This window comes from Engystomops pustulosus, chromosome 4, assembly GCF_040894005.1.
Source record: "Engystomops pustulosus chromosome 4, aEngPut4.maternal, whole genome shotgun sequence".
Taxonomy (NCBI): domain Eukaryota; kingdom Metazoa; phylum Chordata; class Amphibia; order Anura; family Leptodactylidae; genus Engystomops; species Engystomops pustulosus.
Window position 1 is genome coordinate 5,944,278 of NC_092414.1, and position 60,948 is coordinate 6,005,225.

The window sequence follows — 60,948 nt, forward strand, 5'->3', positions numbered from 1 at the left end:
CCCCATAGATACAGGGGAGCCTGATAACATCATGTACCCCCCACACCCCATAGATACAGGGGAGCCTGATAACATCATGTACCCCCCACACCCCATAGATACAGGGCAGCCTGATAACATCATGTACCCTCCACACCCCATAGATACAGGGGAGCCTGATAACATCATGTACCCCCCACACCCCATAGATACAGGGGAGCCTGATAACATCATGTACCCCCCCCCACACCCCATAGATACAGGGGAGCCTGATAACATCATGTACCCCCCACACCCCATAGATACAGGGCAGCCTGATAACATCATGTACCCCCCACACCCCATAGATACAGGGGAGCCTGATAACATCATGTACCCCCCACACCCCATAGATACAGGGCAGCCTGATAACATCATGTACCCCCCACACCCCATAGATACAGGGGAGCCTGATAACATCATGTACCCTCCACACCCCATAGATACAGGGGAGCCTGATAACATCATGTACCCTCCACACCCCATAGATACAGGGGAGCCTGATAACATCATGTACCCCCCCAACACCCCATAGATACAGGGGAGCCTGATAACATCATGTACCCCCCACACCCCATAGATACAGGGCAGCCTGATAACATCATGTACCCCCCACACCCCATAGATACAGGGCAGCCTGATAACATCATGTACCCCCCACACCCCATAGATACAGGGGAGCCTGATAACATCATGTACCCCCCACACCCCATAGATACAGGGGAGCCTGATAACATCATGTACCCCCCCACACCCCATAGATACAGGGGAGCCTGATAACATCATGTACCCCCCACACCCCATAGATACAGGGGAGCCTGATAACATCATGTACCCCCCCCCACACCCATAGATACAGGGGAGCCTGAGAACATCATGTACCCCCCACACCCCATAGATACAGGGGAGCCTGATAACATCATGTACCCCCCACACCCCATAGATACAGGGGAGCCTGATAACATCATGTACCCCCCACACCCCATAGATACAGGGGAGCCTGATAACATCATGTACCCCCCACACCCCATAGATACAGGGCAGCCTGATAACATCATGGACCCCCCACACCCCATAGATACAGGGGAGCCTGATAACATCATGTACCCCCACACCCCATAGATACAGGGGAGCCTGATAACATCATGTACCCCCACACCCCATAGATACAGGGGAGCCTGATAACATCATGTACCCCCCACACCCCATAGATACAGGGGAGCCTGATAACATCATGTACCCCCACACCCCATAGATACAGGGGAGTCTGATAACATCATGTACCCCCACACCCCATAGATACAGGGGAGCCTGATAACATCATGTACCCTCCACACCCCATAGATACAGGGGAGCCTGATAACATCATGTACCCCCCACACCCCATAGATACAGGGGAGCCTGATAACATCATGTACCCCCACACTCCATAGATACAGGGGAGCCTGATAACATCATGTACCCCCCACACCCCATAGATACAGGGGAGCCTGATAACATCATGTACCCCCCACACCCATAGATACAGGGGAGCCTGATAACATCATGTACCCCCCACACCCCATAGATACAGGACAGCCTGATAACATCATGTACCCCCCACACCCCATAGATACAGGGGAGCCTGATAACATCATGTACCTCCACACCCCATAGATACAGGGGAGCCTGATAACATCATGTACCTCCACACCCCATAGATACAGGGGAGCCTGATAACATCATGTACCCCCCACACCCCATAGATACAGGGCAGCCTGATAACATCATGTACCCCCACACCCCATAGATACAGGGCAGCCTGATAACATCATGTACCCCCCACACCCCATAGATACAGGGGAGCCCGATAACATCATGGACCCCCCCACACCCCATAGATACAGGGCAGCCTGATAACATCATGTACCCCCCACACCCCATAGATACAGGGGAGCTGATAACATCATGTACCCCCCACACCCCATAGATACAGGGGAGCCTGATAACATCATGTACCCCCCACACCCCATAGATACAGGGCAGCCTGATAACATCATGTACCCCCCACACCCCATAGATACAGGGGAGCCTGATAACATCATGTACCCCCCACACCCCATAGATACAGGGGAGCCCTGATAACATCATGTACCCCCCACACCCCATAGATACAGGGGAGCCTGATAACATCATGTACCACCCACACCCCATAGATACAGGGGAGCCTGATAACATCATGTACCCCCCCCCCCCACACCCCATAGATACAGGGGAGCCTGATAACATCATGTACCCCCACACCCCATAGATACAGGGCAGCCTGATAACATCATGTACCCCCCACACCCCATAGATACAGGGCAGCCTGATAACATCATGTACCCCCCCCCCCACACCCCATAGATACAGGGAGCCTGATAACATCATGTACCCCCCACACCCCATAGATACAGGGGAGCCTGATAACATCATGTACCCCCCACACCCCATAGATACAGGGGAGCCTGATAACATCATGTACCCCCCCACACCCCATAGATACAGGGCAGCCTGATAACATCATGTACCCCCCACACCCCATAGATACAGGGAGCCTGATAACATCATGTACCCCCCACACCCCATAGATACAGGGGAGCCTGATAACATCATGTACCCCCCACACCCCATAGATACAGGGGAGCCTGATAACATCATGTACCCCCACACCCCATAGATACAGGGCAGCCTGATAACATCATGTACCCCCCACACCCCATAGATACAGGGGAGCCTGATAACATCATGTACCCCCACACCCCATAGATACAGGGGAGCCTGATAACATCATGTACCCCCACACCCCATAGATACAGGGGAGCCTGATAACATCATGTACCCCCACACCCCATAGATACAGGGGAGCCTGATAACATCATGTACCCCCCACACCCCATAGATACAGGGGAGCCTGATAACATCATGTACACCCCACACCCCATAGATACAGGGCAGCCTGATAACATCATGTACCCCCCACACCCCATAGATACAGGGCAGCCTGATAACATCATGTACCCCCCACACCCCATAGATACAGGGCAGCCTGATAACATCATGTACCCCCCACACCCCATAGATACAGGGGAGCCTGATAACATCATGTACCCCCCCCCCCACACCCCATAGATACAGGGGAGCCTGATAACATCATGTACCCCCCACACCCCATAGATACAGGGCAGCCTGATAACATCATGTACCCCCCCACACCCCATAGATACAGGGCAGCCTGATAACATCATGTACCCCCACACCCCATAGATACAGGGGAGCCTGATAACATCATGTACCCCCACACCCCATAGATACAGGGCAGCCTGATAACATCATGTACCCCCACACCCCATAGATACAGGGGAGCCTGATAACATCATGTACCCCCCACACCCCATAGATACAGGGCAGCCTGATAACATCATGTACCCCCCACACCCCATAGATACAGGGGAGCCTGATAACATCATGTACCCCCCACACCCATACATACAGGGGAGCCTGATAACATCATGTACCCCCACACCCCATAGATACAGGGGAGCCTGATAACATCATGTACCCCCACACCCCATAGATACAGGGCAGCCTGATAACATCATGTACCCCCCACACCCCATAGATACAGGGCAGCCTGATAACATCATGTACCCCCCACACCCCATAGATACAGGGGAGCCTGATAACATCATGTACCCCCACACCCCATAGATACAGGGGAGCCTGATAACATCATGTACCCCCCCACACCCCATAGATACAGGGGAGCCTGATAACATCATGTACCCCCACACCCCATAGATACAGGGGAGCCTGATAACATCATGTACCCCCCACACCCCATAGATACAGGGGAGCCTGATAACATCATGTACCCCCACACCCCATAGATACAGGGGAGCCTGATAACATCATGTACCCCCCACACCCCATAGATACAGGGCAGCCTGATAACATCATGTACCCCCCACACCCCATAGATACAGGGCAGCCTGATAACATCATGTACCCCCCCACACCCCATAGATACAGGGGAGCCTGATAACATCATGTACCCCCCACACCCCATAGATACAGGGCAGCCTGATAACATCATGTACCCCCCACACCCCATAGATACAGGGGAGCCTGATAACATCATGTACCCCCCCACACCCCATAGATACAGGGGAGCCTGATAACATCATGTACCCCCCACACCCCATAGATACAGGGGAGCCTGATAACATCATGTACCCCCACACCCCATAGATACAGGGGAGCCTGATAACATCATGTACCCCCACACCCCATAGATACAGGGGAGCCTGATAACATCATGTACCCCCCCCCACCCCATAGATACAGGGAGCCTGATAACATCATGTACCCCCACACCCCATAGATACAGGGAGCCTGATAACATCATGTACCCCCACACCCCATAGATACAGGGGAGCCTGATAACATCATGTACCCCCCCCCCACCCCATAGATACAGGGCAGCCTGATAACATCATGTACCCCCCACACCCCATAGATACAGGGGAGCCTGATAACATCATGTACCCCCCCACACCCCATAGATACAGGGGAGCCTGATAACATCATGTACCCCCCACACCCCATAGATACAGGGGAGCCTGATAACATCATGTACCCCCCACACCCCATAGATACAGGGGAGCCTGATAACATCATGTACCCCCCACACCCCATAGATACAGGGGAGCCCGATAACATCATGTACCCCCACACCCCATAGATACAGGGCAGCCTGATAACATCATGTACCCCACACCCCATAGATACAGGGCAGCCTGATAACATCATGTACCCCCACACCCCATAGATACAGGGGAGCCTGATAACATCATGTACCCCCCACACCCCATAGATACAGGGCAGCCTGATAACATCATGTACCCCCCACACCCCATAGATACAGGGCAGCCTGATAACATCATGTACCCCCCACACCCCATAGATACAGGGCAGCCTGATAACATCATGTACCCCCCACACCCCATAGATACAGGGGAGCCCGATAACATCATGTACCCCCCCCCCCCCACACCCCATAGATACAGGGGAGCCTGATAACATCATCTACCCCCCACACCCCATAGATACAGGGCAGCCTGATAACATCATGTACCCCCCACACCCACACCCCATAGATACAGGGCAGCCTGATAACATCATGTACCCCCCACACCCCATAGATACAGGGCAGCCTGATAACATCATGTACCCCCCACACCCCATAGATACAGGGCAGCCTGATAACATCATGTACCCCCCACACCCCATAGATACAGGGGAGCCCGATAACATCATGTACCCCCCACACCCCATAGATACAGGGAGCCTGATAACATCATGTACCCCCCACACCCCATAGATACAGGGGAGCCTGATAACATCATGTACCCCCCACACCCCATAGATACAGGGCAGCCTGATAACATCATGTACCCCCCACACCCCATAGATACAGGGGAGCCTGATAACATCATGTACCCCCCACACCCCATAGATACAGGGAGCCTGATAACATCATGTACCCCCACACCCCATAGATACAGGGGAGCCTGATAACATCATGTACCCCCCACCACACCATAGATACAGGGGAGCCTGATAACATCATGTACCCCCCACACCCCATAGATACAGGGGAGCCTGATAACATCATGTACCCCCCACACCCCATAGATACAGGGGAGCCTGATAACATCATGTACCCCCACACCCCATAGATACAGGGGAGCCTGATAACATCATGTACCCCCCACACCCCATAGATACAGGGGAGCCTGATAACATCATGTACCCCTCACACCCCATAGATACAGGGGCAGCCTGATAACATCATGTACCCCCTCACCCCATAGATACAGGGGAGCCTGATAACATCATGTACCCCCCCACACCCCATAGATACAGGGGAGCCTGATAACATCATGTACCCCCACACCCCATAGATACAGGGCAGCCTGATAACATCATGTACCCCCACACCCCATAGATACAGGGGAGCCTGATAACATCATGTACCCCCACACCCCATAGATACAGGGGAGCCTGATAACATCATGTACCCCCCACACCCCATAGATACAGGGGAGCCCGATAACATCATGTACCCCCCACACCCCATAGATACAGGGCAGCCTGATAACATCATGTACCCCCCACACCCCATAGATACAGGGCAGCCTGATAACATCATGTACCTCCCACACCCCATAGATCAGGGGAGCCTGATAACATCATGTACCCCCACACCCCATAGATACAGGGGAGCCTGATAACATCATGTACCCCCCACACCCCATAGATACAGGGAGCCTGATAACATCATGTACCCCCACACCCCATAGATACAGGGGAGCCTGATAACATCATGTACCCCCACACCCCATAGATACAGGGGAGCCTGATAACATCATGTACCCCCACACCCCATAGATACAGGGGAGCCTGATAACATCATGTACCCCCACACCCCATAGATACAGGGCAGCCTGATAACATCATGTACCTCCCACACCCCATAGATACAGGGGAGCCTGATAACATCATGTACCCCCCCCCCCCACACCCCATAGATACAGGGGAGCCTGATAACATCATGTACCCCCCCCCCCCCACACCCCATAGATACAGGGCAGCCTGATAACATCATGTACCCCCCACACCCCATAGATACAGGGGAGCCTGATAACATCATGTACCCCCCACACCCCATAGATACAGGGGAGCCTGATAACATCATGTACCCCCCACACCCCATAGATACAGGGGAGCCTGATAACATCATGTACCCCCCACACCCCATAGATACAGGGGAGCCTGATAACATCATGTACCCCCCACACCCCATAGATACAGGGAGCCTGATAACATCATGTACCCCCCACACCCCATAGATACAGGGGAGCCTGATAACATCATGTACCCCCCACACCCCATAGATACAGGGCAGCCTGATAACATCATGTACCCCCCACACCCATAGATACAGGGCAGCCTGATAACATCATGTACCCCCCACACCCCATAGATACAGGGCAGCCTGATAACATCATGTACCCCCACACCCCATAGATACAGGGCAGCCTGATAACATCATGTACCCCCCACACCCATAGATACAGGGCAGCCTGATAACATCATGTACCTCCCACACCCCATAGATACAGGGGAGCCTGATAACATCATGTACCCCCCACACCCCATAGATACAGGGGAGCCTGATAACATCATGTACCCCCACACCCCATAGATACAGGGGAGCCTGATAACATCATGTACCCCCCACACCCCATAGATACAGGGAGCCTGATAACATCATGTACCCCCCACACCCCATAGATACAGGGCAGCCTGATAACATCATGTACCCCCCACACCCCATAGATACAGGGGAGCCTGATAACATCATGTACCCCCACACCCCATAGATACAGGGGAGCCTGATAACATCATGTACCCCCCACACCCCATAGATACAGGGGAGCCCGATAACATCATGTACCCCCCACACCCCATAGATACAGGGCAGCCTGATAACATCTCATGTACCCCCCACACCCCATAGATACAGGGCAGCCTGATAACATCATGTACCCCCCACACCCCATAGATACAGGGCAGCCTGATAACATCATGTACCCCCCACACCCCATAGATACAGGGCAGCCTGATAATAACAAGCCCCAAAGCAACTATCGAAGGGGCTGAGGACTGGTAGGGGGTGGTTTCAAGCCTTCTGGTAGGCTGGTGGGGGCTTGCCCCTTTACCCCTCCCGTGTGAGGTCACAGGAGGTGGTGTTTGGGAGCGGGTAAGGACCCGCCCGGTGGTTTTATAAAGTCCGAGAGCACGTGGGGGGGGCCTCTTTCCTTCTGCCCCCTGGACCGAAGAGGCGAGAAGTCACCCTCCCACCCTGCCCTCAGAATTATTTCTTTCAGCTTTTCTTTCCTTGGTTCTGGCTGTTTCCTTCTGTTTTCCTACAGACGTCACAGCGAAGGCGGAAGTTACACAGGCCTAAGGCGCTGGAAGATGCCCACATGCCGGCTGCAGGGACGCAGCCGCCATTTCGGGCGAAGTCGGTTCTCAAGATTTTGAAGATGCCAAGCGGGCCTAGCAAGTTGGGAAATGTTTTAATTTATAACATTATTTAATAATCTATCTTAGTTGTTAATAAACGCTGTGGCCTTCCCACATTACCCAAACATTTAGTTTCCCGGTCTGTTGATGGGTGGTTAGTCTAGGTACACGGTCAAGTACCAGACGGTTGGGTGGTTAGTCTAGGTACACGGTCAAGTACCAGACGGTTGGGTGGTTAGTCTAGGTACACGGTCAAGTACCAGACGGTTGGGTGGTTAGTCTAGGTACACGGTCAAGTACCAGGCGGTTGGGTGGTTAGTCTAGGTACACGGTCAAGTACCAGGCGGTTGGGTGGTTAGTCTAGGTACACGGTCAAGTACCAGACGGTTGGGTGGTTAGTCTAGGTACACGGTCAAGTACCAGACGGTTGGGTGGTTAGTCTAGGTACACGGTCAAGTACCAGACGGTTGGGTGGTTAGTCTAGGTACACGGTCAAGTACCAGACGGTTGGGTGGTTAGTCTAGGTACACGGTCAAGTACCAGACGGTTGGGTGGTTAGTCTAGGTACATGGTCAAGTACCAGACGGTTGGTGGTTAGTCTAGGTACACGGTCAAGTACCAGACGGATGGATGATTTATCAAAGTACAAGGTCAAGTACCGGACGGTTGGTTGGTTGATCAAGGTACAAGGTCAAGTGCAAAATGGTTGGATGGTTTATCAAGGTACAGGGTCAAGTACCAAATTTAAGGTTTTGGTTTGTTAATCCCTACAGTCCATCATGTACCCCTCACACCCCATAGATACAGGGGAGCCTGATAACATCATGTACCCCCCACACCCCATAGATACAGGGGAGCCTGATAACATCATGTACCCCCCACACCCCATAGATACAGGGCAGCCTGATAACATCATGTAACCCCCACACCCCATAGATACAGGGCAGCCTGATAACATCATGTACCCCCCACACCCCATAGATACAGGGCAGCCTGATAACATCATGTACCCCCCACACCCCATAGATACAGGGGAGCCTGATAACATCATGTACCCCCCCCCCCCACACCCCATAGATACAGGGCAGCCTGATAACATCATGTACCCCCACACCCCATAGATACAGGGGAGCCTGATAACATCATGTACCCCCACACCCCATAGATACAGGGCAGCCTGATAACATCATGTACCCCCCACACCCCATAGATACAGGGGAGCCTGATAACATCATGTACCCCCCACACCCCATAGATACAGGGGAGCCTGATAACATCATGTACCCCCCACACCCCTAGATACAGGGGAGCCTGATAACATCATGTACCCCCCACACCCCATAGATACAGGGAGCCTGATAACATCATGTACCCCCCACACCCCATAGATACAGGGGAGCCTGATAACATCATGTACCCCCCACACCCCATAGATACAGGGGAGCCTGATAACATCATGTACCCCCCACACCCCATAGATACAGGGGAGCCTGATAACATCATGTACCCCCCACACCCCATAGATACAGGGCAGCCTGATAACATCATGTACCCCCCCACACCCCATAGATACAGGGAGCCTGATAACATCATGTACCCCCCACACCCCATAGATACAGGGGAGCCTGATAACATCATGTACCCCCACACCCTATAGATACAGGGGAGCCTGATAACATCATGTACCCCCCACACCCCATAGATACAGGGGAGCCTGATAACATCATGTACCCCCCCACCCCATAGATACAGGGGAGCCTGATAACATCATGTACCCCCACACCCCATAGATACAGGGAGCCTGATAACATCATGTACCCCCCACACCCCATAGATACAGGGGAGCCTGATAACATCATGTACCCCCCCACACCCCATAGATACAGGGGAGCCTGATAACATCATGTACCCCCACACCCCATAGATACAGGGGAGCCTGATAACATCATGTACCCCCACACCCCATAAGATACAGGGGAGCCTGATAACATCATGTACCCCCCACACCCCATAGATACAGGGGAGCCTGATAACATCATGTACCCCCCACACCCCATAGATACAGGGGAGCCTGATAACATCATGTACCCCCCACACCCCATAGATACAGGGCAGCCTGATAACATCATGTACCCCCCACACCCCATAGATACAGGGGAGCCTGATAACATCATGTACCCCCCACACCCCATAGATACAGGGGAGCCTGATAACATCATGTACCCCCCACACCCCATAGATACAGGGGAGCCTGATAACATCATGTACCTCCCACACCCCATAGATACAGGGGAGCCTGATAACATCATGTACCCCCCACACCCCATAGATACAGGGAGCCTGATAACATCATGTACCCCCCACACCCCATAGATACAGGAGAGCCTGATAACATCATGTACCCCCCACACCCCATAGATACAGGGCAGCCTGATAACATCATGTACCCCCCACACCCCATAGATACAGGGGAGCCTGATAACATCATGTACCTCCCACACCCACACCCCATAGATACAGGGGAGCTTGATAACATCATGTACCCCCCACACCCCATAGATACAGGGGAGCCTGATAACATCATGTACCCCCCCCACCCCATAGATACAGGGGAGCCTGATAACATCATGTACCCCCCCACACCCATAGATACAGGGCAGCCTGATAACATCATGTACCCCCCACACCCCATAGATACAGGGCAGCCTGATAACATCTCATGTACCCCCACACCCCATAGATACAGGGGAGCCTGATAAACATCATGTACCTCCACACCCCATAGATACAGGGCAGCCTGATAACATCATGTACCCCCACACCCCATAGATACAGGGCAGCCTGATAACATCATGGACCCCCCACACCCCATAGATACAGGGGAGCCTGATAACATCATGTACCCCCCCACACCCCATAGATACAGGGCAGCCTGATAACATCATGTACCCCCACACCCCATAGATACAGGGCAGCCTGATAACATCATGTACCCCCACACCCCATAGATACAGGGGAGCCTGATAACATCATGTACCCCCCACACCCCATAGATACAGGGCAGCCTGATAACATCATGTACCCCCCACACCCCATAGATACAGGGCAGCCTGATAACATCATGTACCCCCCACACCCCATAGATACAGGGCAGCCTGATAACATCATGTACCCCCCACACCCCATAGATACAGGGCAGCCTGATAACATCATGTACCCCCCACACCCCATAGATACAGGGCAGCCTGATAACATCTCATGTACCCCCACACCCCATAGATACAGGGGAGCCTGATAACATCATGTACCCCCCACACCCCATAGATACAGGGGAGCCTGATAACATCATGTACCCCCCCCACACCCCATAGATACAGGGCAGCCTGATAACATCATGTACCCCCCCACACCCCATAGATACAGGGCAGCCTGATAACATCATGTACCCCCCACACCCCATAGATACAGGGCAGCCTGATAACATCATGTACCCCCCCACACCCCATAGATACAGGGCAGCCTGATAACATCATGTACCCCCCACACCCCATAGATACAGGGGAGCCTGATAACATCATGTACCCCCCACACCCCATAGATACAGGGCAGCCTGATAACATCATGTACCCCCCACACCCCATAGATACAGGGGAGCCCGATAACATCATGTACCCCCCACACCCCATAGATACAGGGGAGCCTGATAACATCATGTACCCCCCCCCCCCCACACCCATAGATACAGGGCAGCCTGATAACATCATGTACCCCCCACACCCCATAGATACAGGGGAGCCTGATAACATCATGTACCCCCCACACCCCATAGATACAGGGCAGCCTGATAACATCATGTACCCCCCACACCCCATAGATACAGGGCAGCCTGATAACATCATGTACCCCCCACACCCCATAGATACAGGGAGCCTGATAACATCATGTACCCCCCACACCCCATAGATACAGGGCAGCCTGATAACATCATGTACCCCCACACCCCATAGATACAGGGGAGCCTGATAACATCATGTACCCCCCACACCCCATAGATACAGGGAGCCTGATAACATCATGTACCCCCCCACACCCCATAGATACAGGGGAGCCTGATAACATCATGTACCCCCCACACCCCATAGATACAGGGGAGACTGATAACATCATGTACCCCCCACACCCCATAGATACAGGGGAGCCTGATAACATCATGTACCTCCACACCCCATAGATACAGGGGAGCCTGATAACATCATGTACCCCCCACCCCATAGATACAGGGGAGCCTGATAACATCATGTACCCCCCACACCCATAGATACAGGGCAGCCTGATAACATCATGTACCCCCCACACCCCATAGATACAGGGCAGCCTGATAACATCATGTACCCCCCACACCCCATAGATACAGGGCAGCCTGATAACATCATGTACCCCCCACACCCATAGATACAGGGAGCCTGATAACATCATGTACCCCCCACACCCCATAGATACAGGGCAGCCTGATAACATCATGTACCCCCACACCCCATAGATACAGGGCAGCCTGATAACATCATGTACCCCCCCACACCCCCATAGATACAGGGGAGCCTGATAACATCATGTACCCCCCACACCCCATAGATACAGGGGAGCCCGATAACATCATGTACCCCCACACCCCATAGATACAGGGGAGCCTGATAACATCATGTACCCCCCACACCCCATAGATACAGGGAGCCTGATAACATCATGTACCCCCACACCCCATAGATACAGGCACCCCATAGATACAGGGGCAGCCTTATAACACTCACTGATACCCACACCTCCATAGTACAGGCAGCCTGATAACTATAAATGTACCCCCCACACCCATAGATACAGGCAGCCTGATAACATCATGTACCCCCCACACCCCATAGATACAGGGGAGCCTGATAACATCATGTACCCCCCACACCCCATAGATACTGGGAGCCTGTAACTCATGTTACCCCCCACCCCCATAGATACAGGGCAGCCTGATAACATCATGTACACCCCACACCCATAGATACAGGGCAGCCTGATAACATCATGTACCCCCCAACCCCATAGATACAGGGAGCCTGATAACATCATGTACCCCCCCACACCCATAGATACAGGGAGCCTGATAACATCATGTACCCCCCACACCCCATAGATACAGGGGCAGCCTGATAACATCATGTACCCCCCACACCCCATAGATACAGGGCAGCCTGATAACATCATGTACCCCCCACACCCCATAGATACAGGGGAGCCTGATAACATCATGTACCCCCCAACACCCCATAGATACAGGGGAGCCTGATAACATCATGTACCCCCCACACCCCATAGATACAGGGCAGCCTGATAACATCATGTACCCCCCACACCCCATAGATACAGGGCAGCCTGATATCATCATGTACCCCCCACACCCCATAGATACCAGGGCAGCCTGATAACATCATGTACCCCCACACCCCATAGATACAGGGCAGCCTGATAACATCATGTACCCCCTACACCCCATAGATACAGGGCAGCCTGATAACATCATGTACCCCCCACACCCCATAGATACAGGGAGCCTGATAACATCATGTACCCCCCACACCCCATAGATACAGGGCAGCCTGATAACATCATGTACCCCCACACCCCATAGATACAGGGCAGCCTGATAACATCATGTACCCCCCACACCCCATAGATACAGGGCAGCCTGATAACATCATGTACCCCCACACCCCATAGATACAGGGGAGCCTGATAACATCATGTACCCCCACACCCCATAGATACAGGGGAGCCTGATAACATCATGTACCCCCCACACCCCATAGATACAGGGAGCCTGATAACATCATGTACCCCCCACAACCCCATAGATACAGGGGAGCCTGATAACATCATGTACCCCCCACACCCCATAGATACAGGGGAGCCCGATAACATCATGTACCCCCCACACCCCATAGATACAGGGCAGCCTGATAACATCATGTACCCCCCACACCCCATAGATACAGGGGAGCCTGATAACATCATGTACCCCCCACACCCCATAGATACAGGGAGCCTGATAACATCATGTACCCCCCACACCCATAGATACAGGGAGCCTGATAACATCATGTACCTCCCACACCCCATAGATACAGGGGAGCCTGATAACATCATGTACCCCCCCACACCCCATAGATACAGGGGAGCCTGATAACATCATGTACCCCCCCACACCCCATAGATACAGGGGAGCCTGATAACATCATGTACCCCCCCACACCCCATAGATACAGGGGAGCCTGATAACATCATGTACCCCCCACACCCCATAGATACAGGGGCAGCCTGATAACATCATGTACCCCCCACACCCCATAGATACAGGGGAGCCTGATAACATCATGTACCCCCACACCCCATAGATACAGGGGAGCCTGATAACATCATGTACCCTTCACACCCCATAGATACAGGGGAGCCTGATAACAACATGTACCCCCCACACCCCATAGATACAGGGGAGCCTGATAACATCATGTACCCCCCACACCCCATAGATACAGGGCAGCCTGATAACATCATGTACCCCCCACACCCCATAGATACAGGGGAGCCTGATAACATCATGTACCCCCCACACCCCATAGATACAGGGCAGCCTGATAACATCATGTACCCCCCATACCCCATAGATACAGGGCAGCCTGATAACATCATGTACCCCCCACACCCCATAGATACAGGAGAGCCTGATAACATCATGTACCTCCCACACCCCATAGATACAGGGAGCCTGATAACATCATGTACCCCCCACACCCCATAGATACAGGGGAGCCTGATAACATCATGTACCCCCCCCACCCCATAGATACAGGGCAGCCTGATAACATCATGTACCCCCACACCCCACACCCCATAGATACAGGGGAGCCTGATAACATCATGTACCCCCCACACCCCATAGATACAGGGAGCCGATAACATCATGTACCCCCCACACCCCATAGATACAGGGGAGCCTGATAACATCATGTACCCCCCCACACCCCATAGATACAGGGGAGCCCGATAACATCATGTACCCCCCACACCCCATAGATACAGGGGAGCCTGATAACATCATGTACCCCCCACACCCCATAGATACAGGGGAGCCTGATAACATCATGTACCCCCCATACCCCATAGATACAGGGGAGCCTGATAACATCATGTACCCCCACACCCCATAGATACAGGGGAGCCTGATAACATCATGTACCCCCCCCCCCACACCCCATAGATACAGGGGAGCCTGATAACATCATGTACCCCCCACACCCATAGATACAGGGGAGCCTGATAACATCATGTACCCCCCCCCCACACCCCATAGATACAGGGGAGCCTGATAACATCATGTACCCCCCACACCCCATAGATACAGGGGAGCCTGATAACATCATGTACCCCCCACACCCCATAGATACAGGGGAGCCTGATAACATCATGTACCCCCCACCCCCCATAGATACAGGGCAGCCTGATAACATCATGTACCCCCACACCCCATAGATACAGGGGAGCCTGATAACATCATGTACCCCCACACCCCATAGATACAGGGCAGCCTGATAACATCATGGACCCCCCCACACCCCATAGATACAGGGGAGCCTGATAACATCATGTACCCCCCACACCCCATAGATACAGGGCAGCCTGATAACATCATGTACCCCCCACACCCCATAGATACAGGCAGCCTGATAACATCATGTACCCCCACACCCCATAGATACAGGGGAGCCTGATAACATCATGTACCCCCACACCCCATAGATACAGGCAGCCTGATAACATCATGTACCCCCACACCCCATAGATACAGGGGAGCCTGATAACATCATGTACCCCCCACACCCCATAGATACAGGGCAGCCTGATAACATCATGTACCCCCACACCCCATAGATACAGGGCAGCCTGATAACATCATGTACCCCCCACACCCCATAGATACAGGGGAGCCTGATAACATCATGTACCCCCCACACCCCATAGATACAGGGGAGCCTGATAACATCATGTACCCCCCACACCCCATAGATACAGGGCAGCCTGATAACATCATGTACCCCCCACACCCCATAGATACAGGGGAGCCTGATAACATCATGTACCCCCCACACCCCATAGATACAGGAGAGCCTGATAACATCATGGACCCCCCACACCCCATAGATACAGGGGAGCCTGATAACATCATGTACCTCCCACACCCCATAGATACAGGGGAGCCTGATAACATCATGTACCCCCACACCCCATAGATACAGGGGAGCCTGATAACATCATGTACCCCCACACCCCATAGATACAGGGCAGCCTGATAACATCATGTACCCCCCACACCCCATAGATACAGGGCAGCCTGATAACATCATGTACCCCCCACACCCCATAGATACAGGACAGCCTGATAACATCATGTACCCCCCACACCCCATAGATACAGGGGAGCCTGATAACATCATGTACCCCCCACACCCCATAGATACAGGGGAGCCTGATAACATCATGTACCCCCCGACACCCCATAGATACAGGGCAGCCTGATAACATAATGTACCCCCACACCCATAGATACAGGGGAGCCTGATAACATCATGTACCCCCCACACCCCATAGATACAGGACAGCCTGATAACATCATGTACCCCCCATACCCCATAGATACAGGGGAGCCTGATAACATCATGTACCCCCCACACCCCATAGATACAGGGCAGCCTGATAACATCATGTACCCCCCACACCCCATAGATACAGGGCAGCCTGATAACATCATGTACCCCACACACCCCATAGATACAGGGCAGCCTGATAACATCATGTACCCCCCCCCCCACACCCATAGATACAGGGCAGCCTGATAACATAATGTACCACCCACACCCCATAGATACAGGACAGCCTGATAACATCATGTACCCCCCATACCCCATAGATACAGGGGAGCCTGATAACATCATGTACCCCCCACACCCCATAGATACAGGGGAGCCTGATAACATCATGTACCCTCCACACCCCATAGATACAGGGCAGCCTGATAACATCATGTACCCCCCACACCCCATAGATACAGGGGAGCCTGATAACATCATGTACCCCCCCCCCCCCCATAGATACAGGGGAGCCTGATAACATCATGTACCCCCACACCCCATAGATACAGGGGAGCCTGATAACATCATGTACCCCCACACCCCATAGATACAGGGGAGCCTGATAACATCATGTACCCCCCACACCCCATAGATACAGGGGAGCCTGATAACATCATGTACCCCCCACACCCCATAGATACAGGGGAGCCTGATAACATCATGTACCCCCCCCCCACACCCCATAGATACAGGGGAGCCTGATAACATCATGTACCCCCACACCCCATAGATACAGGGGAGCCTGATAACATCATGTACCCCCCACACCCCATAGATACAGGGCAGCCTGATAACATCATGTACCCCCCACACCCCATAGATACAGGGGAGCCTGATAACATCATGTACCCCCCACACCCCATAGATACAGGGGAGCCTGATAACATCATGTACCCCCCACACCCCATAGATACAGGGCAGCCTGATAACATCATGTACCCCCCACACCCCATAGATACAGGGCAGCCTGATAACATCATGTACCCCCCACACCCCATAGATACAGGGGAGCCTGATAACATCATGTACCCCCCACACCCCATAGATACAGGGGAGCCTGATAACATCATGTACCCCCACACCCCATAGATACAGGAGAGCCTGATAACATCATGTACCCCCCACACCCCATAGATACAGGAGAGCCTGATAACATCATGGACCCCCCACACCCCATAGATACAGGGGAGCCTGATAACATCATGTACCCCCCACACCCCATAGATACAGGGGAGCCTGATAACATCATGTACCCCCACACCCCATAGATACAGGGGAGCCTGATAACATCATGTACCCCCCACACCCCATAGATACAGGGCAGCCTGATAACATCATGTACCCCCCACACCCCATAGATACAGGGCAGCCTGATAACATCATGTACCTCCCACACCCCATAGATACAGGGGAGCCTGATAACATCATGTACCTCCCACACCCCATAGATACAGGGCAGCCTGATAACATCATGTACCCCCCACACCCCATAGATACAGGGCAGCCTGATAACATCATGTACCCCCCACACCCCATAGATACAGGGCAGCCTGATAACATCATGTACCCCCCACACCCCATAGATACAGGGCAGCCTGATAACATCATGTACCCCCCACACCCCATAGATACAGGGCAGCCTGATAACATCATGTACCCCCCACACCCCATAGATACAGGGCAGCCTGATAACATCATGTACCCCCCACACCCCATAGATACAGGGGAGCCTGATAACATCATGTACCCCCCACACCCCATAGATACAGGGGAGCCTGATAACATCATGTACCTCCCACACCCCATAGATACAGGGCAGCCTGATAACATCATGTACCCCCACACCCCATAGATACAGGGGAGCCTGATAACATCATGTACCCCCACACCCCATAGATACAGGGCAGCCTGATAACATCATGTACCCCCCACACCCCATAGATACAGGGCAGCCTGATAACATCATGTACCCCCCACACCCCATAGATACAGGGCAGCCTGATAACATCATGTACCCCCCACACCCCATAGATACAGGGCAGCCTGATAACATCATGTACCCCCCCACACCCCATAGATACAGGGGAGCCTGATAACATCATGTACCCCCACACCCCATAGATACAGGGCAGCCTGATAACATCATGTACCCCCCACACCCCATAGATACAGGGGAGCCTGATAACATCATGTACCCCCCACACCCCATAGATACAGGGGAGCCTGATAACATCATGTACCCCCCACACCCCATAGATACAGGGGAGCCTGATAACATCATGTACCCCCCACACCCCATAGATACAGGGCAGCCTGATAACATCATGTACCCCCCACACCCCATAGATACAGGGGAGCCTGATAACATCATGTACCTCCCACACCCCATAGATACAGGGCAGCCTGATAACATCATGTACCCCCCACACCCCATAGATACAGGGCAGCCTGATAACATCATGTACCCCCCACACCCCATAGATACAGGGGAGCCTGATAACATCATGTACCCCCCACACCCCATAGATACAGGGGAGCCTGATAACATCATGTACCCCCCACACCCCATAGATACAGGGGAGCCTGATAACATCATGTACCCCCCACACCCCATAGATACAGGGCAGCCTGATAACATCATGTACCCCCCACACCCCATAGATACAGGGGAGCCTGATAACATCATGTACCCCCCACACTCCATAGATACAGGGCAGCCTGATAACATCATGTACCCCCCACACCCCATAGATACAGGGGAGCCTGATAACATCATGTACCCCCCACACCCCATAGATACAGGAGAGCCTGATAACATCATGTACCCCCCACACCCCATAGATACAGGGGAGCCTGATAACATCATGTACCCCCCACACCCCATAGATACAGGGCAGCCTGATAACATCATGTACCCCCCACACCCCATAGATACAGGAGAGCCTGATAACATCATGTACCCCCACACCCCATAGATACAGGGCAGCCTGATAACATCATGTACCCTCCACACCCCATAGATACAGGGGAGCCTGATAACATCATGTACCTCCCACACCCCATAGATACAGGGCAGCCTGATAACATCATGTACCCCCCACACCCCATAGATACAGGGGAGCCTGATAACATCATGTACCTCCCACACCCCATAGATACAGGGCAGCCTGATAACATCATGTACCTCCCACACCCCATAGATACAGGGCAGCCTGATAACATCATGTACCCCCCACACCCCATAGATACAGGGGAGCCTGATAACATCATGTACCCTCCACACCCCATAGATACAGGGCAGCCTGATAACATCATGTACCCCCCACACCCCATAGATACAGGGGAGCCCGATAACATCATGTACCCCCCCCCCCACACCCCATAGATACAGGGGAGCCTGATAACATCATCTACCCCCCACACCCCATAGATACAGGGCAGCCTGATAACATCATGTACCCCCCACACCCACACCCCATAGATACAGGGCAGCCTGATAACATCATGTACCCCCCACACCCCATAGATACAGGGCAGCCTGATAACATCATGTACCCCCCACACCCCATAGATACAGGGGAGCCTGATAACATCATGTACCCCCCACACCCCATAGATACAGGGCAGCCTGATAACATCATGTACCCCCCACACCCCATAGATACAGGGCAGCCTGATAACATCATGTACCCCCCACACCCCATAGATACAGGGCAGCCTGATAACATCATGTACCCCCCACACCCCATAGATACAGGGCAGCCTGATAACATCATGTACCCCCCCCCACACCCCATAGATACAGGGGAGCCTGATAACATCATGTACCCCCCCCCCACACCCCATAGATACAGGGGAGCCTGATAACATCATGTACCCCCCACACCCCATAGATACAGGGGAGCCCGATAACATCATGTACCCCCCACACCCCATAGATACAGGGGAGCCTGATAACATCATGTACCCCCCACACCCCATAGATACAGGGGAGCCTGATAACATCATGTACCCCCCACACCCCATAGATACAGGGCAGCCTGATAACATCATGTACCCCCCACACCCCATAGATACAGGGCAGCCTGATAACATCATGTACCCCCCACACCCCATAGATACAGGGGAGCCTGATAACATCATGTACCCCCACACCCCATAGATACAGGGGAGCCTGATAACATCATGTACCCCCCACACCCCATAGATACAGGGGAGCCTGATAACATCATGTACCCCCCACACCCCATAGATACAGGGGAGCCTGATAACATCATGTACCCCCCACACCCCATAGATACAGGGGAGCCTGATAACATCATGTACCCCCCCACACCCCATAGATACAGGGCAGCCTGATAACATCATGTACCCCCCACACCCCATAGATACAGGGCAGCCTGATAACATCATGTACCCCCCACACCCCATAGATACAGGACAGCCTGATAACATCATGTACCCCCCACACCCCATAGATACAGGGGAGCCTGATAACATCATGTACCCCCCACACCCCATAGATACAGGGGAGCCTGATAACATCATGTACCCCCCACACCCCATAGATACAGGGCAGCCTGATAACATCATGTACCCCCCACACCCCATAGATACAGGGCAGCCTGATAACATCATGTACCTCCACACCCCATAGATACAGGGGAGCCTGATAACATCATGTACCCCCTCACACCCCATAGATACAGGGGAGCCTGATAACATCATGTACCCCCCACACCCCATAGATACAGGGCAGCCTGATAACATCATGTACCCCCACACCCCATAGATACAGGGGAGCCTGATAACATCATGTACCCCCCACACCCCATAGATACAGGGGAGCCTGATAACATCATGTACCCCCCACACCCCATAGATACAGGGGAGCCTGATAACATCATGTACCCCCCACACACCATAGATACAGGGGAGCCTGATAACATCATGTACCCCCCACACCCCATAGATACAGGGCAGCCTGATAACATCATGTACCCCCCACACCCCATAGATACAGGGCAGCCTGATAACATCATGTACCCCCCACACCCCATAGATACAGGGCAGCCTGATAACATCATGTACCCCCCACACCCCATAGATACAGGGCAGCCTGATAACATCATGTACCCCCCCACACCCCATAGATACAGGGCAGCCTGATAACATCATGTACCCCCCACACCCCATAGATACAGGGCAGCCTGATAACATCATGTACCCCCCACACCCCATAGATACAGGGCAGCCTGATAACATCATGTACCTCCCACACCCCATAGATACAGGGGAGCCTGATAACATCATGTACCCCCCACACCCCATAGATACAGGGGTGCCTGGAAACAGTACAGAACATTTATGACCTCATAGATACAGGGAAGCCTGAAGAGATTCTGGAACACTCCCGATAGCTACAACACAGCCTAAAATTATGGACCACCCATCTTAGGACACACATTTATAGGCCTCCCCCCCTTTAGATTTGGGTCAGAATCTAATAATACATTTTTGCGGTGATATTGGGAAGGAAAGGGTTGAAAATGGATTCAGTGGAGCGAAATAAAAAAAAGTGCCCCCCCCCCCCCCGCCTTCTACAGAGATCCCAAAAATAACCCAGCCATTAGTGGAGTGCGGCCCCATCCTGAGGACTGTACCATTGTCTGTGCCGTGCGTCCGCGGTGCGATGTCTGTAGATGCTGCGGGGTCCTGTGCGGGGTCTTGTGTGCGGCAGGACGGATCGTGCAGAGAGGATGACACCGAACATTCCCTGACATCACACAGAATCCCATGACATCACAACATTGCTGTAACCATAGAAACAGAGGACTAGCCCCACCCCTACATCACAGCCACCAACAATGTAACGATATCGTGTTTATTACAAAAATAAATCATAAATCAAAATAAATTAACATTTCAGTAACAATTCTGACAAAAAAGGAGTCTTTATCCTTACAAAGTTCTATTGTCCTTGACGCGTCTCCCGGTGTCAGGATTTACTGCAGTTCTGACCTTCTATTCGCAAATCCAAAATACTTGAATCAGACCCCGGTGTGGGGGGGAGGGGGGTGCAGATCAAACACGCTCAGCGATTTCTGAATAAACTACCAAAAATCTGGCGCAAAAGCAGAAGAAGACGCGAGATCGGATCCTGGGAGGCCGGAGAAGCTGAAAGACAAGAGAATATACATTGGTCCTGACACCTATCATAGCCAGCAGTGGTCAGGGGTCAGCATGGGTGCTCTGACCCCTCTCTGTGACTACACCCCCATACACAGCGAGCTGCCATGTCCTGTGTGTCCTGACACCTTTCTATCATAGCCAGCAGTGGTCAGGGGTCAGCATGGGCGCTCTGACCCCTCTGTGACTACACCCCCCATACACAGCAAGCTGCCATGTCCTGTGTCCTGACACCTTTCTATCATAGCCAGCAGTGGTCAGGGGTCAGCATGGGCGCTCTGACCCCTCTGTGACTACACCCCCCATACACAGCTAACTGCCATGTCCTGTGTGTCCTGACACCTTTCTATCATAGCCAGCAGTGGTCTGGGGTCAGCATGGGCGCTCTGACCCCTCTGTGACTACACCCCCCATACACAGCGAGCTGCCATGTCCTGTGTGTCCTGACACCTTTCTATCATAGCCAGCAGAGGTTAGGGGTCAGCATGGGGGCTATGACCCCTCTGTGATTACACCCCCCATACACAGTGAGCTGCCATGTCCTGTGTGTCCTGACACCTTTCTATCATAGCCAGCAGTGGTCAGGGGTCAGCATGGGCGCTCTGACCCCTCTGTGACTACATCCCCATACACAGCGAGCTGCCATGTCCTGTGTGTCCTGACACCTTTCTATCATAGCCAGCAGTGGTCAGGGGTCAGCATGGGTGCTCTGACCCCTCTGTGACTACATCCCCATACACAGCGAGCTGCCATGTCCTGTGTCCTGACACCTTTCTATCATAGCCAGCACTGGTCAGGGGTCAGCATGGGCTCTCTGACCCCTCTGTGACTACACCCCCCATACACAGCGAGCTGCCATGTCCTGTGTGTCCTGACACCTTTCTATCATAGCCAGCAGTGGTCAGGGGTCAGCATGGGCGCTCTGACCCCTCTGTGGCTACATCCCCCATACACAGCGAGCTGCCATGTCCTGTGTGTCCTGACACCTTTCTATCATAGCCAGCAGTGGTCAGGGGTCAGCATGGGCGCTCTGACCCCTCTGTGGCTACATCCCCCATACACAGCGAGCTGCCATGTCCTGTGTGTCCTGACACCTTTCTATCATAGCCAGCAGTGGTCAGGGGTCAGCATGGGCGCTCTGACCTCTCTGTGACTACACCCCCCATACACAGCGAGCTGCCATGTCCTGTGTGTCCTGATACCTTTCTATCATAGCCAGCAGTGGTCAGGGGTCAGCATGGGTGCTCTGACCCCTCTGTGACTACACCCCCCATACACAGCGAGCTGCCATGTCCTGTGTCCTGACACCTTTCTATCATAGCCAGCAGTGGTCAGGGGTCAGCATGGGCGCTCTGACCCCTCTGTGACTACACCCCCATACACAGCGAGCTGCCATGTCCTGTGTCCTGACACCTTTCTATCATAGCCAGCAGTGGTCAGGGGTCAGCATGGGTGCTCTGACCCCTCTGTGACTACACCACCCATACACAGCGAGCTGCCATGTCCTGTGTGTCCTGACACCTTTCTATCATAGCCAGCAGTGGTCAGGGGTCAGCATGGGCGCTCTGACCCCTCTGTGACTACACCCCCCATACACAGCGAGCTGCCATGTCCTGTGTGTCCTGACACCTTTCTATCATAGCCAGCAGTGGTCAGGGGTCAGCATGGGCACTCTGACCCCTCTGTGACTACACCCCCATACACAGCGAGCTGCCATGTCCTGTGTGTCCTGATACCTTTCTATCATAGCCAGCAGTGGTCAGGGGTCAGCATGGGCACTCTGACCCCTCTGTGACTACACCCCCATACACAGCGAGCTGCCATGTCCTGTGTGTCCTGACACCTTTCTATCATAGCCAGCAGTGGTCAGGGGTCAGCATGGGCGCTCTGACCCCTCTGTGACTACACCCCCCATACACAGCGAGCTGCCATGTCCTGTGTGTCCTGACACCTTTCTATCATAACCAGCAGTGGTCAGGGGTCAGCATGGGCGCTCTGACCCCTCTGTGACTACACCCCCCCATACACAGCGAGCTGCCATGTCCTGTGTCCTGACACCTTTCTATCATAGCCAGTAGTGGTCAGGGGTCAGCATGGGCGCTCTGACCCCTCTGTGACTACACCCCCCATACACAGCGAGCTGCCATGTCCTGTGTGTCCTGACACCTTTCTATCATAGCCAGCAGTGGTCAGGGGTCAGCATGGGCGCTCTGACCCCTCTGTGACTACACCCCCCATACACAGCGAGCTGCCATGTCCTGTGTGTCCTGACACCTTTCTATCATAGCCAGCAGTGGTCAGGGGTCAGCATGGGTGCTCTGACCCCTCTGTGACTACACCCCCCATACACAGCGAGCTGCCATGTCCTGTGTCCTGACACCTTTCTATCATAGCCAGCAGTGGTCAGGGGTCAGCATGGGCGCTCTGACCCCTCTGTGACTACACCCCCATACACAGCGAGCTGCCATGTCCTGTGTGTCCTGACACCTTTCTATCATAGCCAGCAGTGGTCAGGGGTCAGCATGGGCGCTCTGACCTCTCTGTGACTACACCCCCCATACACAGCGAGCTGCCATGTCCTGTGTGTGTCCTGACACCTTTCTATCATAGCCAGAAGTGGTCAGGGGTCAGCATGGGTGCTCTGACCCCTCTGTGACTACACCCCCATACACAGCGAGCTGCCATGTCCTGTGTGTCCTGACACCTTTCTATCATAGCCAGCAGTGGTCAGGGGTCAGCATGGGTGCTCTGACCCCTCTGTGACTACACCCCCCATACACAGCGAGCTGCCATGTCCTGTGTGTCCTGACACCTTTCTATCATAGCCAGCAGTGGTCAGGGGTCAGCATGGGTGCTCTGACCCCTCTGTGACTACACCCCCCATACACAGCGAGCTGCCATGTCCTGTGTGTCCTGACACCTTTCTATCATAGCCAGCAGTGGTCAGGGGTCAGCATGGGTGCTCTGGCCCCTCTGTGGCTACATCCCCCATACACAGCGAGCTGCCATGTCCTGTGTGTCCTGACACCTTTCTATCATAGCCATCAGGGGTCAAGGGTCAGCATGGGCGCTCTGACCCCTCTATGATTACATCCCCCATACACAGCGAGCTGCCATGTCTTGTTTGTCCTGACACCTTTCTATCATAGCCAGCAATGGTCAGGGGTCAGCATGGGCGCTCTGACCCCTCTGTGACTACACCCCCATACACAGGGAGCTGCCATGTCCTATGTGTCCTGACACCTTTCTATCATAGCCAGCAGGGGTCTGGGGTCAGCATGGGCGCTCTGACCCCTCTGTGACTACACCCCCCATACACAGCGAGCTGCCATGTCCTGTGTGTCCTGACACCTTTCTATCATAGCCAGCAGTGGTCAGGGGTCAGCATGGGTGCTCTGACCCCTCTGTGACTACACCCCCATACACAACGAGCTGCCATGTCCTGTGTCCTGACACCTTTATATCATAGCCAGCAGTGGTCAGGGGTCAGCATGGGCGCTCTGACCCCTCTGTGACTACACCCCTCATACACAGCGAGCTGCCATGTCCTGTGTCCTGACACCTTTCTATCATAGCCAGCAGTGGTCAGGGGTCAGCATGGGCGCTCTGACCCCTCTGTGACTACACCCCCATACACATCGAGCTGCCATGTCCTGTGTGTCCTGACACCTTTCTATCATAGCCAGCAGTGGTCAGGGGTCAGCATGGGCGCTCTGACCCCTCTGTGACTACATCCCCCATACACAGGGAGCTGCCATGTCCTGTGTGTCCTGACACTTTTCTATCATAGCCAGTAGTGGTCAGGGGTCAGCATGGGCGCTCTGACCTCTCTGTGACTACACCCCCATACACAGCGAGCTGCCATGTCCTGTGTGTCCTGACACTTTTCTATCATAGCCAGTAGTGGTCAGGGGTCAGCATGGGCGCTCTGACCTCTCTGTGACTACACCCCCATACACAGCGAGCTGCCATGTCCTGTGTCCTGACACCTTTCTATCATAACCAGCAGTGGTCAGGGGTCAGCATGGGCGCTCTGACCCCTCTGTGACTACACCCCCCATACACAGCGAGCTGCCATGTCCTGTGTGTCCTGACACCTTTCTATCATAGCCAGCAGTGGTCAGGGGTCAGCATGGGCGCTCTGACCCCTCTGTGACTACACCCCCCATACACAGTGAGCTGCCATGTCCTGTGTGTCCTGACACCTTTCTATCATAGCCAGCAGTGGTCAGGGGTCAGCATGGGCGCTCTGACCTTTCTGTGACTACACCCCCCATACACAGCGAGCAGCCATGTCCTGTGTGTCCTGACACCTTTCTATCATAGCCAGCAGTGGTCAGGGGTCAGCATGGGCGCTCTGACCTTTCTGTGACTACACCCCCCATACACAGCGAGCAGCCATGTCCTGTGTGTCCTGACACCTTTCTATCATAGCCAGCAGTGGTCAGGGGTCAGCATGGGTGCTCTGACCCCTCTGTGACTACACCCCCCATACACAGCGAGCTGCCATGTCCTGTGTGTCCTGACACCTTTCTATCATAGCCAGCAGTGGTCAGGGGTCAGCATGGGTGCTCTGACCCCTCTGTGACTACACCCCCCATACACAGCGAGCTGCCATGTCCTGTGTGTCCTGACACCTTCCTATCATAGCCAGCAGTGGTGAGGGGTCAGCATGGGTGCTCTGACCCCTCTGTGACTACACCCCCCATACACAGCGAGCTGCCATGTCCTGTGTGTCCTGACACCTTTCTATCATAGCCAGCAGTGGTCAGGGGTCAGCATGGGCGCTCTGACCCCTCTGTGACTACACCCCCCATACACAGGGAGCTGCCATGTACTGTGTCCTGACACCTTTCTATCATAGCCAGCAGTGGTCAGGGGTCAGCATGGGCGCTCTGACCTCTCTGTGACTACACCCCCCATACACAGCGAGCTGCCATGTCCTGTGTGTCCTGACACCTTTCTATCATAGCCAGCAGTGGTCAGGGGTCAGCATGGGCGCTCTGACCCCTCTGTGACTACACCCCCCATACACAGCGAGCTGCCATGTCCTGTGTGTCCTGACACCTTTCTATCATAGCCAGCAGTGGTCTGGGGTCAGCATGGGCGCTCTGACCCCTCTGTGACTACACCCCTCATACACAGCGAGCTGCCATGTCCTGTGTCCTGACACCTTTCTATCATAGCCAGCAGTGGTCAGGGGTCAGCATGGGTGCCCATTCACCCTGTGATCCCTTATCTTGCACCTCTAGGCTCCGGTCCTGATCTTACCTGGATCCAGGCGCAGGATGATGACAGACAGGAGCAGCAGTGCCAGCAGCGTATTTCGGAGGGGGATCCTACGGGTCCACGTCACTGCGGCACTCAGGGCCCTGTATAGCAGCCGTGCCACCTGCAGGTATTTCCCACGTACATTTCCTGCAATGCAGAGTTCATATGACAATAACTTCTCCCTGCACTGATACAACCGGAGGGGGATCTGGGTGCCAGTACCTGATGGACTGAGCGTGCGCTGGTTCTGCTGCTCGCTTTCTATCTGGGCCGCCTCCTTCTCCTCCTGTCGCCGCTTCTCCTCTCTCACAGCCGTCAGAGCCGCTTCTTGCTGCTGTTTTGTGAACACTCGAGGGTCCACAGCCAAATCCTCTGCCTCTGAAAAGTGGCCAAGGGGGAGCAGAATATTCAAGAGGTGCAACTCCGCCACCCTCTTATACTGCAGGGAGGGACGAGTAACCTGACCGCGCAGCCAATCCTTGCTCAGCTCCAGCATCACATGGGGCTGCTTCACCCTGCTATACAGGAGGAGGCTGCAGGCAGAACAAACATAGATCATCTGAGCCAGAGCTGCACTCACTATTCTGCTGCTGGTGCAGTCACTGTGTACATACATGACATTACTTATCCTGTACTGATCCTGAGTTACATCCTGTATTATACTCCAGAGCTGCACTCACTATTCTGCTGCTGGTGCAGTCACTGTGTACATACATGACATTACTTATCCTGTACTGATCCTGAGTTACATCCTGTATTATACTCCAGAGCTGCACTCACTATTCTGCTGCTGGTGCAGTCACTGTGTACATACATGACATTACTTATCCTGTACTGATCCTGAGTTACATCCTGTATTATACCCCAGAGCTGCACTCACTATTCTGCTGCTGGTGCAGTCACTGTGTACATACATGACATTACTTATCCTGTACTGATCCTGAGTTACATCCTGTATTATACTCCAGAGCTGCACTCACTATTCTGCTGCTGGTGCAGTCACTGTGTACATACATGACATTACTTATCCTGTACTGATCCTGAGTTACATCCTGTATTATACCCCAGAGCTGTACTCACTATTCTGCTGCTGGTGCAGTCACTGTGTACATACATGACATTACTTATCCTGTACTGATCCTGAGTTACATCCTGTATTATACCCCAGAGCTGCACTCACTATTCTGCTGCTGGTGCAGTCACCATGTACATACATGACATTACTTATCCTGTACTGATCCTGAGTTACATCCTGTATTATACCCCAGAGCTGCACTCACTATTCTGCTGCTGGTGCAGTCACTGTGTACATACATGACATTACTTATCCTGTACTGATCCTGAGTTACATCCTGTATTATACTCCAGAGCTGCACTCACTATTCTGCTGCTGGTGCAGTCACTGTGTACATACATGACATTACTTATCCTGTACTGATCCTGAGTTACATCCTGTATTATACCCCAGAGCTGCACTCACTATTCTGCTGCTGGTGCAGTCACTGTGTACATACATGACATTACTTATCCTGTACTGATCCTGATTTACATCCTGTATTATACCCCAGAGCTGCACTCACTATTCTGCTATGTGACATTACCACATCTCCATGATGTTGTGCGGTATCTCCTGGGGGCTCTGGTAATACTGCAGCATCCAGGGCAGGACCTCCCGCCATCGCTCCATCTCCGCCAGGGCCTGGATCGCTATCACCACCAGAGACGCCTTCACCTGATTATTCCTGGGGCAGCAGACAGGACATGTTACTCAGGGTGACAGTAGCTTAGGGCTATTATGTGGGTGTGTGGCGCCCCCTGTGGCCGGGGGTCCTCACCTCCTCTCCCCGGGCTCGGTGCTGATGATCTGCAGTCCTCGCTCGCACATCTCCAGGGCCCCGGGGAAGTTTCTCTCCAGCACCAGCAGATCGGTTGCGGCGTCCAGCAGGGTCACGGCCGGCGGGGTCCCTGATAGTGACAGATGTGACCAGTCCCACATGGCGCTCAGGGAGCAGCTGGACACGTTCTCAGTCACCGCCATGATCCGGGCAGTCACAGCGCCTCCTGTGGTATGACAGAGGAAGCACAAGACACTAAAATCAGAATCTACAAGAATGGAGTGAAAGCTGTGACCCTCAGTCTCCTGCTCCCATATTATAGACCATAATGCATTGCGATAGGTGACAGTGGGTTATACACACACTGCAGTCTCTGCCCCTTTAAGACTATGTAAATAACAAGTCCCAGAATGCCAGTGCGGTTCCCCTGCGGTACAGTACCGTGTGCACAGCGCTAAACACCGATCCGCCGCTCAACCCGGAAGTAGTGACAGTATGTGACCGCTGACGAAAGCCCCGCCCACCCGCATCGTCGCGTGGCCAATAGACGCGGAGCTTTCACAGCGATCGCACTGCAGCGCTAGACAGAGCAGATGTGACTGGCTGGTGGGCGGGACGGGGCGGAGCTCTACAGATCTTAAGAGTCGGATGTGAGCAGGTAGATAGTAGTCACCGAGATGAACACATTTAAAGGGATAGTAACCTACACTTTTATTTTGCCGGTTTCCACCATATTTAAGATTAAAGTGGTCCCCTGACATTAGTCACTGACATAAATAGTAGTCCGGCAATGTTTAGGGTGTAATACATGATCACTGGGTCTAATAAGTGAAAAATAGCTGCTCTCTCTGATTTATGCTACCTAAAATGCTACTAAATCTCCTGTTTTTGGAGACGTCCCTATGATGATATAAGCTCGGCTTAGTAGCCTCCCAGTGGGCACGCCATAATAACTGGGTATAGGCCAAAACAGAAACAGACTTCCTAGATTGGAGGAACAATGTAAAATGACCCCCCCCCCTTACATATCTACTTACTGCTTTACACCTGGAGGTAAGTGGCCATTCTAGGAGAAGTAGAGCTGTAGTCGTAGTCAGATGGGTAGGGGGATAAGGCCAGAGTGGATCTGCCCATACAGTATCCCTAGCAGAAGAACAGATTTACCCTTACATCCAGGGATGCAGGGACTCCGTATCAGCCGCCCCCTCCTCCTCACACCTGATAATTACTTGAACAACATCGCTTGCGCCTCTTATTTCCCAGCGTGACTAATTTCACCCGACGCCGGGGTCTAAATATAATTTACATCTGATTCTTCAGATACAATTAATTAGTCCTCCGGGATAATTCCGGCATCTGCTTCACTAAAAACAGGTGAGACTACAGGTAACTGCAGCACGGCCCACCTCCCACTTGTCACGTGTCAATCTCACAGGGGTCCTGGATGTTGAGATGACTTCCTGATGGGTATAGTAGTCCAGCGGTAAGAGGTGACATAATGACCCAATGAGTCTGCTCCTAGCTGTTATAGGGGGACACACACTCGGATCCCCCCTAATCAGACTACCACCTCCTGACCACAGACCTAGATGTGGGTTCCTATTCAAGGACTAGATGAGTCCCCCAACCCTAGGTGGTTCCCATCATCTGTAAGAGTGGAAGCTTCTGGGCCAAGTCACATTAGGCTCAGGAGTCAAATCTGACCAAGGTCTGCATGAAGCTTGTGTGTCCTCCCCGTGTCTGTTTGGCTTACCTGTTGTCACTGCAACACCATGACGAGGCTGAAGGCGAGACCCTTGTCTGTAGATGTTCCAGGAAGAATTAAATGGGCTCTCCATAATTATATGGGATACCGTCATGGTAATTAGAATTTATCAGGGATTAATAAAAGGCATTTTGCAAAAAAATCTGGTGTTCCCCTTTAAGAATAAATACAATGTTGCAATAATATTATGTAACACAATCTCTCCTCGTATATGATGTAGGAACTGATAAGGAAGGATATAAGACAGAACATAACTCCACCCGGGTCACAGGTCAACGTTCTGGACAACAGAATAACAACGGCGGCGTCCACGCGTCCCACGTCACAGTGACGGAAAGTGAAAACCCAACAAAGAGAATTTATGAAAACTTTATTCCAAGACGAAGACAATGAAAGATACAGATGATAAGACACAGGATTCTGTGGGATGAAGAGAAACAACAATCACATCTGAGGGCACATGGAAAATGTCCTTCAAAGACCCGAGAGAGGTCTCCAGGAAGATGGCGGCAAGCGAGGGGAATCCAAAATGCACTGGAGATTTCTCACTATAGAGGGATATGGCCCAATATGGAGACACACAGGAAGTATTATCCGTTATATTACATCATATAATAACCTAACCCCTCACCGTCTATAGTACCCACCCAACGTGATGACCCGCACCAACACCTACTACAGGAAGAAGCTATATACAGGGGAAGCTATTCACTGACGCCAATCTCACCCAGGACCTGCTGATATCCTGCACTAGTGGCTGATAGCAGGGAACAATAGATTCCACCTAGGTCCTCACATAGAACCTGCTGATGTCCTGCAGAGATTAGGGTCTTTAGGAATCGGTACTAGTGGCTGATAGCAGGGAACAATAGATTGCATCCAGATCCTCACCTAGGACCTGCAGATTAGGGTCATTAGCAATCTGCACTAGTGTCTGACATAGCTGATATCAGGGAACAATAAATTGTATCCACCTGCAAGGCAGATTTTGTGTCCCTTTTGTGGCCGTGTTCACACATTACATTTCAAAACGCAGTTCAGACACATTCAGATGCGTTTACACACTGAAACGCATGCGATCGGTAACAAGCACCTTGTGTTTTCCACTGGTTACATGCTCATTCCTGATATCATGAGTTTCAGAGGAAACAAATCATTGATTGGGTAACACCATTTTCCTTTGCATTTGAAAAGGCAACGTGTGAACGCAGACTTAAGCTCCACAACGAAAAAATTTGCGTGCTGGTCTAGCAGATACACATCAGATTATCAGATTATACATCCCACAATGGATACGTCCAGACTGGACTGATTTGCGCTGAGGATCCTGCATCACGCTTTGCGCTCATGTTGCCAAATCTTAATCCAAGTATCAACCAAAATCTCTATCACTTATCACGCTTCGCACATATCACGCACCCCCTGCTGGCTCGGCATCTTCATGTCTTGTAAGACAGGGAATGAGGTCCAAACCTTCTTGAATCGATCCCCGCTTCATCCAGGGCAAAGGACAGGACCCTGCTGAACTGGAACTGCGTCAGCGGTGTCCCGTTCTCATGCATGAAAAAGTTTCTGCCCCCCTCCGGCCTCACCTCCAGGTATTTCCTCATCCTATTCAGGGGGCATAAGAATTTGTCGTCACGCTTTTTCACCTCCACCCATTGGCTCTTGTTTGATCGGACTTTCTGCATCTTACAATAGATGGAGTTGCGCTCTACGATGACGTCTTTGAACAAGAGTCCAGTGCCGTCTTCGTCTTTGCTTCTGGCCGTCAGCTCTTCCATGTCGAAGGAGCCATAGAACGCCAAAGTGAAGGCGGCAGCGAAGAGCCGGCTCTCGTTGTTGTCGAAGCAGACCTTTTTGGTGGCGTAGAGCACTGAGGCCAGCATCTCGGGGGTCAGGAGCTCCCCGTAGTCGCCATTACTCTCCGTGTCCACATTGTCCTCCATCTCCTTGTTCCTCCAGCTCGTCAACATCTGCTGGATGAGGAACTGTTTGGTGACATCTTTCTTTTCCATGATCTGCAAGCAAAACGAGATTCCGGCTAAGGTGCCCACCACTTTCCCCCTGCTGTACCCACTGGATATTAGATGTTCAAAGAAGTCCACCATGATCTTCTCAGCCCGGCACCATCCTCTTTGGCGCGCTGCTCTCTTGAACTGCATCCATGACTTCCAGGAGGCCAGATACTTCTCCCAAGTCCTAGGTGATAGGATTGAGTTGACGAGATCTTGAGCCGTCTGGTTACATCCCGGTCTGAAGTCTAACGTTCCCTCATCAGATATTGTGACCAGGTCAGGGTGTGCCACGGCATCCTCCTCGCATTCCCGGGAGGTCCTGAGGTAGCTTGAGGTCGAGGCCTCTGAGCAGGACATGTCTTGAGGATCACTGGACGCAGATTATTGAATCTTGGCCGGTTTCACAATTTTTTTTCTTGCTCGGGTTTCTAAATCCAGTCACTTCATCATCACCAAGGATTCCCACAAGCGGTGAAGTCCCTGAAACAGAAGGACAGATGGTTCACTCTCTATTGTCTGTGCTAATCTCTTAATGACAGTGTAACGTTAGACACTACGATTGGGACGCAGATGGCCGTCACGTCAAATAGGAATTCGGCTCTGTAGGCCAGATAAGGGGTTGTCCCAAGATTAACGATATCTCACACACCAAGGACAGTGGCAAAATCTTATGCAATTCACATGCAAATTTTTGTGGAGATTTCGCCCCTTTACACTGATGCATGACACGAGATGCATAATAAGGCCACATTCTTGGAGGGAACTTCGTAATGTGTCTCAAAACGGGAGGAAGACGCATCCAAAACTTAGGCTGCGTTCACATGTTGCATTTACATTGCATTTATGTAAACGCCACATGTGAATGCAAACTTTGAGGGTTTTCAGGATGGGATAGGTTATGTGACAGCCTATGTGAACATGGTGGGGCAGGGAGCTTTCCACACTTCCCGCTACCCATACCATTGAAGAACACTACAATCAACTTAAAATGGCTGATAACAGAGAACAATGAAACGACTCAGGGGTGGTAAAGCATGAAGATGATAGCTGACACTGGATGGTTATATATATATTTCCATCCTCTGAGACCACCCCAGGGGAAGCTACTCACATTATTTGGTGAAGTGCTGGCTCAGCACAATGGGAGGTGGACGCAGCGCGAGCTCCAGGTGACCCCTCCGGGTGTAGATTTAGGAGAGCGGGCGTACTCTACCCGATGCCTTCCACACAATGCACAAGTATTATTCCTGCACAATCCTCCAGGTGCATACGGATCCCCCGAGGGCAGCACCACCAATGCTGGAACGGCTCCGTAACCTGCGGGAATTACACCGGGCTTAACCCCTGCAGAGCCAAACAACACCGGATCACACCTGTGTGGTGTCATAACTCACTATCATATCATATTTAGTAAAAGAAAAACATATCATAATAGGGAAATGCAAAGCAGCTGTGACCTAGGGAGCCATGCGGGGCGTGTGTCTTCACCATGGAGAAATGTGAAAGCTAAAATTAAAGGCATTGTTACTAGAGGTATTGTCATATACACGTAGGATACACCTAGGAACATTATGGGGGTCGTTTATCTTATTTCCCCCTTCTCTGTGCTCTTTTTGCGCCTGTTGTGAGTCTATTTTTTGCACCTCTTTGTCTTTGTCATTTTGGCTTTTTGTCAAATGCAGATTTTTTTTGCGCCTTATTAGGCGTAAATTTAAAAAAGGCGCAATTTGTTGCGCAAATCATAACATTGATTTTCCTAAGCGTGGTCAGGACTGGCCTGTTATAGCGCAGTTATTTGTGTCCATGTAGGCGCAATAGTATAATAAATAGGGTGCAAACATCTGTGAAGAAGCGCAATGTAATGACAAATAGGGTGCAAAACCACGGCAAATTGAGGTGTAACATTAAAAAATGGCCTTTTTGCAGGAAAACGGCACGAAAACACCAACAGCAAGGGGGAAAAATGACCCCCATTGTTGTATATGGTTAATGGCGCGCTGTGCGGTACATACAATCACCGAATCCCTGTTTGCACAGGAGCCGCACGTTTCGGTACAGCCCCTCGCTCTCGCAGGAGGTTTAATGCTGACAGAGCAACGACGTGACTCAGGAATCAGTGTATTAATATAGTGAAGGATGATTTTGTGATAAATGCTATTCCGAATATCAGACCTGTGGGGGTCTGGCATATGATACTCCGGCAATTCAAGTGCATCGGGAAGGAGTAACTCCAAAATGCTGATGTGTTTAGGCCTAAACGCTTGTGTTCAGGAAATAGCAAGTAAACGAGTCAAAGCGTGTCGCTAGTTTCGGATGGCAAGCGTTTAGATGTAAACGCATCAATGTTCGGAAATAGCTCCTCCGCAAAACACTTAAATTGCATTTCAAAACCTAATTCATGCACAATGTGTGAACACGGCCCGAGTCTGAACCGTGTATATTAACATTGTCAATGTAAGTGGAGACTCTGGAGATGAAGTAAAATGATTTTATTCACTGATGGAAAGCAGAGTTGGTGAAAATGAGGAAAATGATTGTGGCTTTATTGAATGACATGGTTATGGTCAGCCAAAATCTACATAATTATATCAGTGATGAAATAACAGCCATGATGATAATGTCAGCAAACTGGCTCTGCAGGTGCAAGAGAACTACAAGCACCAGCAAAGCAATCATGTGTGGTTTACTTCAAGGCACAGCCTTTCCATCATTCTCCTCATCCCCTGCCATTATTACCCTCTAAAAACATCAACATCACTTTCCCTCTCACGGTCTACCCGCAATGACTTCTGGGATTTGTAGTTTACTATTCGCTTATACAGCCGTTTGTTATTACAAGATCGGAACTACACTTCCCAGAAACCCTCAGCCGTGCGCGGTGTTCTGGGAGCTGCAGTTCCTGTCTTGTAAACGCAAATAACCAGAGGCGGCCGTTGAACTACAAATCCCAGGAATCATTGCTGGAGCGCTTCAACTTCATTACCAATTTAAGGCGGGAAAATGATTCTGGGTGTACAAGTGACTAGAGGAGACAAAGTTTGAGGAGAATGGTCAGTTTTGTGTGGAGAAAGTTAGTGTTTTTGATGTTTTCTGAGGTAAATGTAACACATATGTGTATAATTTTGTAAACTAACTATTTTGTATGGGAAAAATGTAAACTATAGTTCATGTCGACGGATGACAGAGATGCCAATAGCCCATAAATTACTTCCTTGGGCCACAAATGTCTTCAGAATATTAAATATTAGGCATTGTACCCAAGGATTGTGCTTGGGTGTCCATTAACTGTCCTGGCCCTTGTTCGTTTCTTGTGTTTCCGTCCCCCCCCCCCCCCATTTTCCGTACTCTAAACGCAGTACGATTGACAATAAACAGCGCCCCCCGCATGCGCCTTTTTTTTTGCGGGTTTTGTATTTACTGTGCCGTCCACATGTAACCTCCTGTTTTATTCTGAGGGTCAGTTCCATTCGGGTGATACCTAATTTACATATATGTGTGTATATATATATATATATATATATATATATATTTAGTTTTTGCGGCGCCACCTTCATGAAGATGTAGCTTATTTTTTTTTTATTTTCCTACTGCCGGAGCTGGGCGAGGGTTTATTTTTTTTTTTTTGTGTGATGCGCAGTTATTTTCATCGGTGCCCTCTGGGAGTAGATCAGACTTTCTAAAAAATCAGGGCGCGTTCACACGTTGCGTTTTGACCTGCGTTTTCATTGCGTTTGAAACGCATATACAGCAGCTGAGGAGAGGTGATTTGCCTAATTACATCACTGTTAACGTTTCCGTTTACAAAACGCATCGTAAACGCGATGTTAACGCATGCGTTAACAAAGCGTTAATGCATGTGTTTTGTTAACGCATGCGTTAACATTGCGTTTACAAACGTAAACGGTAATGTAATTAGGCAAATTACCTCACATCAGCTGTTGTATATGCGTTTCAAACGCAATGAAAACGCAACCAAAACGCAACGTGTGAACGAGCCCTCAGTCTATTGAGGGTTTTTTTTAATTTCCAACGCTCAGTATGCTGCATCGCTACCAAATATGGGGGGATTTTATTAATGTTTCTTAATATTGTTTAAAAGGATTAAAGGGGGGTTATTGTTTTTGGGGTTTTTTTAGATATTTTTAAGCCTTTGATCATTTTTTTTTAAAATTTTATCGCAGTAGGATACCTAAAGGTGTGATATCATGTACCCACCTTCAATAAATTTTCATGAGGGGACATCTAGAAGATATTAGATGCTGTGGTCTCATTCTGCCCGCAGCGTCTAAGGCAGCGGTTCTCAACCTGTGGGTCGGGACCCCAGCGGGGGTCGAATGACCAAAACCGGGGGTCACCTAAAGCCATCGGAGCTGCAATTTTATTGTGTTTTTACTGCGAGTTGCATGGTTTGGGGTCACCACAACATGAGGAACTGTATTGCGGGGTCCCAGAATTAGAAAGGTTGAGAACCACTGGTCTAAGGGGTTACACGGCTGTGATTGGTGGAGGCTGTAAGAAGCCGTGTATATGTCATCTCCCTTGTATACCAGGAGGGGGCAGCAGTGTACTCTGCTGTATTTGGCGGTTTTGCTGCTAGTAGAGAAGTCATAGATTCCTATGGGGAGTGTTCACACCATGGACTCTCTCTTCCCCGCTGTGAATAGGGGTAAAGGGCCAATGTCTCCTGAGATCTGGCTTCATAGGCGCCGCTACTTCTTACGTGATTTTTTTTTATCCTGTTACATTGGAAGTGATGACACTGTCTAAACCAATCCCTAAACCCTGTGTAGATGTTTGAGGGCTCATTTTTGGAATCACTATTAACCCCTTAAGGACGCAGCCATTTTACAGCTTAAGGCTCAGCCCCATTTTTTGGATTCTGACCTGCGTCGCTTTATATGGTTATAACTTTTGAACACTTTTACTTATCAAAGCGATTCTGAGATTGTTTTTTCCCCACATGTTGTGCTTCATTTTAGTGGTAAATGTCGGCTGATAAGTTTTGCGTTTATTTTCCAAAAAAAAGAAAAAATGATGAATTTTTTGAAAAATCTCACTTTTTTTGAAATTCAAAATCATTACATTTTCAGGCAGATCGATTTACCACCTAAATAAGTTGCTGAATAACATTTCCCATTTGTCTACTTTACATTTTCACCATTTCTGAAATGTCTGGATAATATATTTTGATGTCTCGCGGCTTACAAATAGAATAGCGCTTTTCCGGATTTTCAGAATTGACTATTTTGGGGATATATACAGTTTTGAATGAAAATTTACATATTTAGCATGAAAACCCCCCATATAACCAACCCAATTTCAAATCTGCACCCCTCAAGCTATCAGAAACAGATTTTACGAAGATTGTTAACCCCTTGAGATCTTCATAGTAAATGAATCAAAATGGAGGCGAAATTTAGAATAGTCATATTGTTCCCTTATACGTTCATTTAGCCCTAAAATTTACACATTTCCAAAAGATAAAAATACAAAACCCACCATAAAATTTGTTCTACAATTTCTTCCGAGTACAGAGACCCCCCACATGTGGCCATTACTTGTTTTATGGGGGCACAGCGAGACGCAGAAGGGAAGGAGCGCCCTGCAGCTGCCAGGATTTTACTTTCCTCATTGGCCCCTTTTGAAGGCTGTAAAATTTTCGCTTTTTCGTTATTGGGGCCATGTGATGGCATTTTTTTTGCGGGATGAGATGCTTTTGCCAATGTTACCATTTTGGGGTTGGTATCGCCTATTGTTGAAAATTTAGGAACTTCTTTTTGAGGTCATGAGTAGAAAAGCATCAATTCTGTACTGGATTTTTTACTTTTTTTTTGTGGTGTTCACCGTATAGACTAATAATCATGTTATCTTTATTCTATGGGTCTATACGATAACGGGGATACCAGACACGAATATATTTTCTTGCGTTTTACTAAATTTGTAAAATAAAACCCTATTGTGGGGAAAAATATATCATTTTTGTATTGCCATCTTCCAAGTGGCATAACATTGTTACGTTTTTGGCTACGGAGCTGGTTGATGGCTTGTTTTTTGCGGGACACGTTGTACTTTGCACCAGTATCATTCTAGAGTACATATGGTTTTTTTATCACTTTTTATAGCATTTTTTGTGGGATTGAATAGGTAAAAATCATAATTTTTGGAGGGTTTATAACAGTTTTCTTTTACGGCGTTCATCGTGCGGGTTCAATAATTATTTAGTTTTATTCTACGGGTTGTTACGGACGCGGTGATACTATATATGTGGGGTTTGTGTTATGATTTAGACTTTTTTTTTTAGTTATATGGCTCTTTATATGTTTTGGGGCTTTTGGGCATTTTTGGTGATTTATTACTTTATTTTTTTATTTAATAATTTTTTTTTTTTCACTTTTTCCACCATGGGAAATGAACAAGCAATCATCTGATTGCTTGTTCATAATAATACCCTGCAATACTTATGTATTGCAGGGCATTATCAGTGTCAACCTATGCACTTGCATAGGGTGGCACTCTGCCAGTAAGATGACGTCATAGACGCCATCTTACCGTCAGTTCCTGCAGGTAACACTGGGGTGCAGATCGGACCCCAGTGATACCGTAGCAATGATCGGTGCTGATCGTGGGGGAAAGACACCCCAGATGCATGTTACATGCCGCGGTCGTGATGACCGCGGCATTTAACGGGTTAATCACCCGCGATCAGAGACAACTCCGATCGCGGGTGTTACACTGGGGTGACGGCTATCAGTCACAGCCGGCACCCCGTGTTTCCCGATGCCGGTTCGGCTCTAATCTTGAGCTGAACCGGCATCGGCTCAGCGTCCGATATATCGGACGCTGAGTGCTAAGTCGCTGAGCTCAGCGTCCGATATATCGGACGCTGAGCGTTAAGAGGTTAATAAAAATATATATATATGGGGTTGAATGCTACAGCTGGTAATACAGAGTTACATAAAACATAACAATATATAACATAAACCAAACATAATATACAATATATAAAAAATATTTACAATAACTTACCTTAACAATAACTTAAAATACACCGAAATGAATAAGCACCAAATATCACAACCCCCACACAACAGATTATCACATCCCAAACCAAACCAATAAACAATGACAAGCCACACCCACAAATAAACATAAATGACCATAAATATACATAAACTCACCCCACACAGATCACATGCCACATTGCAACAAACACAGAAAACACAATACACTATATACTAAACTAAATCCCACACCCTCCCCTCAGACCAGTGTCCATCCTGTATTATACCCCAGAGCTGCACTCACTATTCTGCTGCTGGTGCAGTCACTGTGTACATACATGACATTACTTATCCTGTACTGATCCTGAGTTACATCCTGTATTATACCCCAGAGCTGCACTCACTATTCTGCTGCTGGTGCAGTCACTGTGTACATACATGACATTACTTATCCTGTACTGATCCTGAGTTACATCCTGTATTATACCCCAGAGCTGCTCTCACTATTCTGCTGCTGGTGCAGTCACTGTGTACATACATGACATTACTAATCCTGTACTGATCCTGAGTTACATCCTGTATTATGCCCCAGAGCTGCACTCACTATTCTGCTGCTGGTGCAGTCACTGTGTACATACATGACATTACTTATCCTGTACTGATCCTGAGTTACATCCTGTATTATACCCCAGAGCTGCACTCACTATTCTGCTGCTGGTGCAGTCACTGTGTACATACATGACATTACTTATCCTGTACTGATCCTGAGTTACATCCTGTATTATACTCCAGAGCTGCACTCACTATTCTGCTGCTGGTGCAGTCACTGTGTACATACATGACATTACTTATCCTGTACTGATCCTGAGTTACATCCTGTATTATACTCCAGAGCTGCACTCACTATTCTGCTGCTGGTGCAGTTACTGTGTACATACATGACATTACTTATCCTGTACTGATCCTGAGTTACATCCTGTATTATACCCCAGAGCTGCACTCACTATTCTGCTGCTGGTGCAGTCACTGTGTACATACATGACATTGCTTATCCTGTACTGATCCGGAGTTACATCCTGTATTATACTCCAGAGCTGCACTCACTATTCTGCTGCTGGTGCAGTCACTGTGTACATACATGACATTACTTATCCTGTACTGATCCTGAGTTACATCCTGTATTATACCCCAGAGCTGCACTCACTATTCTGCTGGTGCAGTCACTGTGTACATACATGACATTACTTATCCTGTACTGATCCTGAGTTACATCCTGTATTATACCCCAGAGCTGCACTCACTATTCTGCTGCTGGTGCAGTCACTGTGTACATACATGACATTACTTATCCTGAGTTACATCCTGTATTATACCCCAGAGCTGCACTCACTATTCTGCTGCTGGTGCAGTCACTGTGTACATACATGACATTACTTATCCTGTACTGATCCTGAGTTACATCCTGTATTATACCCCAGAGCTGCACTCACTATTCTGCTGCTGGTGCAGTCACTGTGTACATACATGACATTACTTATCCTGTACTGATCCTGAGTTACATCCTGTATTATACTCCAGAGCTGCACTCACTATTCTGCTGCTGGTGCAGTCACTGTGTACATACATGACATTACTTATCCTGTACTGATCCTGAGTTACATCCTGTATTATACTCCAGAGCTGCACTCACTATTCTGCTGCTGGTGCAGTTACTGTGTACATACATGACATTACTTATCCTGTACTGATCCTGAGTTACATCCTGTATTATACCCCAGAGCTGCACTCACTATTCTGCTGCTGGTGCAGTCACTGTGTACATACATGACATTACTTATCCTGTACTGATCCGGAGTTACATCCTGTATTATACTCCAGAGCTGCACTCACTATTCTGCTGCTGGTGCAGTCACTGTGTACATACATGACATTACTTATCCTGTACTGATCCTGAGTTACATCCTGTATTATACTCCAGCGCTGCACTCACTATTCTGCTGCTGGTGCAGTCACTGTACATACATGACATTACTTATCCTGTACTGATCCTGAGTTACATCCTGTATTATACTCCAGAGCTGCACTCACTATTCTGCTGCTGGTGCAGTCACTGTGTACATACATGACATTACTTATCCTGTACTGATCCTGAGTTATATCCTGTATTATACCCCAGAGCTGCACTCACTATTCTGCTGCTGGTGCAGTCACTGTGTACATACATGACATTACTTATCCTGCACTGATCCTGAGTTACATCCTGTATTATACCCCAGAGCTGCACTCACTATTCTGCTGCTGGTGCAGTCACTGTACATACATGACATTACTTATCCTGTACTGATCCTGAGTTATATCCTGTATTATACCCCAGAGCTGCACTCACTATTCTGCTGCTGGTGCAGTCACTGTGTACATACATGACATTACTTATCCTGTACTGATCCTGAGTTACATCCTGTATTATACTCCAGAGCTGCACTCACTATCTGCTGCTGGTGCAGTCACTATGTACATACATGACATTACTTATCCTGTACTGATCCTGAGTTACATCCTGTATTATACTCCAGAGCTGCACTCACTATTCTGCTGCTGGTGCAGTCACTGTGTACATACATGACATTACTTATCCTGTACTGATCCTGAGTTACATCCTGTATTATACTCCAGAGCTGCACTCACTATTCTGCTGCTGGTGCAGTCACTGTGTACATACATGACATTACTTATCCTGTACTGATCCTGAGTTACATCCTGTATTATACTCCAGAGCTGCACTCACTATTCTGCTGCTGGTGCAGTCACTGTGTACATACATGACATTACTTATCCTGTACTGATTTTCCTGTGTTTCCCTCCAGAGCTGCACTCAGTGCTGTGTACATACCTGCTGGATGTGTAGTGAGGAGGAGGCTGTAGTTTGGGGAGGGGGAGCACATGAATCCCTCCTCCTCCTCCCCTCGGTGTGTGATCAGACAGGGGGAGGGTCGGTGCTTTGTTGCGGTGGTGTCCGGGTGTTTATCGTCGCTTCTCCCGGGAGCAGGCAGGATGGCAGAGCCGTGATGGGGGCGCAGCCCGGGGGACCCCCTCATCTCCCCCTGGCTGGAGGATGCTGAGTGACATCACAGCTGGAGCAGGTATGTGGCCATGGATCTACCTGGGTGTGCAGATGATGTCCTGCATCGGGGGCAGCTCTGCATGTGCTCGGGATGGAGGTCAGGGGCAGATGCCGGGCACATCATCCATTGTCCGGGGAGAGGCTGTAGTTGGGGTACGCGGCCCCATCCTCTATATGCAGGGCTGGACGGCCCAGTGGCCTGATACACATTACAGGGAGGATGGAGGGGCCTGCAGCTTGGACCAGCATCACCGGGGGTGTAGGGATGGAGGATACTGGGGGTGCAGGGATGGAGGATGCTGGGGTGCAGAGATAGATAATACTGGGGGTGCATGGATGGAGGATGCTGGGGTGCAGAGATAGATAATACTGGGGGCGCATGGATGGAGGATGCTGGGGTGCAGAGATAGATAATACTGGGGGCGCATGGATGGAGGATGCTGGGGTGCAGAGATAGATAATACTGGGGGCGCATGGATGGAGGATGCTGGGGTGCAGAGATAGATAATACTGGGGGCGCATGGATGGAGGATGCTGGGGTGCAGAGATGGATAATATTGGGGGTGCAGGGATATAAAATACTGGGGGTGCAGGAATGGAGGATACTGGGGGTACAGGGATGGACTATACTGTGGGTGCAGGGATAAATAATACTGGGGTTGCAGAGATTGATTATTTTGTAGGGATGGAGGATACTGGGGGTGAAGTGATAGATGATATTGGGGATGCAGGGATTTAGGATACTGGGGGTGCAGGGATTTAGGATACTGGGGGTGCAGGGATTTAGGATACTGGGGGTGCAGGGATGGAGGATACTGGGGGTGCAGGGATGGAGGATACTGGGGGTGCAGGGATGGAGGATACTGGGGGTGCAGGGATGGAGGATACTGGGGGTGCAGGGATGGAGGATACATGGGGTGCAGGGATGTAGGATACATGGGGTGCAGGGATGGAGGATACATGGGGTGCAGGGATGGAGGATACATGGGGTGCAGGGATGGAGGGTACATGGGGTGCAGGGATGGAGGGTACATGGGGTGCAGGGATGGAGGGTACCTGGGGGTGCAGGGATGGAGGGTACCTGGGGGTGCAGGGATGGAGGGTACCTGGGGGTGCAGGGATGGAGGGTACCTGGGGGTGCAGGGATGGAGGGTACCTGGGGGTGCAGGGATGGAGGGTACCTGGGGGTGCAGGGATGGAGGGTACCTGGGGGTGCAGGGATGGAGGGTACCTGGGGGTGCAGGGATGGAGGGTACCTGGGGGTGCAGGGATGGAGGGTACCTGGGGGTGCAGGGATGGAGGGTACCTGGGGGTGCAGGGATGGAGGGTACCTGGGGGTGCAGGGATGGAGGGTACCTGGGGGTGCAGGGATGGAGGGTACCTGGGGGTGCAGGGATGGAGGGTACCTGGGGGTGCAGGGATGGAGGGTACCTGGGGGTGCAGGGATGGAGGGTACCTGGGGGTGCAGGGATGGAGGGTACCTGGGGGTGCAGGGATGGAGGGTACCTGGGGGTGCAGGGATGGAGGGTACCTGGGGGTGCAGGGATGGAGGGTACCTGGGGGTGCAGGGATGGAGGGTACCTGGGGGTGCAGGGATGGAGGGTACCTGGGGGTGCAGGGATGGAGGGTACCTGGGGGTGCAGGGATGGAGGGTACCTGGGGGTGCAGGGATGGAGGGTACCTGGGGGTGCAGGGATGGAGGGTACCTGGGGGTGCAGGGATGGAGGGTACCTGGGGGTGCAGGGATGGAGGGTACCTGGGGGTGCAGGGATGGAGGATTTTGTAGGGATGGAGGGTACCGGGGGTGCAGGGATGGAGGGTACCGGGGGTGCAGGGATGGAGGGTACCGGGGGTGCAGGGATGGAGGGTACCGGGGGTGCAGGGATGGATTATTAAGGGGGTAGATGTAGATGGTGCCGTGCTGTGGGGGCTCAGGTGTATAGATGGGTCTTGTAGACTGCAGGACATAGCCGAGACTATGATATAAATAAACCTGATGGAAAATAGCTTCTATATAGACATATGTGTCTCCATAGTTACAGACTACAAAGCTTGTGTAGTCTGATCTGCTAGACAGGCTACACAATGGGAAATACATAGGTCTATAGGAGCCTCTAGAAGTGGATTTACCCGCAGAGGACATTTCTTAGTCTACAATCCACAGCCAAGCATATCACAATGGCAGATTTTAGGAGTTTTGTGTCCCTCCCCATCAAACCTCTTGTCTGATACAATGTATCAGTGCAGGTAACATGTAGCCTCTGCTTCAATACATTTGGGAAGTTGAGGATTTCAGGATTCCTATAGGTCATAGGGTGGTGTTGAAGGGGTTAAATCTCAGGTCCAGGGATGGGGTAGGTTTAATTAGTGTAACCTCTCTCCCTCCCTGTCATCATACGGTCTCCAAGGTCGCATAATGACCATGGTCTCCGCAGCATTCAGGCTGCTCCATGGTAACTGGGACGTCAGAGATGGAGACCAGGACATCTCCTCCCCGGGTCCAGGGCACCAGGATCCGCTCATGGATCACGTTATGATTCTACACTGCTTGGGGGTCCGACTGATGGAATAACAGGACAGCCAATGTCTGAGGGAATCCCATCCCTGAATGAGGCCGCATGTCCACAACTTCTTCCCAGTCCCCTGTGCTGATCTGTGATGGTCCTAGTGGTCGGACCCCCAAACACAGCATAAGAGTGGGACAACCCCTTCAACTTTCTAATGGGTTTCTCTTAAAGGGGACCAGTCGCCAGATGTTACCCTATTAAACTCCTGGCCCCTCAGGTCGGGGATGAAATGTCCTTTCTGTTATGTGAAATCTCACCCGTTCCCTTTAAGAATGTTCCACCAAAGTCGGTCACAGACCCACAAGCCTGATGTGATCTAAAAAATGAGCAGAGAAGAGTCAGATTTTACCTGAGATGGATCACGTTTAGAGGCTGCAGAGGGAGAGTCATTTCAGGCTTCTCTGTCTTCGGTTCCATAGCACCTAGAAAGATTCTGCTGGTGTCATATTAAACATAAGAATCTCATCTTTTGGATCACATCTTTGGATCAGGCTTGTGGTTCTGTGATCTAAAGATCCCGAAATAAATGCAGGAGTTTGATCTTTATCTGTAGCTTCCATTTCCAACTACCATATTTTTCAGACTATAAGGTGCCCTTAAAATCTGTATAGTGGGCCTTATAGTCCAGTGCGCCTTATATATGACCCATACTTACAGACAACAGCTGCTTTGGACTGTGCACAGGTCTGCCACCTGCTGGTCATTCAAACTTATAATCAGGTGCGCCTTATAATCCGGAGCGCTTTATGTATGAAACTAGACGTTTTAGCAGGCATTTATTGATGGAGCGCCTTATAATCCGGTGCGCCTTGTAGTCTGAAAAATACGGTATGTCCTTACCTACCTCCTGTTCTGTATATCACAGTCAGGTGCCAAATCTTAAAGATGAGTTTGTTATCTTTAATATGACACCAGCAGTTTGTTTCCAGGTGCTATAGAATTGAAGATAGGGGCATCTGAAGTAGCTCCAGCTTCTAAACATGACTCATCTCAGGTAAAATCTGACTCTTCTCTGCTCATTGTCACATGGCCTTGGAGGAGATTTTTTTTTTAGACGTAACAGGTGAGATTTCACATTAACTGTTTCCACGATCACTGCTTGCTATCAATAAATTGGAGGCTAGAAAACTCTACCTTGCAGGACTGCGATATATGGATTTATATTGAGCGATTGGCCTCACACTGCTGTTCTCTGTGCTCTCTGCAGTCGGTGTTATGTATTGTCCCTGGAAATGTGTAATTAGAGCTTTGCATATGTTGTTAGTAGCAGCAGGACTGTGATATATGGGGCCACATTTATCACTTTTGTGCGCCTAAGTGTAGTACGGTAGTTGCGCCTAAATTCTGGCGCACTGTTTTGCCAGAACTATCACAAGCTACAACCATCTGTGATAAGTATATTTTCTGCCTCTTATTAATCACTTTACTTTAACACAGTTTAGGCGCAATTTTGGTGCAGTTTAGGCGCAATGTTAGATTCGGGCACTTACATGTGATCCTGCTACAAGCTCCTCTCTGCTTCTCCCACAGCCCAGAATGAAGATAACACTCACAGCAGCACCCAGGTGTGTGACACCCTGCACCCAGTGACCTCCTCAGCAGTGGCTTCTCCTAGAGGGGATCCCCCCAGTGCTGGTCTCCTGCTGCACCCCTGTAATTCTGCACAGGATCCCCCTCAGGGCTCATTCACACTGCCGTCTGCGGGGCCGTACATGCGGCCGCATGTACGTCCCCATAGACGGCAATAGCGGCACGGCGGGGATCCGGTGCCACACATGTGTGGCACCGATCCGGGCCGCACACCGCAAGAAGATAGAGCAAGCTCTATCTTTCGGCGGATGTGCGGCCGTGTGCCGCTATTTCCTATGGAGGGAGGAGGGGTCACCTCCTCCTCACCTCCAGCACACGGCGGTATGCCCGCACGGCGGGCATACCGCGTGTGAATGTACCCTCAGACACACTGGTGATACTGTGCAGAATTACATGGGGGACACTTGTCTGTAGTATCTGCAAACTTCTGCAAACTTCTGCAAACTTGTGCAAAGTTCTCTTCTCTCTTGCTGTGAGCTCAGGAGTCTGCAGAATGTTTTGTAAATAGAAGGTGATGAACTGTAAATAGTCTGCATCTCCTGTCTGTAATGTATCTAATGTCTGTATTATCTGTACTAGTGTCTGCAGTGTATCTAATGTATCTATTATATGTTCTACTGCAGTGGTGGCACTCAGAGCCCTTTCTGTGGGCACCCAGGCTTTCACCCCAGCACACAATTTGCTAGAAATGACTCAAAGTTTCTTCCTCTTCAGGGGACCCTGGAAGGAAGCTACAATCCAAATTTTCTTTCTATTGTATTGTTGTCCTCAGAACGCCAATACGATTAAGACTTATGATACAGTTGGGATCAATAGGTTATTGCTTAAATTGTCATCTTGGCAGTTTGCGACATAAAAGTGGGTTTTGGTTCTAGTTTGGGCACTCTGTGTCTAAAAGGTTCGCCATCACTGTTCCAGTGTCTGGATGAGCTTTGCTGCTAGAAATGAGCTCTTCTGCAAAGGGGCTCAGTGCTTTCTTCTCAGATAACGCCACCTTCGGGCTGGAGTGTTTTTGCACCCGTTTTTGTGCCTAAATGAAAAGTTGCAAGTGATGAATATCATTAGGCGCAGCAAAACATCTGGATTGGTAAAATAGATGAGGGAAAGTTTGGCGTTTAATCGCAAAAATGGCGCAAAAACGGTGCGCCTGAATGAAAAGGCGCAAAAACAACAGAAAAAACGAGTGATAAATGTGGCCCATGGATTTATATTCCAGGATTGTGAGTGCATCCTCACACTGCTGCGCTCTTTGCACTGCTCCCTCCTGTTATGTGACAAAACTAACTGGATTTTGGTGGAATACTTAGAGAAGCAGGCAGAGTGCACAGAGCTCATCCGAGAGAGGAAACTACTCCTTCCCCAGTACAATCCTGGAATGTAAATCACAGTCCTGCTGCTACTAACATCAGATACAAAGGTATGGTTACACATCTCTCCAGGGACAATATATAACACTGGCTGCAGCCTATATGGTCACACCTGCTGACAGGTTTCCTTTGGGATGTAAATGTAATGAGTGACTGCAGCTCTGGAGTTATCATTTCCTGATGACTTGTTCACTTTACTCTCCTTCTTCTCTCCCCTCCTGTCCCTATAACTCGTCCTCCTCCTGTCATCTCCTCTGTATCTTCTCCTCTCACCTCCTGTCCCTATAACTCGTCCTCCTCCTGTCATCTCCTCTGTATCTTCTCCTCTCACCTCCTGTCCCTATAACTCGTCCTCCTCCTGTCATCTCCTCTGTATCTTCTCCTCTCTCCTCCTGTCCCTATAACTCGTCCTCCTCCTGTCATCTCCTCTGTATCTTCTCTCACCTCCTGTCCCTATAACTCGTCCTCCTCCTGTCATCTCCTCTGTATCTCCTCTCACCTCCTGTCCCTATAACTCGTCCTCCTCCTGTCATCTCCTCTGTATCTTCTTCTCTCCCCTCCTGTCCCTATAACTCGTCCTCCTCCTGTCATCTCCTCTGTATCTTCTCTCTCCTCCTGTCCCTATAACTCGTCCTCCTCCTGTCATCTCCTCTGTATCTTCTCCTCTCACCTCCTGTCCCTATAACTCGTCCTCCTCCTGTCATCTCCTCTGTATCTTCTCCTCTCTCCTCCTGTCCCTATAACTCGTCCTCCCCCTGTCATCTCCTCTGTATCTTCTCCTCTCTCCTCCTGTCCCTATAACTCGTCCTCCTCCTGTCATCTCCTCTGTATCTTCTCTCCCCTCCTGTCCCTATAACTCGTCCTCCTCCTGTCATCTCCTCTGTATCTTCTCCTCTCACCTCCTGTCCCTATAACTCGTCCTCCTCCTGTCATCTCCTCTGTATCTCCTCTCACCTCCTGTCCCTATAACTCGTCCTCCTCCTGTCATCTCCTCTGTATCTTCTTCTCTCCCCTCCTGTCCCTATAACTCGTCCTCCTCCTGTCATCTCCTCTGTATCTTCTTCTCTCCCCTCCTGTCCCTATAACTCGTCCTCCTCCTGTCATCTCCTCTGTATCTTCTCCTCTCACCTCCTGTCCCTATAACTCGTCCTCCTCCTGTCATCTCCTCTGTATCTTCTCCTCTCCCCTCCTGTCCCTATAACTCGTCCTCCTCCTGTCATCTCCTCTGTATCTTCTCCTCTCACCTCCTGTCCCTATAACTCGTCCTCCTCCTGTCATCTCCTCTGTATCTTCTCCTCTCCCCTCCTGTCCCTATAACTCGTCCTCCTCCTGTCATCTCCTCTGTATCTTCTCCTCTCTCCTCCTGTCCCTATAACTCGTCCTCCTCCTGTCATCTCCTCTGTATCTTCTTCTCTCCCCTCCTGTCCCTATAACTCGTCCTCCTCCTGTCATCTCCTCTGTATCTTCTCCTCTCACCTCCTGTCCCTATAACTCGTCCTCCTCCTGTCATCTCCTCTGTATCTTCTCCTCTCACCTCCTGTCCCTATAACTCGTCCTCCTCCTGTCATCTCCTCTGTATCTTCTCCTCTCTCCTCCTGTCCCTATAACTCGTCCTCCTCCTGTCATCTCCTCTGTATCTTCTCCTCTCACCTCCTGTCCCTATAACTCGTCCTCCTCCTGTCATCTCCTCTGTATCTTCTCCTCTCCCCTCCTGTCCCTATAACTCGTCCTCCTCCTGTCATCTCCTCTGTATCTTCTCCTCTCACCTCCTGTCCCTATAACTCGTCCTCCTCCTGTCATCTCCTCTGTATCTTCTCTCACCTCCTGTCCCTATAACTCGTCCTCCTCCTGTCATCTCCTCTGTATCTTCTCCTCTCACCTCCTGTCCCTATAACTCGTCCTCCTCCTGTCATCTCCTCTGTATCTTCTCCTCTCACCTCCTGTCCCTATAACTCGTCCTCCTCCTGTCATCTCCTCTGTATCTTCTCCTCTCTCCTCCTGTCCCTATAACTCGTCCTCCTCCTGTCATCTCCTCTGTATCTTCTCCTCTCACCTCCTGTCCCTATAACTCGTCCTCCTCCTGTCATCTCCTCTGTATCTTCTCCTCTCACCTCCTGTCCCTATAACTCGTCCTCCTCCTGTCATCTCCTCTGTATCTTCTCCTCTCTCCTCCTGTCCCTATAACTCGTCCTCCTCCTGTCATCTCCTCTGTATCTTCTCCTCTCACCTCCTGTCCCTATAACTCGTCCTCCTCCTGTCATCTCCTCTGTATCTTCTCCTCTCACCTCCTGTCCCTATAACTCGTCCTCCTCCTGTCATCTCCTCTGTAATCTTCTCCTCTCCCCTCCTGTCCCTATAACTCGTCCTCCTCCTGTCATCTCCTCTGTATCTTCTCCTCTCACCTCCTGTCCCTATAACTCGTCCTCCTCCTGTCATCTCCTCTGTATCTTCTCCTCTCTCCTCCTGTCCCTATAACTCGTCCTCCTCCTGTCATCTCCTCTGTAATCTTCTCCTCTCCCCTCCTGTCCCTATAACTCGTCCTCCTCCTGTCATCTCCTCTGTATCTCCTCTCCCCTCCTGTCCCTATAACTCGTCCTCCTCCTGTCATCTCCTCTGTATCTTCTTCTCTCCCCTCCTGTCCCTATAACTCGTCCTCCTCCTGTCATCTCCTCTGTATCTTCTCCTCTCTCCTCCTGTCCCTATAACTCGTCCTCCTCCTGTCATCTCCTCTGTATCTTCTCCTCTCACCTCCTGTCCCTATAACTCGTCCTCCTCCTGTCATCTCCTCTGTATCTTCTCCTCTCACCTCCTGTCCCTATAACTCGTCCTCCTCCTGTCATCTCCTCTGTATCTTCTCCTCTCCCCTCCTGTCCCTATAACTCGTCCTCCTCCTGTCATCTCCTCTGTATCTTCTCCTCTCACCTCCTGTCCCTATAACTCGTCCTCCTCCTGTCATCTCCTCTGTATCTTCTCTCTCCTCCTGTCCCTATAACTCGTCCTCCTCCTGTCATCTCCTCTGTATCTTCTCCTCTCTCCTCCTGTCCCTATAACTCGTCCTCCTCCTGTCATCTCCTCTGTATCTTCTCCTCTCTCCTCCTGTCCCTATAACTCGTCCTCCTCCTGTCATCTCCTCTGTATCTTCTCCTCTCTCCTCCTGTCCCTATAACTCGTCCTCCCCCTGTCATCTCCTCTGTATCTTCTCCTCTCACCTCCTGTCCCTATAACTCGTCCTCTTCCTGTCATCTCCTCTGTATCTTCTCCTCTCCCCTCCTGTCCCTATAACTCGTCCTCCTCCTGTCATCTCCTCTGTATCTTCTTCTCTCCCCTCCTGTCCCTATAACTCGTCCTCCTCCTGTCATCTCCTCTGTATCTTCTCCTCTCACCTCCTGTCCCTATAACTCGTCCTCCTCCTGTCATCTCCTCTGTATCTTCTCCTCTCACCTCCTGTCCCTATAACTCGTCCTCCTCCTGTCATCTCCTCTGTATCTTCTCCTCTCCCCTCCTGTCCCTATAACTCGTCCTCCTCCTGTCATCTCCTCTGTATCTTCTCCTCTCTCCTCCTGTCCCTATAACTCGTCCTCCTCCTGTCATCTCCTCTGTATCTTCTCCTCTCCCCTCCTGTCCCTATAACTCGTCCTCCTCCTGTCATCTCCTCTGTATCTCCTCTCCCCTCCTGTCCCTATAACTCGTCCTCCTCCTGTCATCTCCTCTGTATCTTCTCCTCTCCCCTCCTGTCCCTATAACTCGTCCTCCTCCTGTCATCTCCTCTGTATCTTCTTCTCTCCCCTCCTGTCCCTATAACTCGTCCTCCTCCTGTCATCTCCTCTGTATCTTCTCCTCTCACCTCCTGTCCCTATAACTCGTCCTCCTCCTGTCATCTCCTCTGTATCTTCTCCTCTCTCCTCCTGTCCCTATAACTCGTCCTCCTCCTGTCATCTCCTCTGTATCTTCTCCTCTCTCCTCCTGTCCCTATAACTCGTCCTCCTCCTGTCATCTCCTCTGTATCTTCTCCTCTCCCCTCCTGTCCCTATAACTCGTCCTCCTCCTGTCATCTCCTCTCCCCTCCTGTCCCTATAACTCGTCCTCCTCCTGTCATCTCCTCTGTATCTTCTCCTCTCCCCTCCTGTCCCTATAACTCGTCCTCCTCCTGTCATCTCCTCTGTATCTTCTCCTCTCACCTCCTGTCCCTATAACTCGTCCTCCTCCTGTCATCTCCTCTGTATCTTCTCCTCTCACCTCCTGTCCCTATAACTCGTCCTCCTCCTGTCATCTCCTCTGTATCTTCTCCTCTCTCCTCCTGTCCCTATAACTCGTCCTCCTCCTGTCATCTCCTCTGTATCTTCTCTCACCTCCTGTCCCTATAACTCGTCCTCCTCCTGTCATCTCCTCTGTATCTTCTTCTCTCCCCTCCTGTCCCTATAACTCGTCCTCCTCCTGTCATCTCCTCTGTATCTCCTCTCCCCTCCTGTCCCTATAACTCGTCCTCCTCCTGTCATCTCCTCTGTATCTTCTCTCCCCTCCTGTCCCTATAACTCGTCCTCCTCCTGTCATCTCCTCTGTATCTTCTCCTCTCTCCTCCTGTCCCTATAACTCGTCCTCCTCCTGTCATCTCCTCTGTATCTTCTCCTCTCCCCTCCTGTCCCTATAACTCGTCCTCCTCCTGTCATCTCCTCTGTATCTTCTCCTCTCTCCTCCTGTCCCTATAACTCGTCCTCCCCCTGTCATCTCCTCTGTATCTCCTCTCACCTCCTGTCCCTATAACTCGTCCTCCTCCTGTCATCTCCTCTGTATCTCCTCTCACCTCCTGTCCCTATAACTCGTCCTCCTCCTGTCATCTCCTCTGTATCTCCTCTCACCTCCTGTCCCTATAACTCGTCCTCCTCCTGTCATCTCCTCTGTATCTTCTTCTCTCCCCTCCTGTCCCTATAACTCGTCCTCCTCCTGTCATCTCCTCTGTATCTTCTTCTCTCCCCTCCTGTCCCTATAACTCGTCCTCCTCCTGTCATCTCCTCTGTATCTTCTCCTCTCACCTCCTGTCCCTATAACTCGTCCTCCTCCTGTCATCTCCTCTGTATCTTCTCCTCTCCCCTCCTGTCCCTATAACTCGTCCTCCTCCTGTCATCTCCTCTGTATCTTCTCCTCTCACCTCCTGTCCCTATAACTCGTCCTCCTCCTGTCATCTCCTCTGTATCTTCTCCTCTCCCCTCCTGTCCCTATAACTCGTCCTCCTCCTGTCATCTCCTCTGTATCTTCTTCTCTCCCCTCCTGTCCCTATAACTCGTCCTCCTCCTGTCATCTCCTCTGTATCTTCTCCTCTCTCCTCCTGTCCCTATAACTCGTCCTCCTCCTGTCATCTCCTCTGTATCTTCTCCTCTCCCCTCCTGTCCCTATAACTCGTCCTCCTCCTGTCATCTCCTCTGTATCTTCTTCTCTCTCCTCCTGTCCCTATAACTCGTCCTCCTCCTGTCATCTCCTCTGTATCTTCTCCTCTCACCTCCTGTCCCTATAACTCGTCCTCCTCCTGTCATCTCCTCTGTATCTTCTTCTCTCTCCTCCTGTCCCTATAACTCGTCCTCCTCCTGTCATCTCCTCTGTATCTTCTCCTCTCTCCTCCTGTCCCTATAACTCGTCCTCCTCCTGTCATCTCCTCTGTATCTTCTCCTCTCCCCTCCTGTCCCTATAACTCGTCCTCCTCCTGTCATCTCCTCTGTATCTTCTTCTCTCCCCTCCTGTCCCTATAACTCGTCCTCCTCCTGTCATCTCCTCTGTATCTTCTCCTCTCACCTCCTGTCCCTATAACTCGTCCTCCTCCTGTCATCTCCTCTGTATCTTCTTCTCTCTCCTCCTGTCCCTATAACTCGTCCTCCTCCTGTCATCTCCTCTGTATCTTCTCCTCTCCCCTCCTGTCCCTATAACTCGTCCTCCTCCTGTCATCTCCTCTGTATCTTCTCCTCTCTCCTCCTGTCCCTATAACTCGTCCTCCTCCTGTCATCTCCTCTGTATCTTCTCCTCTCTCCTCCTGTCCCTATAACTCGTCCTCCTCCTGTCATCTCCTCTGTATCTTCTCCTCTCCCCTCCTGTCCCTATAACTCGTCCTCCTCCTGTCATCTCCTCTGTATCTTCTCCTCTCCCCTCCTGTCCCTATAACTCGTCCTCCTCCTGTCATCTCCTCTGTATCTTCTCTCCCCTCCTGTCCCTATAACTCGTCCTCCCCCTGTCATCTCCTCTGTATCTTCTCCTCTCCCCTCCTGTCCCTATAACTCGTCCTCCTCCTGTCATCTCCTCTGTATCTTCTTCTCTCCCCTCCTGTCCCTATAACTCGTCCTCCTCCTGTCATCTCCTCTGTATCTTCTCCTCTCACCTCCTGTCCCTATAACTCGTCCTCCTCCTGTCATCTCCTCTGTATCTTCTCTCCCCTCCTGTCCCTATAACTCATCCTCCTCCTGTCATCTCCTCTGTATCTTCTCCTCTCTTCTCCTGTCCCTATAACTCGTCCTCCTCCTGTCATCTCCTCTGTATCATCTCCTCTCCCCTCCTGTCCCTATAACTCGTCCTCCTCCTGTCATCTCCTCTGTATCTTCTCCTCTCTTCTCCTGTCCCTATAACTCGTCCTCCTCCTGTCATCTCCTCTGTATCATCTCCTCTCCCCTCCTGTCCCTATAACTCGTCCTCCTCCTGTCATCTCCTCTGTATCTTCTCCTCTCACCTCCTGTCCCTATAACTCGTCCTCCTCCTGTCATCTCCTCTGTATCTTCTCCTCTCACCTCCTGTCCCTATAACTCGTCCTCCTCCTGTCATCTCCTCTGTATCTCCTCTCACCTCCTGTCCCTATAACTCGTCCTCCTCCTGTCATCTCCTCTGTATCTTCTCCTCTCACCTCCTGTCCCTATAACTCGTCCTCCCCCTGTCATCTCCTCTGTATCTCCTCTCACCTCCTGTCCCTATAACTCGTCCTCCTCCTGTCATCTCCTCTGTATCTTCTCCTCTCACCTCCTGTCCCTATAACTCGTCCTCCTCCTGTCATCTCCTCTGTATCTTCTTCTTGTCGTCTCTCCTCTGTATCTTCTTCTTGTCGTCTCCTCTGTATCTTCTTCTTGTCGTCTCTCCTCTGTATCTTCTTCTTGTCGTCTCTCCTCTGTATCTTCTTCTTGTCGTCTCTCCTCTGTATCTTCTTCTTGTCGTCTCTCCTCTGTATCTTCTTCTTGTCGTCTCTCCTCTGTATCTTCTTCTTGTCGTCTCTCCTCTGTATCTTCTTCTTGTCGTCTCTCCTCTGTATCTTCTTCTTGTCGTCTCTCCTCTGTATCTTCTTCTTGTCGCCTCCTCTGTATCTTCTTCTTGTCGCCTCCTCTGTATCTTCTTCTTGTCGTCTCTCCTCTGTATCTTCTTCTTGTCGTCTCCTCTGTATCTTCTTCTTGTCGTCTCTCCTCTGTATCTTCTTCTTGTCGTCTCTCCTCTGTATCTTCTTCTTGTCGCCTCCTCTGTATCTTCTTCTTGTCGCCTCCTCTGTATCTTCTTCTTGTCGTCTCTCCTCTGTATCTTCTTCTTGTCGTCTCTCCTCTGTATCTTCTTCTTGTCGTCTCCTCTGTATCTTCTTCTTGTCGTCTCCTCTGTATCTTCTTCTTGTCGTCTCTCCTCTGTATCTTCTTCTTGTCGTCTCTCCTCTGTATCTTCTTCTTGTCGTCTCTCCTCTGTATCTTCTTCTTGTCGTCTCTCCTCTGTATCTTCTTCTTGTCGTCTCTCCTCTGTATCTTCTTCTTGTCGTCTCTCCTCTGTATCTTCTTCTTGTCGTCTCTCCTCTGTATCTTCTTCTTGTCGTCTCTCCTCTGTATCTTCTTCTTGTCGTCTCTCCTCTGTATCTTCTTCTTGTCGTCTCTCCTCTGTATCTTCTTCTTGTCGTCTCTCCTCTGTATCTTCTTCTTGTCGTCTCTCCTCTGTATCTTCTTCTTGTCGTCTCTCCTCTGTATCTTCTTCTTGTCGTCTCTCCTCTGTATCTTCTTCTTGTCGTCTCTCCTCTGTATCTTCTTCTTGTCGTCTCTCCTCTGTATCTTCTTCTTGTCGTCTCTCCTCTGTATCTTCTGCGCCATTGCCGCTGCCCTCTCACATTTTCTCTCCATCTTCTGCATTTTCTCAGGACCCCACACTTGCAGACAGAGATGGTGTTTGCCCATGGCATGGATGTGCAGAGGCCTCGCCTTGTCCTGCCGACCCTCCTCTACCCGATGCCGAATACCAGCCTGACCACGTGTCCGGTGACAGCAGAAGAAGCATGGATACCAGGAACCACGGGGCAGAGGAACAGCACCGGCCCGGAGCAGCTTCTGTTTCCCGGGGAGATGGCAGCGGCCGGTGTGATCTTTGGATTTATATGGATCCTCTCAGTTTTTGGCAATGCTTTGGTTTGTCTGGTCATTCACCGGAGCCGTCGGACTCAATCGACGACGAATTACTTTGTGGTATCTCTGGCGTGTGCGGACCTGCTGCTGAGCCTCGGCAGCGCCCCTTTCACTCTGCTGCAGATCACCTCCGGACGATGGGCATTGGGCAGCGCCATGTGTAAGTTGGCGCGTTATTTCCACTACCTGACGCCCGGAGTCCAGGTCTATGTCCTCTTGTCCATCTGCCTTGACCGTTTCTACACCATCCTCTACCCCCTGAGCTTCAAGGTCTCGAGAGAGAAAGCCAAGAGGATGATCGTGGCATCTTGGATCTTCGATGCCGCCTTCGTCTCTCCGGCGTTCTTCTTCTACGACGTCGTGGATGGACACTGCAACTTCTTCCCGCCTCCCTCATGGGATGGGGCAGTCTACAGCGTGGCCCATCTTCTGGTGGGCTTCATCGTGCCCTCCGCTCTCATCCTCCTCTTTTACCAGAAAGTAGTGAAATACATTTGGCGCATTGGCACGGACCGACTCAGCGTCAGACGCACCATGAACATTGTGCCCCGAACCAAAGTCAAAACCATAAAAATGTTCTTGATGTTGAATACGATCTTCCTGGTGTCATGGCTGCCCTTCTACGTCGTGCAGTTGTGGCATCCGGATGAGAGCGACCAGCGCCAGTGCTGCCTGGCATACCTGGCAGTGTCCTGGCTCTCCTTCGGATCCTCCGCTGCCAAGCCAACACTGTACTCTGTCTACAACGCCAACTTCCGACGTGGCATGAAGGAGACCTTTTGTATGTCGTCCATGAAGTGTTACCGGAGTAACGCCTACACCATCACCACCAGCTCCCGCATGGCAAAGAGGAACTACGTGGGAATCTGCGAGATTCCCGCCCCCGGGAAAACCGCCGCCAAGGAATCCGTTTACGATTCATTCGATCGGGAAGCAAAGGAGAAAAAACTGGCCTGGCCCATCGACTCCAACCCTCCCAATACCTTTGTGTGACGGAACATTATGGACCACAACCAACCAATACATCGTTCCCCCCCCCCCCCCTCCCCAATCTCAGAGAGAATCTCAACGGAACCCTGGGTTATATTTTGTTAAAAAAAAAAAATTCAAAAATTGAAAAAAAAAAGATCTAATAATTATAATAAGTTAAATGGAAGCAATATTTATTTTGTAAAAAAAAAAAATTACATTCTGGGTTTTATTTCTGTAAATAAAAAGATGAGTAGAGATCCACAAAGAGAGCCGGCGCGTCTCCTCCTGCGCGGTCTGCTCGTGTGTTACAATGTTGCATCGTAAGTCAACTTCATCCACCCCGCCCCCATCCCCCGGACATCAACGTAGTCACGTAGTCAGAGATGTCACATGATGTGAGGGGTCGCCATCGTGTTCCGTGTCTTGTGACCTCATCAATTGTTTTACCGAAAGGGCTAAATCGGAAAATAAAATCATCCAGACCGATCCTGACTGATTCCAAATTTTTGTTTTTTTATTACTTTATAGAGAAATTTTTTTGGGGGGTGTTAGGACATAAGTAGAGGTGAAATAACAGAAATCACGTAAGATATTCTGAGGGACGATGGATCCATAGATGGTGTGGCTTCCCGCTCTGCTCTCTATGTTTTGTTCTGGTTCGGTTCTACAGCACCTAGAAACATAGTACTGATGTCATATTAAAGATAAGAATCTCCTCTTTCGATTCATATCAAGCTTTTGGTTCTATGATATAAAGAACCAGAACTAAGGCAGCGATTTGATCTTTCTCTGCAGCTCGGACTTCCAGCCGTGGCTTTACCTGTCCATCAGAACCACAAGCCTGATGCGATGTGAAAGATGAAATTCTTCTCTTTAATATGACACCAGCAGCAGGTTTGTAGATGCTACTGAAGTGAAGAAAGGGGTGTCTGAAGTGATGCTCACCCTGCTGTCTCTAAACTTGACTCATCTCAGGTAAAATATGACTCGTCTCTGCTCCTTGTCACATTGACATGAGATTTCACGTAAAAAAAGGGAATTCTAAAAAAATAAAATTCATCCTGACTTGAGGGTCTGGGAGATTAATGGGGTAAAATCTGGTGACTGGTTCCCTTTAAGAATATTCCACAGCAATCTCAGGAAATAAAGCGTGGCGGAGTAGTGGCTGTGTCCCGTCAGTAGTATTCGGGGAGGGGTGAGAGGGGCCTCTGTGTCTGGTGTACGACAAGCGGAGACCATCTGGTGGCAGCTGCAGTGTGTGGGAGACGATCTATGGGAATCTATAGCTCACGACTATTTATACTATGAATGAGAAGATACCGGAGCACCGAAAGTGCGAATAACGAGGAAAATCCCACAATATTTTATTTTTATTAATGAACATTCTCTTATTTTTAATGATGGCAAAATATTGTATTAAGAAATCACTTTAAATATTCTCTACATACCAACAATAATACAGCCTATCCATCACTAGAGAGCAGCAGCGCCATCACTGAGAATACAGCCTACCCATCACTAGAGAGCAGCGGTGCCATCACTGAGAATACAGCCTATCCATCACTAGAGAGCAGCGGTGCCATCACTGAGAATACAGCCTATCCATCACTAGAGAGCAGCGATGTCATCACTGAGAATACAGCCTATCCATCACTGAGAATACAGCCTATCCATCACTAGAGAGCAGCGGTGTCATCACTGAGAATACAGCCTATCCATCACTAGAGAGCAGCGGTGTCATCACTGAGAATACAGCCTATCCATCACTAGAGAGCAGCGGTGCCATCACTGAGAATACAGCCTATCCATCACTAGAGAGCAGCGATGTCATCACTGAGAATACAGCCTATCCATCACTGAGAATACAGCCTATCCATCACTAGAGAGCAGCGGCCCCATCACTGAGAATACAGCCTATCCATCACTAGAGAGCAGCGGTGACATCACTGAGAATACAGCCTATCCATCACTAGAGAGCAGCGGCGCCATCACTGAGAATA

The 60,948-nt window shown here is 50.5% G+C and overlaps 3 protein-coding genes across 8 annotated transcripts; 1 reads left to right on the forward strand and 2 right to left on the reverse strand.

Moving 5' to 3' along the window:
* Positions 1–22,729: 22,729 nt before the first annotated feature.
* On the reverse strand, positions 22,730–30,751 carry PEX26 (peroxisomal biogenesis factor 26). 2 transcript variants are annotated; one of them, XM_072144888.1, is made up of 6 exons: positions 30,596–30,751; positions 30,155–30,380; positions 29,921–30,061; positions 28,542–28,852; positions 28,320–28,466; positions 22,730–23,036 (listed from the first exon to the last, which is right to left on the reverse strand). In XM_072144888.1, the coding sequence occupies exons 2-6, from the start codon at positions 30,355–30,357 to the stop codon at positions 22,954–22,956; spliced, it is 885 nt and encodes a 294-aa protein (XP_072000989.1). In that variant the 5' UTR covers positions 30,358–30,380; positions 30,596–30,751; the 3' UTR covers positions 22,730–22,953. The 2 variants fall into 2 exon arrangements, with proteins under 2 accessions (XP_072000989.1, XP_072000988.1); XM_072144887.1 differs by having other exon boundaries at positions 30,155–30,387.
* Positions 30,752–32,272: 1,521 nt separating this feature from the next.
* On the reverse strand, positions 32,273–43,939 carry LOC140125938 (uncharacterized). 2 transcript variants are annotated; one of them, XM_072144885.1, is made up of 3 exons: positions 43,829–43,939; positions 35,049–35,254; positions 32,273–34,417 (listed from the first exon to the last, which is right to left on the reverse strand). In XM_072144885.1, exon 3 carries the CDS (start codon positions 34,292–34,294, stop codon positions 33,359–33,361), a length of 936 nt encoding a protein of 311 aa, XP_072000986.1. In that variant the 5' UTR covers positions 34,295–34,417; positions 35,049–35,254; positions 43,829–43,939; the 3' UTR covers positions 32,273–33,358. The 2 variants fall into 2 exon arrangements, with proteins under 2 accessions (XP_072000986.1, XP_072000987.1); XM_072144886.1 differs by lacking the exon at positions 43,829–43,939 and having other exon boundaries at positions 35,049–35,275.
* Positions 36,837–59,435, forward strand: GPR19 (G protein-coupled receptor 19). 4 transcript variants are annotated; one of them, XM_072144884.1, is made up of 2 exons: positions 36,837–36,987; positions 57,715–59,435. In XM_072144884.1, exon 2 carries the CDS (start codon positions 57,737–57,739, stop codon positions 58,967–58,969), a length of 1,233 nt encoding a protein of 410 aa, XP_072000985.1. In that variant the 5' UTR covers positions 36,837–36,987; positions 57,715–57,736; the 3' UTR covers positions 58,970–59,435. The 4 variants fall into 4 exon arrangements, with proteins under 4 accessions (XP_072000985.1, XP_072000982.1, XP_072000984.1 ...); XM_072144881.1 differs by having other exon boundaries at positions 36,873–37,007; XM_072144883.1 differs by having other exon boundaries at positions 36,874–37,032.
* Positions 59,436–60,948: the final 1,513 nt, after the last annotated feature.

What these genes read in the sequence shown, in the direction of transcription:
- PEX26 (XM_072144888.1), bottom strand. Translation starts at nt 30,357, where the DNA reads ATGGCGGTGACTGAGAACGTGTCCAGCTGCTCCCTGAGCGCCATGTGG. An exon ending in ACCGAGCCCGGGGAGAGGAG is followed by an intron (nt 30,062 to 30,154) that starts GTGAGGACCCCC and finishes CTGCTGCCCCAG; the next exon opens with GAATAATCAGGTGAAGGCGT. An exon ending in CACAACATCATGGAGATGTG is followed by an intron (nt 28,853 to 29,920) that starts GTAATGTCACAT and finishes TTCTGCCTGCAG; the next exon opens with CCTCCTCCTGTATAGCAGGG.
- GPR19 (XM_072144881.1), top strand. Translation starts at nt 36,985, where the DNA reads ATGGTCAGTTTTGTGTGGAGAAA. An exon ending in GTCAGTTTTGTGTGGAGAAA is followed by an intron (nt 37,008 to 57,714) that starts GTTAGTGTTTTT and finishes GCATTTTCTCAG; the next exon opens with GACCCCACACTTGCAGACAG.
- LOC140125938 (XM_072144885.1), bottom strand. Translation starts at nt 34,294, where the DNA reads ATGTCCTGCTCAGAGGCCTCGACCTCAAGCTACCTCAGGACCTCCCGG.